Source organism: Fringilla coelebs, assembly GCF_963513975.1.
Source record: "Fringilla coelebs genome assembly, chromosome: 3".
Classification (NCBI taxonomy): domain Eukaryota; kingdom Metazoa; phylum Chordata; class Aves; order Passeriformes; family Fringillidae; genus Fringilla; species Fringilla coelebs.
In genome coordinates, this window is record NC_140030.1 from 18,215,490 (window position 1) to 18,287,578 (window position 72,089).

Consider the following 72,089-nt stretch of genomic DNA (forward strand, 5'->3'; position numbering starts at 1 on the left):
CTATCAAATTCAGTTCAGAATTAGTCTCTTGAGTTTTCACCATACTTTTATTCCAGTACCAGATTAACAGGATTTAGTTAACATGATTTTCCACTAAAGGCACAGTGAGAGGGTGGAGATGGAGAGAGAGAAACAGAATAAGCAAGGAAGCAATCAAGCTGCATTATATGGGCATGAAATAAGAAAGTCATACAGAGGAGTTACAAATGTATTTTGTTTGCTCATATAGCTCATATTTAGCTATAAATCTGTAAAGCTCATAATTTAGCTATAAATTAGCCTAAACAAATCTGCTAAAAAAAGTCAAGAATATTTTCAATAAAACTGGATGAAAGTAAATCCAATCCATTTGTTTTATTACTAAATCCTGACAAAGAGAAGAGTATGCATATGTTTCTTTAATTTTAAGTCTCCAGGGCAAATTTTTGGCTACTTAAAGGTTGCTTTGCTCCACACTGCTAAAATATTCTGGGCCCTGATTTGTATAACTGACCTTAAAAAGATACTGTCAGGTGAGGAAACCTTTTACAGTCTCAGAGCTGGCACAAAAGTTCTTCCGAATCCTTCACTAATCAGCCTAATTTGGAGTAGCCTTTGTAATGCTCTAATTTAACCAAATGACTTGTATGTTTATTATAGTTTTGTTTTATGCTTAAAGTATTTCTCACCCCCTTACCACTTGATTTCAGGCAAAGCAGTAGATAGCATCCCTTTGAACCCATTGACCAAAAACCAGATATTAACATTTTGCAGTTGCATAAGAATAATAAAGATTGATAATCCACAAAAGAGAAAAGGAGAATAAAATGCTGTATTTTGCAGCGAGTCATGAAATATTTTTGAAATTATCTTCTTTAAACTTTCTTTTTTTTTCAAGTCTATTGTTTCTATCTCTTTTGAAAATATCTGACATTCTCTCCCATAATAATCTATTGTTTCAAGAATAAAGGTTATTTTCATTACAACAGTTTTGTCTAGAATAGAAAAATTTAATTATAGTTTCATCATAATCAGCACCTTAACCAAAAGGAAAGTTATAATTATCCAGAACATCACTGTTCACCTATGGATTCCATACAGAATGTTTTGCTTAGGTTAGTGAAATATCAAGAGATTTTTGACTTTTCCATTTTGAAAGAACCTTATTTAGTTCCTTTTTTCCAGCTTTAAATTTTGCTAATAAAATGCTAATAAAATTTTAATAAAATGCATTTTATTTAAGTAGCTATATTGAATTTTCTGTGACCTGTATGTAATTTGGATGCAAGGCAATAACTGGATGTAATGTGGAAAACCTCCAACAAGGAAAAAGTTGAAGATAAATTTTTGGTCATAAAGAAAATGTCACAATTTTCTTCCCAGAACTGTATTTAAAATATCTCTCTAAGTGAACTAAAACATAGAGAAGTATGGAATAATGATAACTTCACTAAAACAATTGTATGCCTGGCTATGAATACTGAGCAGGAGAATGAACTCTTTTTCTGCTTGAAGAATTGTGCCTCTGTATGTCACATAGGCAAGGAAGTGTCCAACAAAACCACTTTGAATAAAAATAGCACTTTTAGTGACATTACATATGATCAGAAAGGCTGACTTGCAAAACAACTCTCAAACTACAGTAACTGAAATTTATATTCCTGCCTTCCTTCTGAAGCAGTTGTGAAGATTAAACTGGGGAAGAGCTGAGGACACTGAGATTTTTCTCTACTATTTTATCTTAACTTTATCTCATGACCTATGAGCTCTCTAGTGTCACCTCTGTTTGTATAACATACCTTGGTCTCCTCTAATCTGTTTGTTTGAAAGAATTTCCCACAGTGCGATATTGTTTGATTTATTCCCAATGTTTATACTGCTGAGAAGTGACCTACACAGAACTGGAGGCCTGGAGCTGTGTCAAGGGAGGTTTAGGTTGGATTTCAGGGGAAGGTTCTTCCCCCAGAGGATGGCTGAACACTGGAACAGGCTCCCCAGGGCAGTGCTCACAGCACCAGCCTGACAGAGCTCAAGTGTTTGGACAATGCTCCAAGGCACACGTGATTTTGGAGCTGCCCTGTGCAGGGTAAGGAGTTGGACTTCGATGATTCTCGTGAGAGCCTGCCAGCTCAACATATTCAATGAGTAAAGAATTTTGTTTGGCAGTTAAAAAAGGCATAAAAATTCACACTTATTTACCTGCATAGTACTACAGACCAACACAAGGTTTGATAATCTTGTAGTAGCAAATAAAACATGTCAGTAACTTGGTTTTATCTTCACCAGCCATACCAGGCTTATACAAGCTTATTTTTGTAATATGTTTTTTCTTGTTCTTATCTTTTTTTCCTCCTTCATATTTTCTATGAAATATTTTTTCCTCCCTTATATTTTTTCCTCCCTCATATTTTCTATGAAACTGAAGCCTGTTTTAAACTCCTGAGGTAAATCTGTTTCTTCAGTCAGTATTCTTCTGTCAGAGAAACACTTTCTCAGATTTAGAGACTAAATAACTCTCAGTAGATATTGGTATGTAAAATAACATATTACTCTTAGAGATCCAATTTACTAAAACCTTTTCAATAGTTTTCTTCTATTAACTGAGTTTGAATTAATTGACTAGGGAAGGCACCTAGATTTAGCAAGACAATCTACTTAAGATGAGATACAGTGCAATGTAGTACCAGAAAAATTAAACAACTGCTGGAAGATTAAAATCACAGCTTTGTTGTTTGGAGAGTCTTTCTTTTGACTGTTACCTTCTTATGTATTTTTTACCCAATAATGCAACTAAATTTGAGCAAGCAACATAACATAGGTACAGTATAGGTGAGGTGAGAAGACTCCCAATGTAACGTAGTTGTGCAAATACTTTGTGCACAACACAAATCAAGCACAATTGTTACAAAAAAACCCCCAAATTAAAGATATTATCTGATTTTCATTTATAGATTTGCATTGACAATACAGCCTGCAAATGCTACCAGCTCTATGGTATTTGTCTTGTTTTAATCAATAACTCCATTTAAACTGCATCTAAAGTTTTAACAAGATGATGTTTGCAGTTTGAAAAAAACACATCAAAAACTAAAATTCCATTGTTTATCTATTGAATTTTATTCAACCTGATAGCTTATGTTAGAATTTGAAAAGAGATATATAAAATGTAAAACAGGGGAGAAAGATTAATATGTGATTCAAAAGAACTTGCTTGCAGCTTAACTCTGCAAGACAAAAGTTGACCTCAAATTGATCTTCTGCACATGAAATGAAAGGGGTCATTATGTGAAAGAACACAGCTACAAAAAAAAAAAAAAATTAAGATTGTCTGTCTGTCCAACCAACAGTCATGAATCTTAGCCAAATGAATGAAAGATGCACTTATCATTCCATCAAAGATGAATATCATGCTCAAAATACTGAAATCGAGTCTGAAGAATTTTAACCACTTTAGAATTTAGAAATACATATATACTCCCCAATGCTGATAGAGATTCTTGCCACATTACAATTGAAGTTGCCACTTTCTTAGATTACTTTTCCAGATATCCAGTGGTTCCAAAGTCCTTGGTAAAGGGGAAACCTCTTGAGGGCTTCTAATTGAAATGGAAAGACAACACAGAGAGTCTTCATCAGACTTGGATGACACAGTTGGATCTGCCAGAAAGTGAGCAGAGGTGCAAATTTCCCATCCAAAATATATGTCTGGAAATTTAATCCTCTTTTTCTCCCATTGTCTCCCACATTTGTTTTTTTTAAAACTTATTCCCTTCAGAATTTAGCCCTGAAATAATGATTGCGTGCTAGGCTCTTCTGAAACAGAAAAATAACCACATCTTCACGGAGAACATGTTTTAGTATTTTGATTAATTTTCACTATGTTATTAAGAAGACTTTTGCAGCCAATAAGTGCTTTAGACTTCAATCACTTCCTTAATTAATTGTTATGTCAAGTTTTATGAAAACAAAACTGGGTAGAGTTGTTAAGATCTGTTCTTTAGTGAACTTGTTTTCTTGAAAGGTGTTAAAACAAATGAATATTTAATATTTCTTCATCTACACCCAGTCTTCTAGCATGAGTAAAATACAGTAAATATAAAGTTTTTCATTAAAAAAGAAAGTACTTTAGGAAATGTAACATATACACAAAAGAAAAGCTGTCCACTTATCATCCCATAGGTTTTAGGGAATTACTAAAAATACATTTATTAAACTACAAGAGACTATTTTGAAAAGTTGTGGAGGGCTAAGGAGATGCTAGGGAAAATTGCAGTAATGATGTCTGAGGAATGCAAAGCCAATACTGGCAATTATTATCTTAATGTTTCAACTGAAACACTTAGTAAAATAAATCTTCTGCTTTTAAGAGAGAAAAATGTGCTGGCACCAAAAGCAATAATGAAACTAATCACTAAACAAAAGAATAAATCTTGTCATTTGATAATTTCTTTGATCAAATAAGTGAACAATAATAAAGAAAATAAATATAAAAGCATAAAATATATAATAACATATAATAATACAATAGATATAAAATATAATATATGTATAATATAATACATAAATATATTAAAGTGAATAATAAAGTGATCAATAATAAATAAGTGAAATGTAAATTATTGACTAGACTAGAGGCTTTTCCTCTAGATATATACTTTCAAGTTGCAGCTCTCTTCCATATGACAGAAGTTATTTCACTTTATAAGTCATGGTCTTCTCTACCTCCACTCTTATTGTTTTAGAGCCCATTATGTCCCTACCTTTCAGGTGCTAAGTAAAGAAAAAGCCATTAATGTGTACAAGATGTACAGATAAAACTCTGACAAGGGTCATAAAAGTGAGCAGACAGGTAATTAGTACAGAATGCATTACCACACATTAAAGTTGAATGTTATTTTATATGGATAAATGTAAACATAATGCCTAATAATGGCCTAATATTTAATTTTGTCTCTATCTAACCCTTTTGAAATCAAATTAAAATTGTCTTGTGCAGCAAACATGAATAAATATACCTTTGGCCTCTAAAATTTCAAAGTTCTCCAGGAGAGTGGGTTTGCTAATATTTTTGTCTTGTTGGGAAACAGTACAGAACTAAAGTTTAATTAATCTGGTCTCTGGTTCAGAACAAAACACAACACATTGAAATGTTGAGTTATATTGAATACACCCCTGGGTTCAGAAGGAACTTGTGTAAAGCATGAAGGATTTGTTTGAGAGTAGGATGGAATCAGGGACACAATTATTAATGGCATTAGGAGAAGAACTGAGTGTCATATTTCCTGAACAGACATGTTTCATTCAAAGGTCTTCCATGTATTAAATAAGATCACACAAAGGACAATGAAGATAAAGACTTTAAAATCAAGACCAAACATTAGAAATTCAATTAATTTTGGGTAATTTTAATGATATTTCTTTATCCTGCAAAAATATCTGGGTATGCTAGGCAGCTTAAGTGACATATTTAATTTGATGGGTCCCAGAACATGCATATCAATGTATGTTTTTTACAAGGCTACTAAACGGGCTTTGAAAATCATTATGAAACTAAGGTTAATTTCAGTATCTTTAGGCAAGTCTGATGATATTCAAACATAATTAATTTTCTGTATTGTTTTTCTTTAAAACAGCACTAAGCCAACAATCATGAGGCAAAGAGAGAAGATGCAACATAAGAGATGTAGGTAAGGGACTCACTGACATAATTTTAGTTCTTTATACAACCTTTTTAAGGTATCTGTATAGTCTTTTCCCACGTGTGGTTTACTGTTATGAATTTAAATTACACAGGGTCCCTGTAATGACAAAGTGATGCAAAAAAAAGACATAGTTACTGAAATACATGGCTGTCTTATAAATGCACACAGATTTAGCTGCATTTCTGGTTTTCTTGGGAAGTTTTCATCAGCTTTTTAAATTACTTTTTCCTATATGACCATCAAAACCATATTTACTAACTTTATCTCTCATATGTTTGGTCTAATTCAGTCTAGTTCTCTTGGTTTAACTACAATCTTGCATGTGAGGAGGGGGTATGTTGGGTTTCATTCAGAAGAAAATCACCTGTTCTATAATTTTTTGACAGGTATGAGCTTAATTTGAAATGCTTTCAGATGCTAGCATGAGAAGTGTGAAGATGTACAACTCTAGGTAAAGGAGATCATTGGGGTCTATTTTAAGACATGAAATGGATCCATGACAAGACACAAAAGATATCATAAGAAAAAGCAGACAAGCACAACATTTTTTGTGGTGCTTCACCAAAGCAGAAGACAAGGAACCTGTTTCTTTTCTCACAGTTGGCTGCACACTTGAGGAACAGCCACTCACCCCGACTCCATCCACAGAAGCCACGTCACTGTTCAGTGTTCTTCCCTCTCCCACAGATGATTGACCCCTTGTCTGAAACTGGGTGCTGTTTTGCCAAGCAAATGCAGTACCAAATTGCTTCATACATCTTTTTTTACAAAAAGTGTTAAAAATTCCTTTTTTTCTCTCATAGTTATGTCTGTAGGAAAGGACAATGAGCCATTGACAGCATTCCTGCATTTTTCTATACAGTGGACTTCTTTACACTCTAATCCTCCAATAGTCCATATTTACTGAAGTTAAGATTAAAATTTTTTATGCACATTTTGTGTTTTACTTGGTGTACATGTGTTAAAAAGGACTGCAACCAATGAAGGTCACTTAAAGGAATAGGAGAATCTGAATTACATGATGGATTTCCAAGTGCTTAACTCTGTTTAATTCCATTACACAAACACTGAGCATTTTCTTGATCATTGCTAATTAGATCTCTAAATACTCTGCAAGGAAAGGCAGCCATGTCAATGCAAGCAGAGAAAACACAAATGTTGTATATTGCTTTTGTTTTCTCTTGTTCTCAATAGACTCCTAAAATTAAAATGTTGATTCTTCTTTACACTGTTCATACTGGTTTTGTGCTGAAGGTAAAATAACATCAAAATTTTGAAAGAAAAAAAAAGGGTATGGTAAGTTTAAGTGCACCAGAAAAAGCTTCTGAAGTTTCTGTGTGACAAATCATGAGAACCTTTTGGGAAAGCTCAACCTTTCCTAAACTACAATTACAGCGGCACATACATGGAAAGAACTTCCAGCAGTGAGCTCAAGACCCAAAAGGCATTAAAACACTGAAAACAAAAAACATTTCCTGTTTGATCCTCTTCAGGGTGACAGGATGCTATATTTATGTAAACAAACAAGATTTTGTTTGCTATACAGTTTAACTATAATTTCTTCTTAAAGGAAATCTACAGGAGATTAATTAATCTCACTTGTGACTCCTGAAAAAATGGCAGAGAGACATAAGAGTGCAAAGTGGATACACTTCTGTCATGATCCTGTTCATCCATATTTTCTGAGCTGTTCCATAATTATTGGTAAAAAACTCTGTTTATTTAAATGTGAAATAGATGATTAATATAATAAATTTGTGACAATTATGGCAATAAAACAGTGACATTTTACTAATAAAAGTGAGACAGATCCATATTGTCCATCAATTATTCACACTCAGTCTGGCAGGTAAAATAATAGGATTTTTTTTTTTTTGAGAGAAAGGGAAAATGTTAGGACTTCTCAAACATGTCCTAACAAATACAAATGATATCTAGGAAAAATAGAGTACCAACGGAATATGAATTGAATACCCAAAATCAAATGAAAACTAGTATGGGTGGATCACTCCTCCACTTGGAAAAAAAAAAAAACAAAAAAAGAAAGAAAAGAAAACAAAAAAAATCAGCGTATTCAGTGTGCAATATTGACTAAAAGATTTAACTCGTGGTGTTCCATCAGGTCATTGACATTTTGACTCTTAAAGCTTTCATTAAGATAAAGATTAGTTTATAAGTTGAGGCATTGTCTACCCTCAAACCATTTACAAAGAAAATATTTCTAGTCAGTACACTAATTAATTGTATTGAAATCAGTTATTATAACACAGAACATAAGGACACTGACTGAGATGCCTTATTTGCCTTATAGTAACATGAATTAAATGTCAGTTCTCAGGGTAAAAATGGGGTGAATACCCTTGGGCATACCTTTAATTTCCATTAAACCTAGCAGCAGAAGTATTGGGAAGAGCATGAGGATTTTTCCAAAGGTCCTTGGTTCCAGGCTGGAGCAGGCTGTCCTTGGAAGACACTCTTCCCCTTGGAAGAGTGACCCATGCCACAACAGTTTGGGGAGAACTTTGTGCCCAAGGGGGAAATTCACATCGCAGCTGTTTTGGGAGATTGCTGCTCATGAGATTGGAACCACACTGAGGAAGTTCACAGGGAACTGTCTCCCGTGGGAGGGACCCCACAGTCTCACAGGGAAGGATTCCTCTCCTGGAGCAGCAGAAGAAAATCTCAGTGATGACCTGACCAAAACCCCCACGCCCGTCTCCCTGTGCTGTTGGTGGGAAGGAGGTGGGGCTGGGGATAAAAGGTGTTTTCAGGGTTTATTTTACTTCTCATTATCCTCCTCTGGTTTTGAGGAGGATAATGTTTTTGAGTCTGTTTTGCCCTTGGAGTGTTTTCTCCTGGTCTGTATTTCAACTCATGAACCCTCAATTTAATTTTTCTCTCCTCAGCCCAGCGGTGGCAGGGGAGGGTGAGTGAGTCTGGCCTTTGGTGAGTGAGTCAAGCCATGACACAGTGACATCAGGGAAAGGCAGGCAGCTGGTGGCAGAGTGGGGTGACACCTGCACTGCAAGCTCCAAGTGGGTGAACTCCAGCAGAGGGGACTGGGTGAAGCAGGAACCCTGTGAGGCTGCAGCAGCCCCACACCAAAACATTCTGCACCCAGGGCGGCAGTGAAATCACAGCTATATGGTAACAAAATTGGGGTCTCACAGGAACATCTGCAGATGATTTTCCAAACCTAACTTCTTAATACCAAATAGACTTTTATTAATGTCATATAATTGAGATGCTATTATAAAAGTCTAGATGCTAATTAATCTACTGAAATTAACGATGTTTTCAGAAACTTTTTATTGTAGAGTTTTTTAAATTTACATTTCAGATGAAAACAGCAAGAAAACTGATATTTCTTTTTATCCTTCTCATCATTTTTAACAGGCTTGTGAAATGCTCTTTTGAAAACACCTCATCCTACTAAAAAAAGTGTACTCTTGAAACATTGTCTCAGAGAACACAGACACAATAGAATTGAGCACTGAAATTACCGACTCCCAAATACCATGCTTTGTCTTCCTATTAGTCAGGTCAGTTACAGAACTATTTTATTTCACCTACTCATGATATTTCATACTTCTTGTCTGTCTTAATCTGTAAAACCAGCTGTCCCCTCCTACAAAACGACTATCAATGGTATGTTTTTTTAAGGGACCACCTTGAAGTTCAATGCTGCAGAGTGCCTAGAGCGTTGAAAATTCTGATTTCTTTAATGTATTCACATGAGTTAGGTTAAACATGTTTTAAAGCTTTGAAATTAAACAATCCTGTACCATGGAGGACTGAATCTCTGCGAGACTGGGGAGAGAGATGTGACCAATATCTTTTTGCTGTCCTTTCTTTTGTGCTAGAAGGACATATTGAATTTTTAGGAGAATAGGAGCTTTTAATTAGGTGGCTTAGTTTGTTCATGTTAACTGAAAGGAAGGAAAACAGAGAGCAACTGAGGGAGTGCTTCTAGGATTACAGGTTGATGTGATATCAGCACTTTGCTCACAGTAATTAAAGTGTGGTGGGCAAAGGCAGTAAAGTCTGTAGGGGATAGATGCCTGCAAGAGGAGGTGGACTAGGTGTTACAGAAACAGTCATAGAGTCCCCATCCCTGCCAAGGAGCAGGCAGAGGGGGTTTTTTTCAGAACTTATATATATTTTAGTCATCAATTTGAACAATTAAATTAAAAGTCAAATTGGTATAGACAATGGAAAGAAGGAATTTTATAAGGTTTCCACCTGGGAATAATTATATCAATTTCCCTCTAATATATCAACAATAACATTCTGATATCTGTTTAACTAAGACTGGCTTAAGTCCTTGCATTTCAAAATGATCCAACTGTTAGAGCTGCATAAATTTAGCATAACTGCACAGCTGTGTAGGACAAGGAACACAGTAAGTCATCCAATAGATGATAATTCATGAAGTGGCAGGAAATCTGACCAGTTTCACACACATCACTGTATCTTTAAAGTGACATAGCTGTATAATTAGATTGCTCACTTTTGATATATATAGGTACTTACAGCACTCATTTATAAATATCTGTAAGTAACACTGAGCAACAAACCATAGATGAGAGCAAATGGTTGGCAGCTGTGTGAAACAGTTCTTGCAGTTTTAGAATCATAAGATGATCCAAAAAAGCCAAATAACTAGACACTGGTAGAGGACAGAACTCAATTAAAAGCAGACCAAACAGAAGAACATGAAAAAAGACAGAGATGAGCAGTGAACAAGTAGAAGTGAAGATGAGAAGTAGAAAAGGCTGCAGATTAAGAAGTTAGGTCTCAATCTACTCTGAGTCAAGCTGAAGGCAAAATCTCAGAGTAAACCAGCAAAATGAAAGGAATCAAATATTATAATTCCAGCCTTTCAAAGCACAAACTGTAAAACAACACACTTAAGCAAAGCATATATATTTATTACAGCCAAGTCTAAGTATTTTCACCTATTTATAAACAAAAATGGTATGTATGTTCCAACAAATGTGCAAAATCTCTATAAGTCTAAAATAATTTTCAGGACATCCCCAAAATCTGATTTTTCACAGTTGTAGATAACATTCCACTTGCATGACAAGAAATCAATTGCTAGCAACCTAGCAACGGTGAGAGCTGCCTTATTCAAAGTGTTACTTTGTAAAAATGCTCAAATGTCACCTGGTTCAAATATTTGGCTTATCACACACCGAATACCAGGGTTATTTGCTAACACGATAGTGGCCTGGTGTTAATGTGCAGTGAGAAGCCTGCATGTGAGAATTGGGGTAACTCATGGACACGGAGCTGCCTGCCAGCTCCAGAGAGCAGAAGGTGCCTGCCAGAAAAGAGTGTGTTGGCCCCCTCCAGTGTCACAGCAAACTGAGTGTACCAGCCAAGGGTGTCAAACGATGTGCCCGCCAGGGACTCACCATTCCACACTGCCCTGATCTCACAAGGCCACTACAGCCAATAAATATACTAACCTGCAGCAGCTGTGCTTGGAAAAATAAAAAATCCTTGTTAAAATAGTGGATAATATTCGGTGCTCAATCTACTCTTAAGGAAGGAATATAACAAATAGTTATTTTTCAGGGAACAGATTTAAATGTGAAGCTGGTAAGTGACATGCAAGATACAGCCAGGGTTTGAGTAAATCTTTCAGTACTCTTGTCCTTCCTTGTTTCTATTTTATCATGAAGCATTGTTTTCTACATTGGAAAACATTTTTTAAAAGCTTGTTTGTTAAACTTAGTAAAATTCATTTCAGCTTTCTACCTACACGAACAATTATACACCTAATTCTACTGCCATTTCGCCCCTGTACAGTAAACAAAATACTAAATTAGGAAAAAAGCAGTGACACAAAGAATACACCTTATGAAAGCTCTTGCCTCTTAATCTCTGTCCCAATAAACTAAGTTCACAAAGTGAAAGATTAGTGGAACTTACTTTAGAATATCATGCCACTTCTTGGGCCTTACTGAGAAGGGCACCACTGTGAACTTCAAGCAGCTGAACCTGCCCCAGTAAGCTGAAATCCCCTGCCTGAGTTTAGTGAACCAAGGCATTGAGAAGACATCTTCATAAAAAGGTAAATATGTGTCCTTTATCACTCATTTTTCTCTGCAATCCTTGCTACAGACTCAGAACCAATGCTTAAGGAAGACTGCAAACATTAAATAAAACACATGCCTCTTACTCAAGGCTGGGAACAGCAAGAGCTTTCCCACGGCTGGCAGATTGTGCTGAACTCCTTTATACAGTACCTTTCTCTACAGCTGTCATTGCTGCCTCTGTTACCAGTAGATGGGGTTTGCATTTCTAGAAGCCACGAGTCACCCAAATTCAACCGCTTGTACATCACAGTCTGACAAATTGCCTAGGACCATCTCTGTATACAACCAAAACATTTCCCAGAACTGGAAAATCCCGGCCAACATATACAAAATGGCAATTACAGTATGGCTTCCCAAACTCCTCCTAGCATATCTGCAGGCTGACAATAGATTTGAGCAGGAGCAATTTCTTTAAAAGGTACAAACTTGTGGTCAAAGACTGGAAAGGACTTTTTTCAAAATGTATTGCAATGGTAGAGCTTCATGAATAAGTCACCCAATACACTTTTTTCCAGAATTAAGAATATGAAAATTTCAAAGGATTTTCACTTTACCTTATCCTTTGGCTCACAATTGGCCATGGAGTCCAGTTGTCAGCCTCACTCTAGAGTGAACAACAGGGTGGATAATTTTTCTTCAAAATCTTTCCCACACTTACTGGAGTTACATTAATGCTGGGCCTAAACCCCCACAGAATCTCTGTTCACTTCCTCTGACAGGTTATAATTATGTCTTTTTGGGTTTTCAGTTGCTGGTTCAATGCAGATATTGGGATGACTTTTGTGACTGCAACTGCATTGTAATGGTACCTGAAATAGGGATGCTGTGGTATTGTCTAAGGTAAACATCCCTTGCAGGGCACCTGCTATTCCTTCCAGTGCCACAGTCCTAAATGCCAATCAGGTTTTTGTCAGCCAGGAATGGGAATAGTCTGGGTATGTTCTGGATGTTACAAATCTGTGCTGTTTACAGCTGCTGCAGCATCCTCTGGACCATTTGGGGCTCACTGGGTGGCCTTGCCCCTGAAAGGAGCCCCCAAAGGAGGGGACTTCACCAGCTCCTCCCAAAGCACCTGCTGCTAAACCTGGCAGCGGGAAACAAATGAGGTTGCCCAAGGTATTTCTGCTTTGTTGGATCAGTTAGTTGGTTTGCTACTTATGACTCAATAGCAGCATGAGAGGAGAGGCTGGTAAATAGCAAAGATGAAGTCAAGGCCAGACTCCAAAGGCATCGGGGCAGCTCTGGTTTCTTGACTTTAGCTTTGGTGGTAAATGCCCAAAGGATTATATTCAAGTGATAAAGATTCCATTCCTCTTCCAGTGTTATCTTGTATTTTGGCACAAGGGCAACCCCCTTGGCTGTTATTTCCTCTAAATATGAATGGGTCTTTCTACAGATTTTGCAGAAAGTCATAAAATGTAGAGAACACACAGCGTGAGTCTGGAACAGAGTTTCTCCTCAAAGGATTTTGAACATGGAAGATGGTAAGAAATAAAACAAGGATTATACTTTACTAAAATTTTGGCAGGTTTTAATTGACTGAATGATAGACTGGGACTGCAGCGTATTTCAGATACTAATGCAGCCAGATGGATTCCAGCACTCTAGGCAAAAAACACCACTTCAGAGAAAGACATAATTGGCTGACATCTGCTGGCTGCATTTGTGTATCCCACCACTAATTCCATCATGTGACAGAGAAAATACAGTAGGCTTTCATGGAATATTTGTATTTATGTATAAGACAGTAATATGAGGTACAGAGTCATTCAGGGAAAGGTAAAATGTTATTACTTTTCTAAAAAAGTGTGTTAAATTAATTTAAAATCCCTCCCAAACTAATTCTGCCTTCATCAAATCATATAATTGGCTTTATATTTTCTCATTATCCAGTAACTAGTGATTTTTTTTAAAGACACTAACAATTTAAGGGAACTATAAAGTACAGACTGAATATAGAAATAGGTACTTTGGCAGAAATATGCAACTTCTCTAGCACTTGAACTGATTAATTGGCAATAAACTATCTAATAAAACCATGTTATGTCCAATAATAAAAAAATTGTTCTACACAGAAATGTAAAAAGTAGGGAAAAAGTAAAAGAGACATACCTGAAGGGAAGAAAATACACATTTTAAGAGAGAGGGTTTCTTCATAGTCTCCTCTCTTTGATTTATTTTTATGCCCAAATAGTTCAACATTATCTAAGTTCCTGTGGTAAGTAAGAATGCACAGTACATTATATAACTGATTAAACACATCAAAAATTATGGAATAGCACTATTTTAGTATAATAATTTCAATAGGTTACTTTTGCTAATAGTGCTTTGACTTTGATTTTTTTGCCAATGGGTCACTGACAACCCATTCACAAAATACACTGAGCCATCATCTAGTGAAAAATCCTGCAAACAGTAGGAATGCATATCTTATTTAATTCATGAATATTGTGACTATTGCAAAAGATAAAATGAAGTCCTTACCTTATGCCTTTAAAATAATTTTACAGTATTTATTGCTGCTATTACTCACTGATGGGTTACTATTATTCAGTGACAGTTAATATGATTTAAGATAACTTCCATTCTTAATAGCATTTCCTAAAAGAACTATTATTACTATTAAAGTCTTAAATAATACTTAGCCAATGCAATCTGTTAAGTGCTAAAGTAAGTTGGTAAAGGAGTGCTTTGATAGTTGTACCGTTTAAACCAGTCTGTAAGGCAGAAATATTGACACCTGATATCAAAACACCTTTTAAGCAGTAGCAAAACACATAAAATATTTTGTGATTATATAAAGAAATCGTTTGAAACGCAGAATCTTGTGGTGATTATGGAACTCTTCTGTAATTAAGCGTACTGTTAACCCTGGACCAGTGTAATATGAGTAATTTAATTTTATATGCCTAAATTTTGCCTGTAATTTCCCAGCCTGCAGTAGGTTAATGATGCTATATTTTAGGCTACTTTGCACCAGTGAGTGATTTCAAGGACAGAAGAAGCATCTTCCACAGGGATGAAGGCAGCATTTGTTTCCAAAAACTAGGAATGTTTGTTTATAAAGTCTATTGGCCTTGGTCAATAAAATATACTTGAAACTTTTTAGTAGGAAATATTCACTGGAAGTATAGAAAGGTATGGTATAATTACAAGATTAATTTCACCTTCTTAATACCTTTATTAAATATCAATGGAGAAGAATTATAATAGATATGCAGTATGATCTGTTATGGTTTATAATTATGGATAGACATCCACCTCAGGCTTCAGCCACTGCCTTTTTGCAGTTATTCCCGTATAAGATGCATTGAAAAACTGCTACTTTTGCTCTCTACAGAGATCTGCTAAGTGGCACATAAGCAGGAAGATGCTTTTACTGCCAGCCCACTCTTTTCACATCCCAGATGTAAGCCTCCTGCCATGGCTGGATGGCACCATGCTTCCCTCCTGCCCCGTTATCCCTTGTGACAGAGACAACTGACTGCTCACTCCCCAGCTGGTGACAGCTAGTACCAAAAGTCAAAGAGAGGTGGCAGAGACAGTGAGGCTGTTCTGCATCCCAGGAATCACTTCTCCACAGAAGAGCTAGACCATGGATCACCCAGGGTGGAAGTCCCTCCTGTCCCATGGCTGTGCTCTGTGGGGTCAGCCTCAGCCATGGAGAAGCTGCTGGCTTACAGTCCAGCAAAAGCCATACTGCCTTTGATGGGTTTGCAGATTTTGTTACTCTTCATGCATTCCACACCTGTATATTTTGATGACACACAGCGACCACAGAAGACAAGGCACAGAGCTGCTATTTCCCTTATACAGGTAGCCAGAGATACCTCTTGGCCTCAAAGACTAAACCACAGACTGATAATTCCCATGGTGTTTCAAGACACCACTGTGCATCAGCTTTCAGAAACTAGCTCGTCAAATAATGGTCCTCACAACTAATTTTGTTTTTTCTTTCTGTTTGTTCTTTTCCCGTCATGAAGTCAATATTTATTAGTGATGCATTGCAGGATTTAAGTGTTTCACTGGTTTCTCTTTCCAGATATAAATTGCTTTAAACACAAATTATTTGAGCTAAGTTGTCCTTTCAAATTTGCTATAAGGCAAATTAACACTCTCCCAAATCTAGAATAAAAATAGAACCAAGCTTTGTGTTTCTTGCAGAAAGCCTTAAAAAGTCTATTCCAGGCTGAGAAGCTTGTGCTGAGAATTCCTGAGTTTTATAGCAGCTTGTGCCAAATCACAGTAGCACCTCAGAAGCAACCTTCCCACTCTTCCTTAGCAGGATGTGTTTCACATTAATATAGAATAATCTGCAAGAGAAGTGCAACACTGTCAAGAAGAAACGGCGGAGATTGACACAGTGGAGCAAATAAATTATATTTTCATATTAACATGTACTTGTTTGCTTGCTTTCTTTGCATATGACCTGGCTGCAGACAAGTACATTAAGAATAGCTCATAATGAACAGAGAGAGGCCAGTCTCTAATTATAAAAAATTAAAAACATTGATTATTTTTGTTTCATTGTGAGCATTAGATCTAACTTTTAAAGTCTGGACCAAATTACATTCAAGTAAAAAGCAACACTCAGTGCACCAGAATTCCCTTCTATTTAAATTAGCTTTAAATTTTGATAGTTGTCAAACTAAAAAAAAAAGGTTTTAGTAAGAAAGTGTTTACAGTTCTCTATTTAAGATTAGTTTCCTGAAATATTGAAGGTCACAGGGTTTTTTTTCTTGTGAAAAGATATTTCTGTTTGGTAGTTAAGACTGGTCATATTTAGGAATAAGTATGTATTCAGATAAATAAGAAACAGCTACTTGCAATGTGCACACAAAGTTTAGTGAAAGAAATAAAATCGAAAGTCATTTGTCCAAACATATTAATTCATAAACCGTGAAAAATAAATTCTTCTATTTGTAGTAACATTCCAAGTGCTCTAAACATACTTCTGTATAGATTTATTTGAAGACCATTTATTACTATAAAAAAGCAATTCCAGCATTTGGAAATCAAGGATGTCTTTGCTTTCTTTCTAAATTTTTGGTGATTGACTTGGAAGTTGAGGTCACTATCCTGCCATCAACCCATGTTTTCTAGACAGATGGCAACTACAGATATTCTTGGGATAAAACAATGTACTGATGTAAGGCGTAATGAATATGTGACAAGAATAATACTGGGTGCCAAGAAAATTCACAAGACAGTTCTAGAACTGTTTCTCTAGGGAAAAGAAATAGTCCAAGTAGTTTGAGAGGAACATTTGCTTTAAATCTTGTCAAAACCCCAGATGGGGCAGCCAAAATAGTGTGCATTTCATTTTAGCTTGTGGGGGAGTTTTCTGCTCAGTCTGCTTCTGAAACCAGGACAAGCTGTGGATATCACAGATGAGATCACAGTACAATAACATATTTCTGTTTGAAGACAAGGGCCTGTCATCCTAAAACTCACTGTCTTTAGGGGTTGATTCACAGGCAGTGAACTGTCAGACTGGGGCCAGGGGCCTGGTGAATTTGAGGGCTGCAATTCAACAGAATGGCTTTGCTTTACATAGCCATAAACATTTATTGTCTAGCTTTTCTTTCTGTCTCATCCTTTCTTAATCTATATGTGTACTGAGGAGTAGCTTCAATGATGTAAACACATTACAATGTGCTCCTTAGTACACATATTTTATCACTGCAGCCCCCTGGAGTTTCCCTAAAATTCCTTTATATAAACTCACTATCATAGCTGTAAACCAGGATGAACTCTGAAGTGGCCAAATTCAAAGCAACCAAGGAGATGAGCTGTAGGCCTAAAAACTTTAAACTCTTCAAATAAAGGTTAATTTAGTGTTAATTCTGACTAATTTGGTTTAGTTTAATGCATGCCTGGAGAGCTAAGCGTGGCACAAAATCTGAGGCTCACTTCTGCCTTGCTTTTGTTCCACTCCAGGGAGGCAATAAATTACTATTTGCACTTCAAAGACTGAAAGTCATCCTGCTCCTTTGGCCAGGGAACAGGAGGGCTCTGGATAGAAACAGGGATTATCCCATTTTTCTCTGCCTCTTCCCATCCATCTCGACTGTAGTAAGAAATGCATTTAGAGCATGATGCAAGATGCAAGAAAAAGCATTATCTAAACTGTCATAGTGGGATACAGAGGCAAAGGAATCCTGAGGCAATTTCACTTTTTCTGACTTTCTTCACTTGCAGCACAGCCATAGTATTCCAGCATATGATGGCATATGCTGGATGGGCAGTGTACACTTTGTGGCAACAACATGAACATCATGATTGGGAATGTGGGGTTCAGAGTTTTTGAAGAATTTTCTTTGTTGACCAATGATAATAAGAAGAAAAGCAAAAATAATTGTGAAAGCCCAGATGAGTTTGAACACTGATTTGAAATGCCAACCACCATATATTTAGATTTTTGATTATTTAACTTGAATTCAGAGCATTTGCAGAATTCTTAGGAAATGGAAGGGAAAGAGCATAGTGGTACTGAGACCTTATCCTCATCTAGTGAATTTTTGTCCTTGCTTTGATTGCTGCTGTTGACCTTCAAACATCTTTTATCACAATATATCCATAAGTTTGTTTTATTATCTTCACTTGGTCTAATTACCTGCATGATACTATACTGTTCCCTACAGGGAAATATACTGCTGAAGTTTGGGTTTTTAAATACTAATTAAAAAGTTCATTAGTGTGTGAATTAATTTCCACTCTTTGTATTTTCTTCTCTCTCTTGATAGCCATCAGAATCTGATAGCAACATGGTTGTTGCCATACTTTAATTATACTGTTAGAATTTCTTTATCCACCTGTAGTATGAAGAAATAAACTTTAATACACTCAGTCTAAATGCAAAGCCATCTAAACTCTAGGTCTAAAAGGTTTAAATATAAATAAAATTACTTTGCCTTGTATCGCTATTTCAACTGTGTTCCTAACATTTAAATATGTATTTAGGGTGTGGAACAATATTTTAAACTATCCTTCTCAAAAGTATTCTCAGGCACTATATTGAAGGCTGGGTTCATAAATCTTATTTGTTGAGATAAGTTGTAAACAAGTGCACTGCAAATGAATGTCAAACCACCCCCAGCTCCTTACTTGAGGCTGATGTTCACTCAAGTCTTTCATGGTTTTTTACTCACTTAGTTCCATGCAAGTGCCTTTATGTTTGTGGGTACATCAGTTGTGGCTTTTTGTTCCTACAATTGATATGTACAAGCTAGTGTTCACTGACTGTAGTAATTGGCCTGGTTTTAATGACATAGAATTCACATTTGTTATGGAAAAATACAGGTATTACATGACTGTTGGAAAAACAAGCTCAAGAGAGAAACTTTGGTTAAAGTATATAAAAATACTGTAATAACAACATCCATGACTACTGAGCCTCAGAAACACCAGTATGTCATAACTGATTCATGAGGAGCACCTATTCATTGTATTATTTAAATTCTGTTAACAGCAAAACCAAGCATCTAATCAGTGATGTGTTTGTTTTCCACTCAACACAGCTCCATTAATTTTGCCTTTTGTTTTTATAGTTGTGAAGTTGAGTGAAAAAAGCAACAGAAGAATTCTTTTGTGCTGTATTTCATTAGGATCTCATCCAGCTGATGTCTATCAATCTGTGTTTAACAGGAAAAAACGTGATTTTCTAGATTAGGTCATCGTTCATAGTCCTCATATGAAAAAGATAGAAATGGCTGTCATAACTCATGCTCCACTAAGACTAAAGTAATTTTAAATTGCCACCTTAACCATTGCAGAATAGAAAAGTTTTCCAAAACTCGTGTAGGATGATGGGATCGTATTGGTGTCACAAGAGTCTAGCAGCAGTAACTCAGGGCCATAGTATGAACACTGATTGTTTCTGAGTTTGACAGTGGGAAATTATAGAATTGCTGCTGCTCTTGCATTTTCTTACTCTGACTCCTGTTTCTTGAATTGTTTTTGTTCATATACAGAGACTTAGTAGGAAAAGTTAAAGCTGCAGATCCATTGCTCCAGAGTACAAACTAGAGATCTGGATCTCTGACTGGGAAGGAGTACTAGAGCTTGGAGTTTGCACTCAAGATGACTATGTCATTTGTCAGGATGTTATAGACATGTAATTACAAGAGGGTTTTCCAGCATGTAAATTCTAGTGCAAGCCTCAAAAGAGACGGGTTCCAGTCACTTCCTGGCACCACCTGTGGGCAGTTTAAGCATATCTTTGCCATTGCCATCTTTTTCAAGTGCTGGCTGAATTACCTCTGGACATCCATAGCTTGCTCTGTGGTCTACATATGTAAGGAATTTAGAGAAATAATTTGCATTTTAGGCTCAGAACAACCTAGATGAGGAGCTATCTAGATGCTTCAATGTAATGTGTGATGATACTAAACACCAACATCCCCAAGTTCCTTGGTATAACTGCCTGTATATCCTTTTAGAGCTGTGTTTCAAACCCCCCCAAACAGACTACCTTTTGCAGAATTATGTAGCTCTGAAGTCTCTTTGGTTTTTTTCATAATCTGTATAAACACTTTACAAAAACTGGCTTTAATAGGACAAATTCAGAAATATCAAAATCACTCTCATTTCTGAAAATCCACAGATATATGTCTATCTATATATTCATACACACATGTAACTGTACAAACATTCCCAGTACACACAAATACAACTTCACACACTTAAATCACACTTCCTAAAAAATAAAACTTTCGATGGTTTTTAATGCTGATGCATATAATTCAGAAGCTTATGAGGAAACAAAGTGAAATAGCAACAGTTAGATCCTTCACACTCTTATTAACAAGTTACTAAATTAAGGTTTCAAAAGACCAGACTGTCCATGATAGTCCTTCTGCTGTTGCCAAAGTACAGAAAAAGTTAACTGTGAGAGCATGTTTGCATTCCTTCATATCAAGTTGCATTCTCACTATCACACAGAAGATATACAATCTCCTCTTCTACTGAGCACAAACTGGTACATTTCAGTGATGAATGTATGCAAGTCTAAAGAGAGGACTTCAGCTGGTTGTTATCTAGCTGGGTCAAGGTTTAGATAGGGAGGCACAAAAGTCAAAAAGAGACAAGCAGCATAGGTGGCCTGTGGATAAAGAGGTTCATTCTTCTGGGCAATCAATCACATAAGCAGAGAAAACAAATACATATATGACTGAGAGGGTGAAACTAGCTTTGAAGAGACATAATTACATTTGACTGATTAGTTGGCACACTGGCTTCTTAAACATCCAGTTTAGTCTGCAGCACATAAATACTCACTCAAAGGACCATTTAGACTGGTGCTTTTCCAGTTTCAGTGAAAAATTCTATTGATAAGTAATTATTATTCAGGAAAAAAAACCAATTATATTCTCATACAAGGAAATTAATGGATTTAAAGACACTAAATGAATCAGAAAATACATTGTTCTATTTGCAAAGAAAATAGGGTTGAGTGAAAAAAATACTAATTGAATTGACTAACTAATAGCTAGATTTTTCCTCAGGCTTGTGCATTCTTCATAAGAATACAGCATTGAAACCATTTTCAATAAACTGGTCCCAATACTAATAATCTCAAATCTGATTATTTAAAAATACACCTTGTACTGATTTCCTAAGCTTGCACTGACATATGTGTGAACGAGCAAGTCCCTTTATTTTCTGCAAGATTGGATTCAGAGATATCTATTGCATGGTCACAGCAGGGATGAAGTTGGCAGGGATCTCTGGAGGTCATCTGGTCCAAGCCCCCAGTATCAAGTGCAACCACACAGAACTGTTTGTCTGGGACCATGTCAAGACATGTTTTTTATCTCCAAGGCTGGAGCCTGCACAGCCTTCCTGGGCAACCCCTGCCAGGGCTGGGACACCCTCACACTAATGAAGTGTTTCCTGAGGTTCAGACAGCAGCTTCTGTGTTTAGGTCTGTGCCCATTGACACTGCTCCTGTCCTGTGCACCAGTAGAAAGAGCCTGGTTCACCAGGTCATTGTTTTGCAAAGCTGAGCTCCAGCTGAATGGTTCCCAGCATGTGATGGTGCCCAGGATTATTTCATCCCACTTAAAGGACTTTGCACTTCCCTTTGAAATGCATGAGAATTTTGTCAGTCTATTTCTCCAATATAGATGAGTGTGAGGACTTATCCTTCTAAGGAAATCTGGGATTAACCAACTCTTCCATCTCACAAAAAGTGAGGAGAAGATGACCCTCCAGCAAGGAAAGGATTTAGAAAGTGTTGATTTGGGGAGAAGGGGCAGAATGAAGAACAAAGATTTATATTTGAGTAAAGACCATGGTACTGGTTTTTAACCAGTAAAAATAAATCTCCTTCTGTCCTCACAAAACGAGGACTCAATTCTTTGCCCAAAGAACTGAGAAAAAAGAAAGGAAAATTATTCCTGGTTGTGTTTATGTAAGACTTCACTGTTCTTAAATGTCTGCAGCTCCCCATAAAAATCAAGAGCATCCAGATACACCTGCATGCTCCAAAGCTGGGCTTGCCACCATTTTGTTCCATTGCAAGTCTGGAACCCCTGTAGAAATAAAGAAATAAACCACAGAGAAAATGATGTTTTAACTTCAGAAGTGATTTCCAAGCTGTACCATTTGTCAGAAAACTTGTGATAATAGTTAAAATGGGGGAAAAAAATAGAGTATGTGTTTTTATTCTTGTCTTCATTGTGTTCTACCTGCAAAGATGCACAAAAGGTCGTATATATCTTCAAACAGGAATGATTGCTCTTGACATATAAGTCAATATAACTTCTAAAGCATGAGGCATTATAATGCGCCACAAAGATCACCCTACAAGTTTTTGCCTCAGTTCCTCTCTAATAATGTGAGGTGAATAAAATTTAATTTTCTTACCTTATATCCTTCACCTATTTGATTGTTAAGATGCTTTGCTTCATTTGACTACCACAATGGAAAGTTTCTTATTCAGTATCTCTAGAGTTTAAAAAACAAAAATACTGAATGGTAGTTCTGAAATTACAGCCTCCAGTGTATATTTTCTTATCAAAATGCAGGATGAATTTTGTAGCCCATCCCAAATTTCATATCTGGGCTATTTTTGCTACTTGCAAAAATACATTTGTGGCCTAAAGAATTGTAATAGGAAAAAACTCTGCTGGAATTCCTCTTGTATTTGTAACTGTGACAATATGCATCTTCACCAGACACAACTCTGTTAAATATATATTCTATCTCTTTTACCTAAATTTTAAAGAAGAATGAAGGTATACTTAATCTGAAAGGGAAGTGGTGTAAATGTTTATGAAGGTTCTAAGGTGTAAAAGTTGTACAAAACCAAAATTTAATAATACTAAGATTGTCCTCAGTTGGTAATATGAAGACACTTGGAAATGGATTTTTTTACCCACATCAGTGTTAAAGGACCAAGCCAAAAAATGCTCTCAAAACTAGAATACTATGTTAAACCTAGAACAAAATTTACTGACAGTAAGTACAATTCAAGTAAAATCTTGGCAGCATGAAGGAACAATTTGACAAGTGAGCGACCTCTTCAAAATTATGATGGAATTTCAGAGTGACTTGAAGCACTGACTGTCTTGGACTGTGTTGCACATAGTCTCCTGAATGCTGAAAGGATGGATTTTATGATTGGGAAGTTCCAAATAAACCACTGTCCTGTGCAGGCCTACTAAGGACAGCAAAACAGCTTTTCATTACTATTTCAGCAAGATGAAAATAAAACATGCAACACCACCATATCAGCTAGAAATAATTGCCTGTGCTTATATTGCTACAGCACACTAATAGAAGCAGGCCCAGGCATGGTCCTTATAGGATTTTCCAGTATTAATGTGATTCCATCTATGCTTGGCTCTCCTCTGTGTTCCCATATAACCACACATCATTGCACCATTCATAGCAGTGACAGGACAGGAGTATAAGGGCAGATGTTAGCAGTACACCAAAGCCAACACCATAATAAATAAATAATTTTTAAAATAATGACAGATAAACTCGGTTCAGAGTACCCTTAAAACTGCAAAATGAGGAAGGTCATTGGAGATCAAATGAGGAAGAAAACACAATTGCGATTCATGAAAGGAAATGTCATTCTTAGAGTTAACAAGAGAGTCAAAAATATAAACCAGCTTTCTTCTGGATATTTGACAGTTAGTGTAAACTGTCACATTACAATTTAAGCACCTGTTTCTACTTCAGTTACACAAAATCCTCTTTCATTTTCTAGGATATAAAATACAAAATTATGTAATAAAGATTTCTATTGCGGGAGGGTTCTGTCAGCCAGTCATTAAAACACAGAACATCTGAAGGGTAAAGTAAGACCAGGGTTTTAGTAAAAATAAAAAGCACTGTGAAAAAGATCCATGCAGCTATAGAGGGAAACATTTAAATCACTACAAAATTATTATAATTTGCTTGTTCTGAATATAGTTAATATTTGATTAGGTAGGTGCTTGGAGTTAATGTCCTTCTTAATTAAATCAGACTCCTCCTTCTCTACCCCCAGAGAAGAAAAAGATTGATCATGCTTTTATTCAAATGCTAATTAGTATAAGCAGAGAAAGTCTTAAATCAGAATGCCTTATTTAGTCCTGCTGCTTATTCCATTTGGATCCTGCTCACATTTCCTTGGGAGGCCTGCTCTTTTGTATCTGTGAAAATAAGCACAGATGTTGGCTCCACCTCCCTCAAAGCAAGTTTTGCCTAATGACCATTTTGAATGTATCCCACTTGCACCTGTTCAGCATTTTAAAGTAAAATAAAGTACTTGATTGACTCCAAATATCTTGTCCATATTTTCTTAACTTGATTATGTTGCCATAAAAGACAAGAGATTATATGAGTAGCAGCCACAGTATGAGCTGGAGTAAGGCCAGCCTCATCATTCCTGTAAGCATTTTTTTGTTGCTGTTGAAAGTCTGACTTGGGAGATATTGCAGATTAATTAGAACATTAGATGGCACTACTGCAGTACTGAGGTACACATAGAAGCAAAGATTACCATATGCAATGATTTATAATGTGCCAAATACACAAAAATGCTGATATTAAAATGGTCACATTGATCTCAATATGACATTTCTGCAGAACTGTTCTTTTTTTATCAACAGAATGCATTAGCTATCTTATTTGGTACCTTCTCCTGCTACAGAAACCATCAAATTTATTTTCATCTATTATACCTCCTTCCTCCTCCATTACACATGCCTGAATTGCGAAATATTTTTTTCACAGAGTTGACCAAATCCTACCATCATTAAGTTTCTAGTCAGCCTCACAAGGCTTTCAGAAGTCTGGGAAAAAATATTTTCATTTTTACTTTCATAAATATGAATCAACTTTTCTGAAATCTATATATCTGCTCTGGTTTCACAATACACAAAGTGAATTTAATAGAATTATAGAATGTTTTAGGTTGGAAAGCACCTGAAAGATCATCTAGTTCCAAACCCCCTGCTTCACTAGGCCAGGCTGCTCAACGTCCCACCCAAACTGGCCTCAAATGCTTCTAGGGATGGGGCATCCACAGCTTCTCTGGACAACCTGTTCCAGGGTCCCACCAACTCCATAGTGAGGAGTTCCTTCCTAACATATAATCTAAATCCATCCTCTTTGAGTTTTAAGCCATTCTGCATTGTCTTAACTCTACATGCTTCTGTAAGTAATCCCTCTCCAACTCTCATGTAGCCCCTTTGGGTACTTAAAGGTCTCCCTTGAGCCTTCTCTTCTCCAGGGTGAACAATCCTAACTCTCTCAGCCTGTCTTTATAGGAGGAGAGCTGCTTCTTTGAGAATCTCTGTGGCCACCTCTGGACTCATTCCAACAAATCCACATCATTCTTGGGTTGGGGACCCTGAATTTGATCTTTAATGGGTAGCAATGTATATTATCAAGTCATTATTAGCACTCTTAAAAAATCCAAAAACCCATTGTTTCATAGCAAATGAGATAAAATTTTTTGATTGATTCCACTGTTCCACAGTTCTGTTTGAAAAAAAAAAATTCTTTTATGAAATGATAGCAGAAAAAAAAATGCAGTTTGGTTTTAAGCACATGTGTTAGTACGTGACATGACTTTTAGGAAACAGAACCAGAAAGCCATTCTGCAAAGAACTATTACCATTTTGTTCATAAAAAAAGTGAGACGAAGGTATCTGTGGTAGTTTCAGTGCTGGCCAATCACCAGTATATTTTTATTACCAGGAGACATTTTTTTTTGAGTTTTCTTCTCAGTTATTATGAAACAATTTCAAATAGTGAAATGTTGCCATTTAGAGTATGTTGTACTTAAATAACTATTGGAAGATGGTTTTACAAATCACTGGTAAGGTAACACTGTAGCTGCTCAACTTTAGATTTTCCATCTAATTAAAAGACTGATTGCAGTTGCTTAAAAATTATGATTTCTTTTTTTTTCTCCACAGTATATCAAATAAAGAAATCTTAAACCTCTTTCTTGATTTTGTAATTCCAACCATTTTTGACTAACAGACTCTTGTCATGTAAATTTTATATTGCACAATTCTGCATGTATATACAAATTATATATTTGTGTGTGCGCATGTGTGTACAAGGAGAAAAAAATACTTTATATTGCATTAGATAATAGGGTATAAACTGCCAACAGATTCATGACATAATTTTTTTTCTCATGGAAATTAAGTATAATGCAGAATTCTTCTCAATTCCTAACTATTGCATAATTTAAAATTGTGTCTTATAGCAAGCATACAGGAAGAATAATGAACTTTCAGAAAACCAATATTAGAGCATCTCCTGAATTGATGCTTTCTTTTGTTTCTTTTAGTGTCCTCCCTAAAATAAAATAAATGCCTTTAGGTACACATCAGTTTTACATAAATTATCTAGTATTATATTAGTCACCACAAATTGTTGGCATGTTATTACTAAAAATAATATTAAAAAGTTCTGTTCTTTAGGTGACAAATGGATAGAGAATGATACTTGGACATTTCTGTATGCTTCTCTAAATCATCTCCCATCTTAATGCAAGGTAAAATCAAATTATTTACATTGCAAAACAATATAATAATGCAAACTATAAGAATTAAAGATTTTTATTGATATCAAATTTCTGGTAATGATTGCTGTCATTTGCTATTATAAAATATCTGACCATCACAGTGAATATTTCTACAGAAATTCTCACATATGAAGAAAGACAGAGGACGTGAAGTGATTTGGTCCTCCTGTAACTGTCCATAATTTAAAATTATATCTCCTGAAAAATAGTAATGATCCTATTAAACACAGAATAAATGCATTATACTGGCTAAAAATTATTCAAAAGTACACTGATACAGAAAATAAAGTATCACTGGCAAATTATCAAGCTGCACCTTAATCAGTCAGTTGAACATAATGTTCAGTAACACAGCATTGTATTACATACTAGACATTTCTTTAAATTAGATATGTTGCATCTTCAGTCTTCTGTTAGCTGACCTGGCAATAAATATGATGTATCACTAATAGTACATAAACCCAAGATTATTATATGAAATTATTGTCCCTTTTTGGTCTTCACAGATGGTTGAGCTTATAAGGACACAGACTACTATAATAAATATCAAGAACCTGAAATCAAGGTTTTCAACTTATATTTCAAAATTATTTTTGAGTGTGATTTTTTTATTCAAAAAAAAAAACCTTTGAAAGACCCTGAACAAGAGTGCAACATAATTCATTAAGAGGAAGAGTGGTTTTTGTAAAGCACATGTATGTTAGAGGAACCCAACAAATGCAGCCAGACTTTTAAACCCTGTGGGTGAAGGCTATGTCACACCACCTTTCTTACACAGATGAGAACAGGGCAGCCAGATTCTCAGCTGGAATAGTCTGACATAGCCCCACTTTATTTAACAGGATTTGAAACTATTTATATAGGTTTATAAGTTATGGATCAAGTGCAGAAAATAGGAAATATTTAAGCAAAAAAGTAATGTAATAGTTCCCTTTCTGAGCTGGGATGAAGACCAACTTCTGGAACTGTTCTGGAACTGGCACCTTTTCAGTTCTTGTCACCCCATTCCTCATTTCAGTGCATACCCATTATCTTTTCTGAATACAGACAGTTTCCTCCACACAAATACAAGTTTTCACATTCATAAAAATGCTTGATAGGCAAGGTTATTCCAAAATCATGTTATGTTATATTTCCAAACGATCTGTCAACTGCAAAAGTGAAGACTTTAGCGTCAGCTCCATGATGCGTTTTCAGCAATTGATCCCTAGAACTACCCAGTTAAACTCTACCTTGAGGAAAGTCTTTTTTGGTTAGCTTTTCACCAGAGGATGTGTCAGGAAAAGTCTAAAGATGATGGAGATACTCACACAAAGCAAGCAAAAATTGCACATATGTAGTGGCAGTCAAAATTCAGCTGGCACAGTCCCTGGTTTCTGTTAGCTGCCTGGCATGTTGGATTGCCATCTTAAGGGTCTGACTTTAGAAACATTACTTTCTTTGGTTTTTTGATATTAGGCTTTTTCTGGAGATCATATCCTGATTATTCTTGGCCTTATATTTCATGCAACACATGCTAAATTTTCCTAGAAAGGACTCTTGATGAAAAAAGAAAAAATCTATATCCCTAAAAAATCCCCTAAAAATTTTTTTAGTGGTCATATGTACAATTTGTTATTGATTTGTATAAGTCCATTGCTGCAATTATTTATTATGGATAAGCTTCATTACCACAATTCTTTAAGAGAGAATTTCAGCTGTGATCTCTGTGCTGAAATGCCTTTGCAACAGCATTAGCTGAGACCCTGGAAACAAATCATAATTTTCAACTACTTGAAGGACATAAAGATAGTTGAAAATACACCATTCTGTTCACTCTATGGTACTCTTCACAGAAACAGTCAAATTTCTTCTTTTCAGGTTGTACTGAGATGCCTTATCAAGAGAGGAACACAAGTCACTTAGCAGCCTTGACCAACTAGAACAAAAATACAGATATTTGTGAATAAATAAATAAGCAAATGTAAATTCTTAAAACTTAATGGACTGTTCAGTTATATAGTCTGACTCTTTTATGTAGTATAAAGATTGAATTTTATCTATACTAACAATTTTAGTATTTATGAATATGAATTTTATCTAATACTTTCTATTTGCAGAAGTACATACGCCAAGAGGATTTAGTTTGAATTAAGGATTATAAAACATTAATAGTATCTTTGAACTATTACACCATAATTTCTAGTATGTTTTCCTCTGCAATACTTTAAATAAGAACACAGAATTTCACTTTGTGGGATTTATCAAACATAGTGAAAAATTAACATATAATTAAATTATGCAAGTATTGTACACAGATCTTAGAATAAGTGCTCTCTATGACAAAAACAGAAAACAGAGATCTAAAAATTGAAATTGTAAGGAAGAAAGAAGTTATATTATTGAGCCAAGACAATCTTCCAGCAGAGTTTTAAGCAAAATATAATCTTCACTGTGTATCTGTTTAGGTGATTATAAGTATAAAGGAGATAAAGATTGTCTTCAATCAAAATCCCAGAAAATATTACTGTCATCTTTGCCTGCCTTGTCTCTTAAGAATTCTTTCCCAGAAATTCCTGAATTGCAAATCCTAATTAAATATGTTATTATTCTTATTCACGTGAGAAAAGTTAGATATGTGCACAAATATTTGTTGGATTAGAGCCATAATATGCTTCTGGTGGGTTTTGGAGCATAAGATCCTTTTAATTTTCTAATTCATTGAACACACTCCATTTCACTACTAGAAATCTTGGTTCCTGGTTGGTTTTATGATCTTTTTTCAAGCATGTTTAATTTCATTTTGCCCATGATTCAATAAATATGCAAAATGTTGCCCAGTGATAGTGAAGAAAGTAAATTTATGCTAGAACTACAGTAATGCTGATAAAACAGATGCTGCTTAATAACTAAGAAAAGATCTTCAGTCATAAGGGCTGAAAAACTTTTGCCTTGTACAAATAATAAAACATTTCCAGGTTAGGGTGGGAGATCTTAAAAACTAATCTAATACTGATGAGGATGGGTTTTAATCATAAAATAAAAAGAGACAAAATTTACAGGACCTGCCCATGTGGGAAGAGTTGCATTCAAACTACTAAAATGATGAGACTTTGCATCTGAATCCCAGTGTGCAGCTTCATCCCAAACTGTAACAGGAACAAATCTAAAATGCATAGCCCCAGTCACACATCCTTCATTGCTGTATCCACTGATTTCCACAGAAATCAAATATTGGAAGGAAACCATGGTGAAGCCCAGTCTCACATCTGGAGAACCAGGAATCAGGATACAAGTGAGAATCTGATGTGCTGTGAAGTCTAGTTGTATCCAGAGATGCCTGCAAATAGAAGGTGTTGTTAGAGGGAAAAATGTAAATGATGGAAGTGTGTTAGAGAAGCAACTATTTATTTTTTATAAATCCATGATAGTAGACTGGGAGTTCTGCTACTGTTTCCTAGAATCAGGAAGGTTAGAAATAAATAATTTGTAAATTACCTGTCCTTCTTTATATGAGAGTCTTTAGACCTTTAGCTCTGTTTTCAGACACTTTTCCTTTCCTAGAAGTGACATATGACTACGTGAAGACAGAGGCACCATCAACCAAGATCAACTATCAACCTTTGTAATTAACAACCTTTATGCTGATTCATATCTGATTTATGAATTTCAGCAAAAATACTAAATTTAAATGCATTTCAAGGCAGCCATTGATTTTTTTCCCCTTGAGAAACTTGAAATGAGCAAGCACAGCTTTTAAGAGCTTGAAATAATTAAAGGAGACCGCAGGAAAAGACTATTTACCAAAGTTCTCATACAAGAAATATATCCTAAGAACAAGCTAACTTCAATACTCTAACCTATTGAAAAAGAAGGAAATGTTTTTCATTTTCTATTTAAGCAACATTTAATGTTAATGTGCATGCAGCAGAAACATTCAACAGGAATCTAATTTTCATGTTGACAAGCTATCACCAACACGTTATTAATTTTTTCTTGTTATATTTTCCTTGGTGGGGAAGATCATGGTGCTAAAACATTAAAATCATAAAATCATGGAATGGTTATTGTTCAAGGAGTCCTTGTAGCTTCAAGCCACCTGCCAGGTGGGCAGGGAGACTTCTACTAGACCAGGTTACTCTGAGCCCCTAATGAGATGGAGAAGATAATAACATGGTGATTATTCAGTAGCTTAAATATTGCAAATAATAGTACTGATGGACCCCTAGAAATTACACCCACCTTCCTTATTTTCTTCCTTTTAGATGCCAATTCCTTTTTTCCTTACAACTGCAATTCCCACAGAAACAACATGGATGGGACCTCTCTTGACGTTTGTACCATGGGTCAGCACTATCCATTTTCACAATCCACCTCTTCTGCCATAATTTTCATTTAAAAAACTCAGTAAAACCTCTTAAACACTTAAAAGTTCTGCCCACTTAGGAAAGTTTTGAGAAGAATAGAAGTTTTATCCTGATTATTTGCTTGCTAATGAATATGGTATTTAAACCACAAAGAGTGAAAATCCAAAACACAGAAATCAAATGCATGTTGACCATAATGAAAATGGGTTTCTTTATATCTGTTATGGATAATTATATGTATGCACATATTCTCCCAAGAGTGAGTATGAAGAAAACTGCTTCATATTCAGTACCAAAAGAGTGGGGTTTTTTTACAGCAAGGCTGCAGAGTCTGGGCTGTAAGAGATTAGTTACATATTTGCAAATACAAACCCATCATCCCTTATTTTTCTATAAATACAGTCTTCGTGCAGTTTGTAGATTAGAAATGATTTTTCACATTTCTGCATATGAAAAATGGCTCAGGCTTTTTAATCTTGTTAGCAATGTATCATTCCATTTGTTGAAGCTATATTTTAATTGCTAAATTGCTTGTCATTGGTTACACTAAACACATTCTCAATTCCATTATAACCATGAAAGATTTTCAAAGGTTTTACGGAACTTCCTCTCTGATAAAGGTATTCACTTTTCAAAATAAACCTTATGTCTCTGTATTTCACAGAGACAATATATCCAAGAGAAAACCACTTACTATATTTAACTTAAGAAAGCTGATGTATAGACAGAGCAATGCATTCAGCTTCAATTTTGTTTGTGTGTTTCTCATTCTAGTGTTGACTCTGCGTATAGCTTCTGGTTTTGACTCTTTATTCCTTGTATATTTCTGTATATGCAAAGGCATCATGGGGCACTAAATAGGACCAAAACAGATGCCAAATGGATATTTCTAGTCAGATAGAAGTCAGTGCTGCAGCCTGAAGGATTTGATTAGAAATACCCCGAGAAGAGCGTGGTCTTTACATCTAAGATATGGCCTATCAGCTGCTGAAAACAGATTTGGTAGCAGTCTTAGTTATCAGACAGAAGACTGTCAGCATGACAGCAGGCCAACCTTTTCTTAATTGAATTTTCCCTTGACTACTAAAATATCTAAAAAGTGTATGATATTAAAGGCAAATATTTGATTCAGTAAGAGACACAAGACCCAGACATGCAATTTAGATTCAGGTGTGTTGATATTTCTCACTTTAGTTCTTTTTTTAAAGCAACAGTGAAGTTCACATCACCCAAATTGTACAGGGAGGTGCCTAAGATGATAGGAAATGTTAGGAATGATGTTAGTATAGATGATAGGACACGTTGGGAGCATGTGTTCACTTTCACATGTCTCTTCAGATTAAGTGTCTTATTTAGCTGAACGGCAAATTCTCCCTCTGGTCAAGGTATTCAGCTCAAATTGTAGGAGCAAAGACCTACCCTTCCTATTTCAACATAGCCAGAAAATAAGCTTGTTCTTCTCCTGTCCAATCGTTCAACACCTTTGGAGATCTAGCTCAAATTTCTGGCCACACTCAAGGACTTACAACTTGAATCACCACTCTCAAAGTGAAGTAATGAAATGAGATTATGCACTATATTGAAATTCATGTCAGCAAGAAAGATACTTCAAGTGAAGTAATTTTGCTTCATGGGAAATAAAGTATTCATGGAACTAATTTAAGAGCATTTCACTTGTCATACTAGGTTGAATAAAGAGGACTGACATCCACTTAAAACTCTTTCCACAGTCAAGCCTCAGATGAAGTACTTTATCTGGTTTAGTAAATGCACTTCAAGAAAGATGGAAAGATGTTGGACACACTCCAGAAGAGAGCAATGAGAAGAATTAGAACTCTAGAAAATATGGAGATGCTAAGCAATCTGAGGTTGTTTAGGTGAGGGAAAAAAGAACCAACCTAAAAATTGCAACTGTCTAAAAATAATGTGAGAAACATAGGAAAGAAATTATTCCCTGTTGTTTCTTTGGATGGAACATGTGATTCAGAAATTTTCAGAAAAGAGGACTTATGTAAGATATGAAGGGGTAAAAATCAACTTCTGCTTCACATACTTACATTTCAGAGACAAAAAACAGGCATACACACCTCAGCTGGGTGCTTAGCTACCGTCACATTCAGTGGAACTAAGAGAGCTCTTCATCTTAGCCAAAACTTGACATTTACTCATGCTCAGCTGACTAAGTCCCTGTACTCCACTACTCTATTGACTAGATTTTCACTGAGTATAACAGCTGCTCAAATGCAGATGTCTCTTTTGTGTACACTTAAATGAACATCTGAATTTCAAGATGGACGCTGGTGTAAGAAAAATTCTACAAGTGAGAATGGTGAAGTTCTGGAATTGTCTGTGCATATTGTCTCGAGCAGTAACAGCAGTGTGGTTTATACAGAGTTGACCTTTCCTTGGGGCAAAGCGCTTCTGTAAGCAGAATAGCCCAGTTCAATAAAACTTGATATTATGGCTTCTGTACTACTCTTAAACACTGCCTATAACAAGCTCTGTTCGCTGCTTCTTCTCTGGGCAGCCACACAGCATGTGGCAGAAACCAGAATTTTCTTAATGTGCATGTCTAGCCCTGAAATTTCCTTTCGGGAAGGGAAATGAAATCTTGTGATTTCAATGGGGATCAGTTGAGCAAGCTTTGGTCCATGTCCCTGCCCTCGATGGCATGCCATGCCTTTTGATGGCTTTAACTTTGGCAAACATTTTTTTTTTCAGTCTCCATGCCATGTCTCTCATATCTTCCCCTCAAAGTTGTGTCTTCCTCCTTGATTTTTCCCCTGCTTTTGCAAGATCTGTGAGGTTAGTTTTGGCATGTTTTGGTTCTTTGCACTGCACCTCATTTCCTCCCAGACCATTTTCTTGTAGTCACTAAAAATCACGAGTTTCAGGGGTTTTTGGGGTTTTTTTCAATTGCGTTTCCTTTGATTGTATCTCCTTTCCAGAGTAAGTCTTTCTTTTCTCTTTTGCAAGATTTCATTTCCCTTCCTGAAAGGTGGGAAGGAAAATGAAATCCTGTGATTTCAATGGGGATCAATTGGGCAAGCTTTGGTCCATGTCCCTGCACTTCATGGCATCCCATGCCTTTTGATGGCTTTTGCTTTTCACCTCACAGATGCTGCAAAAGCAGGGATAAATGCAGATGGCCCTACATCTCCTGTTGCTGGGACTGATTGTATTAACTAGGCAGAAAGTCTGTGGGCAAAAGAGGCTATTAGATCAGGTACCTTCCTCTATTTGTCTCTGAAGGGCAGCAACAGCTTTATGTGCAATTTTGTTTGAGCAGAGTCTAGTTCCCAGCTCAGGTAGTCCTTAAACTAACATCTTGTACATACGGGTTAGTAGAAAGACAAGGTTGTGGCTCTTGGTAGGGTTTAGGTACATGATTATTAAGAAACTACTCAGTGCTGTTAGGTTTATTCTTTAATTGATTCATCCACTTTATTTATGTAGTTTTTTCAATTTTACATATCTTCATATTATTAACTTTAAATTTTCGTTATGCAACCTATATCCATACAGTGTTACACATCCATCTCCATGCTCAAACACAAACTAAAATCTCATTTTCATTTTGTGAAGTCTAAAGTCATTTATGTCACCTTGGAGGACCATAGTTCAGTTCAGAGAATAGTGAAATGGCAGACTCAGCCCTGAAATGTGAATTTCACCTTATCTAACTTGAGAATATTAGACTACGACATCCATTTGACTTCATCAGTGAACAGAGACAAGTCCCATACGGACAGGGATCCATAATGAATGTGAAATATTAGGACGATTACTACAACTGCTTTCTGCAAATGGAGTAGGAAACTGTAGATTTTGGGAGATAATTTTTCACTGACATTGTTTAAGTGTATATATCAAATGTACAATCACAAATTAAAAGGTTAACAATGGGTTTGGCAAAAATGTCATCTTTAAATCACTATGGACTGCTAAACAGAAAACTTCAAATATTTTTGCTTTGACAGTGAATGGTGACCTGTGGTAAAATAATTGCTGAGTGTGGATGAAATTACAGAGATACAGACCTGTGTTATCTCATCTTGTTAGTGTTTGTTAATTCAGTCTTTCCTATAATTATCATATTACAGACTGTGAGACAAATGCAGTTACCAATATGAACTGGTGTTGATTCAGAAAAGTACAATGTACAAACACTGACATCATTGCCATTATCTGTTCACACAACTTTTATATAGTAACACACAACTTTTCAACTGACTGGGTTTAATTGTCTTTCTAAAAATACTTGGGGTAAAGATAATATGATTTCCTCGGTTAACTTTCAAAATATAACAACAGTTACATATGGAAACACACATTAAATCCTTCAGGTAATTAGTTGATTCTGTGTAGAATAACTCCAGTTCAGCAAAGTATATCCTGTTGTTTTTACTTCTAAGCTACTTTTGAAAAAGAAATGTAGGTTAGTGGGTTAAAATAGCATGTTAAATATTGTTAGGTTTCATAAATAGTATTTAAAACAGTTGTCAAAACACATGCTTGAGAAAAAGTACTTTGAGTTAAAATATTGAGATTTATTTTGTTTATATACTCTTAATTTGAACAGCCAGAGTACCTCTATTAAAATTTTCCTTTCTGTTTATTTTCTTTCTTTATCCTCAAAATGAATGAAAAAATAAACCGTACAGAAACAGCTGAATTTTTGCAGTAAAACATTCTGTTCATAAATTCATTTACATTGTTTGAAGCTCTTTATTTTTCTCTAGTATTAGAGAAAAATTGGGCTAAAATGCCCTTTGAGGAAAGAAAAGGCTTCAACATGTAGAATAGTATTACTGGTTCAATGGGCTATGAGTCACCAATTAGTACTGCTTTTCTTTTCCAAATTATCATAGGCTTAGTTTATCAGCTGGACAGTAAACAAGACTCTGCCATCTTAGTCTAGTGTCCAGCCTGGTTAAATCATTTCCTAGAAATAACCTGGCCTGAAGGTCAGGAAGGACACTCATTCCAAGGCTCTAAGTAGGCTACTTGAGCTTAACTGGCAAGAAGAAAGATCCTCTCTTAAGTTGGTTTGTCTGGGTGAGTGCACCTCAGAGCCACAAAGGGCTCCATTATTGCCATATCAAAGTAAATAGCGAAAAAAAAGTGAGTCAGGGAGATGAATGATGAGTTAAGTGTTGAGCAGACAGTTCAAACAGTAAGTATTAAACAGTTGCTCTCAGAAGGAATGTGGCATCTCTTAACTCCTTAATTTCTGCTGTGATAGACCTGGTTTTCTGCAGATCTTTCTTATCCTGCTGGTCCTTTATTACTCATTTTAATGAGAATTTGCAAACACTTTAATAAATTAATTTGCCCTGTGATATCTGGAAAGAGCTTTCCTGCATTAAAACCTGTCTTAAACAGGATGTATTTTTTGGATGTGAGTTTATATTCATTGCAGGAGATAATGTTGAGCAGGTGTATATCCTTCTCTGAGATCATGATTGATCATTGTACAAATTTAGGCTTCAAAAAGGTAGCTCTCACATGTTTGGATTTTCATAAAATATCATATGAAAAGCATCAATTAAATATAAAAGTGCAAAAAACAGAAATTGAATGAAGAGTTTAAAGGAACTTCTGTGAAAGAAATGTAAAGTGAGTAAAAAACTATTTATAAAAACTGAAATGAAGCAGTTGTCAGTTAAAGTATTAAGGAACTATTTTTAGGACTTAGCATACTTAATTTTATCATTCTTTGTCTTTGCAGGAAAATGTAGTTATGAAATGCATTGATAACCTACAATGTAATTAGAGAAGACAGATAAGTATCATCCAGAGATTAAATTGATTTTGAGAACTAACGTAATAAAAGCTTGAGAAATGCACTGTTGTTCTTTAGGGAACATAGATAAAACTTTTGTGTACAGTAAGGAATTCAGGTGCAAAGGCAGAAGGAATAGCAGACATGAATGCATGAATTAATCACTGAAAGCACCCATGAAAAATGACACTTTTTGCTTTGTTGCATCAACTGATTTATTTTTTGTCATACCAAGAAAGTAATAGTGTTATTCTACAATGAATGGATAAAAAGTACTCTAGAAAGTGTTGTTGTACACATTTGATCACAAATATTGAAGAACCCTTTGTACAAATAAAATATAAAAAGGGGCTGCTGAGAAGAGCACAGAATATGTCTGTCATACAAAATGGACTAAAAGAGCTTGGCTTATTGAGCCTAAGCAGATAAAGTGGCTGTGAGTATCTTCCTCAAGCAGTCAGGATGTGCAGTGCAAGCACAGGAAAAGAGTGGAAGAAAATATTGCATGAGACAGTAAGTTTCAGGAATAAGGAATACAAGCTTTTACAAGCACTAGAAAAAAATAGTATGTACTTATAAAATACACTTATATAACAGTTAACAAATAAATTTGCACAATAATTAATAAAGATCTGCAAATATTCCTCAGAATGCACAAAAACAGTCAAAAAACCTACAAGCTGATTATTTTCAAATAATTCTAAGTTGTGTTCTACAAATCTGTGACTTTGATCTTTAAATCTTTAATTTCAGATAAAGGAAATGGTTATCAAAATTGTCTGTTAATATAAAAAGCTGTCTCAGAGGAACAGTATCTCTTACAGGACAGATGACAGAAATGAGGAGAGACAGAAAGATCACAACAAACAATACCTTGAGAAGTGATCTATAGATTGTAGCTGGATGTGCTGATGCACGGTGTTAACACTGCCAGGCAGCTCATGAGTGCATCAGAGCTCTCCTCACATAGTTTTTAGTGAGTCTTTTCAATTATTTTTTTCCTACGCTTTTGCAGTACCAGAAAGTGAATCTATGACAGTGGGCTGCAATTATACACATCACCAAATTGCAGAATAGTTCTTTTTGGAAGGCATCTAAGAATGCCTTCCAATGTCTCTAGCCCAGCCCCATGCTGAAAGCCGAGCCAGCTTTGCAATCAGACTTGGTTGCTCAGAGCTTTATCCAAGTATGTCTTGGAAAACCTCCAAGGATGGAAACTGCACAACCACTTTGGGCAAGCTGCCTGCTGTTTGGCTGTTCTCACAGTGAAAGAGTTTCCCGTTACCTTCATCCTGAACCTCTCTTGTTTCATCTCAGGCGTGACGCCTCCTGTATCCTGCCGCGTACGGCAGCGCGAACAGCCTCCGTCTGTTCTGTCCCCTCCCCGCAGGCACTGAGGCTGCTGCTGGGCTTCCCCAGAGCCCTCTGCTCCCAGCTGCATGAGCCCAACTCCCTCAGTCTCCTCTCAGAGGGCCAGTGCTCCAGTTCCCCTTTGACCATCTTGGTGGCCCTTCACTGAACCCACTGCAGTTTATCAAGTTTATTGAAGTGGGAGTCCAATATTGCATGTAGTTCCCTAGACATTGTTCAAGGGCTGAGCAGAGGGAGCTAATAATCACCTGGTCCTGATCTCCTGTCCATGGCCCTGCTAACAGAATCCAGGAAAATTTCATTTTGCCTGTTACCAGGTCTTACTGCTGTCTCAGGCCCAGTTCACAGCCCACCAGGAGCCCCAGGGCTTCTTCAACACATCTACGCCCTGTACAGACAGGCTCCCACCTGTACCATTGTCAGGGGTCTTCCTTCCAACGTGCGCAGCCTGGCTGCTGTCCTCAAACTGTGTGAAGCTCTTGTAAGCACACTCCTCCAGCCTCTCCACAACTCTCTGAAAGGTTGGCACTACATCAGCTGCCCCCCTGCTATTTGATGCCATCTCTAAACTGGAAGAGCAAGCAGTCCAAGCTCAACCAAGTTTTGGATAGATGTATTGCATGAAGAAAAATTCCAGCACTCATCACTGTGGAATGCACTTTCTTATCAGTCTCCTGAAAAAGTGTGATCCATTAGCCAATAGAAATAATAAAGTCAATACTGAAATATTTTTTTTAAATTATTTCATTAATTTTTCTAGAAATAAAATCTGCTTCTGAAAGCAAATGTAAGCAATTTACTGGAAACTTGGGAACTCCCAAACAAAAAGAATCACGAGTTTAATTTTCTGATCTCTCAAACCAGAGACTTCAAAAATATACTGGGAAAAAAAAAATCAGTGAAGAGTTTTCAATTTAGGTCCAAAATTTTCATCTATTTTAAATTAAAGTTGAATTTGCAATAATTCTAGGATATTCCCACAGAAATAAATTGATGAAAAATCTTTCACTGAAGTGCAGAGAGAGAAATAAAGAATAAGAAAAGACATTGGATGATTTAGATTAAAACAAAATATGAGAAAAGGGGAAAAGTATAGGAACTACATAGTCTTCACTATGCATAAATATAGCAACATCTGAACATGGTGTCATCAGGGTAAGATTGGCTGTGCCATATTTAGCAGATGTTAAATTAAAAGGTTTTCTGAGAGAAAAGAGCAGGTTGGAGACCTGTTCATAAAGGTCAAGCTTGTGTAATCACTGACAATTTGATGTATTGCTAGGTGTAGCTGTGAAAGCTGGATCCTCAAGGCAGCAAACGGGAAGCTATCAGAGTCCTTTGAGATTCTGTGTGGCTAATATACATTGAAGACATCAGAGCAGCAAAGACAAATGAGCATACATTGCAGTGGTGCAGAAAGAACCATTACTGCTCCCAGAACATCAAGGAGAGCAAGCTGAAATATTTCAGGGACATTCCAAGGAGAGATGGAGATCGATCAGCAAAAACAATAGTATAAGGCAGAACTGCAAGCAGAACTGGAAGCACGGATTGGGTCAGCAACATACCAGGCGGGAAATTTCCGCAAGCAATGAGGGGATGTCAGGTCTTGTGAATCATGATGCAAAGGGCCACTGACCTCCAAATTTAAGGCAGAGCTTGATAATGATGGATATAGGTAATTCATCAAACAATAGTGTCGACTGGTAAGCAGCCTAGTTAAAAAACACATGAAATGTAGCCTCATGTTTCTGACCCCTCAAGCACCATCCAAATAAGATGATGCTTTCTTCTAATAGAAGCTGTAGATTTCATATATCAAAATTCTACTTCATATCAATCCGTAAAATATATTTAGTCACCCCTTATATACAAACAGACATTCTTATACAGTGACAAATATAAAATTATATAAATTAGTTAGAAAATTTTTATAAATTCTGTGTGAATATTCTTATCATCAATAGTTTCATTTTACATGGCAGACTATTCTTGGTTATTCTACAAGGGTTTTTCCCTTAAGAATTAATAAAATATGCAAATATGCCATTATTTGTGAAATCCTTACAAACTCTTCAAGAGATCTTTAAAGGCTTTATTTAACTTTACTTCACTCTGATTATTACTACATTTTAAAACATCTTTTCTCTAAAAAGACCTATTTTAGTCTTTTTCAGACTTACATTTCAGTGTCTATCTGGACCATGTTCATTTACTTTCTGTCTTTCACATACCTCCGAGCTCAGTGTTTCCTTGTGTGATCAAAATGGCCTTCCTCACATCATCACATTCAGTCTAATAGCTTTAAACAGGATTTAATTCTCTGAAAAATCTGGTTATGTAAACCTCAGCCAACACCAAGCTTCTTTCCACACCATGTTATTGTTTCTTTCTGCACCACAGACAATCACCAGGGCATACACTTATCTTAAATCTGTAGAATATCTCAGTTGCCAAAGACTCATTGTCAGTCAAAATTATACTTACTCTCGTCTGTGGGCTTCTGAATTGTTATCACACCCAGCATGATCAAAGATATAAAACAAATTAGGTTATATATACACAATTTCCACATTGAAATAATCTCCCACAATCAGATTTGCTGCACAAAGGTTATGCAGAACAAAACAGAATGAATTGCGTTTGGTCCAATTGATTGCTCACAGAAAATAAAAATAATGCTTTACTATCAGGCTTAATAAACTGTGAAAAAGACTTTTATATGTGGCTAGTATTTCTTCATCCACAACCTGGCAATAACAGCTCTGCAAATTAGGATCATGTTTATGAAGAAAATAACTTCTTCCCTCTGCTGTGCCTATTGCAGTGTCTTAAACAGGAAAACACTCTGGGGATGTCCTAGTTTCTCTTTTCACCTAAAGGTGACAAATTATAGATGCAAAAATTGCTGATGCTCCTAAATATTGTAAATGTGCAGCTGTATATGCCCTTAGTTAAAAGGATCCTGAATGGGAGAGGATAACATTCAGTTCACTGCATTAGCTGCACCAAGCAAATTTCTCTATGTACATTGCACTTGATAAATTACAGCTTCTAAATCTGAATGAACCGCTTAAGCTACCTCTGTCTACATGTCATGACTCCTTGAAAAGCAAGATATATTGCTTCAAAGATTTTTGTGTGGTTATAGATCAAAAATAAATAACACTATCTCGTTTAGTTAAATAAAGTGAGTATCTATATAAATCAAGAGTCCTCTCATGCTTTCAGGAGACAAGCTGGCAAGGCATATATAGTCCTTTACAATCAGAGTTTGTAAGTTCATGGTACTTAAAACAGGCATTTCTTGGGAAATAGTCAAACTCCTATGTATTCTGCTTGGAAAATGTTTGGTATCACAGAAATTTGTCAATAAGAAGCAAATCTACTTTGTGAACAGGTGAAAAATTGTGTTTAATCCATGTTCAGTGTTGATGGCAATAAGTCAATCACTGTAATTTGCTATGCTCAGATCTAGCCAGCAAGATCTGACTCTCACAACCCTCAGGAACTAAGGCAGCTTTAGCCTTGAGAGCACTTCTAGTATATTTATTACCAACACTGCATTTTTAAATCACATTGCAAAACAGGCAAAAAGGGGGTTTGGTTTTCTTTAAGGCAGAAATTTTAACAGAATTCTTGGGAGACACATGGCTATATTGCCTCACCTTGCATCACTTCAATGTCAATATTTTTGAACAGGTGTAAAAAAGATTACAACAGAATTAGTCCTAGGTACAAGAATGGTTGGAAAAGAGAAGAAAGAAGTGGATAAGGTTAAGGTAGAGCAATGTTCATTTATATGAGTGACTGTCTTGCTATAACCTTTGACATTCATTTCCATATTTTACATTTCCACATCTCTACTTTTGTTTTTTGTTCTTTGCATTGAGCAACATTTTTTTAATGTAATTTTAACTTATAATTGGCAATGCATATACATAATTACTGTTGGTCTAATCACATAATTAGAGCACATATATTTGCATAATTGTAATACTTTATTAGAAAGAGTAGTTACAGTGTTAATGGAATTATGCTTAATGTCATCTATGGGAAAAAGACATAAAAAAAACTATAAACACAGTTTAAAATCTGCTACCTTAGTCCTCCCTCTCAGTGTTATATCAGCAAGTATGCATTAATTTCATTATCAGAAATAGAGAGTGTCGAAGACTAACAATCTTTTTTAGAAGCCCATAACTGAACCATGGAAGTCTGTTATAAAAACCCTTAAAACCATCTATTTATTTAACTAAGGATTGATATTTGAAGTGAAAAAAGAACAGGAATCAATCTTTAAATATACTTCTAGAAGATTCTGCCCTTGGTATTGCAACAGAAACCAATAAGACAAATTAAACTCTACAAAGACCTCCTAAATTGAAGAATCTAATAAACTGAGGACCACTCAGATGGGTTATATTGATCAAATTTTATTTGAAAGAGGAGCTCTTAAATCCTATTGTAAGTCCTGTAATCAGCTCAGTCTTTCCTTCAGTGTTAATAAATATTTGACTTCTCAACTCAAGATACTTTCATAGAAGTTTTGTTCCTCAATTGACTTTAAAGGCAAATAAAACAACCTTTGACTTTTGCCATTGATTGTTGAAACAGTTACTGGATGGAGTCACACTAAAGCTTTCTTTCTGTCCTCTCCCTTTATATTTTTCCTGAAAATAGAGTTGTATGAAATGTGTACCTGTCCTGATTTTCAAGTAATAAGCTTAGAAATAAGATGCCTTAAGACTACAAATAATGTGTGTTTGGGTCGATTTGGTTTTGTTTTTTATTTTGTGAGACTTAGTGCTACAGAGTTAAATTTAGGCATAGTAAGGCATATGGCAAATATAATATTTCCTGTGCAAGTATACATATACAAATATTAATTATATTCAAGCAGGATCTCATGGTTTATCCCTAAACTTAAAACATTAATTTAAAAGAGGTATTATTATGGTAAGTATTTAGATGCTGCCTAAATGTTCTTAGGAGAACAGGCTGGGCTGAACCAACCACAAAGCATCATCCTGATAGTCCTTTCTATGCTTCCATGCCTGTTACAAATATATTCGAAGTTATAACACTGCAGCATGACACCTGTGACCTGTTCACTGAAATGACTGACTGTACTTATTCAAGACCATTTTATAATTATGGACTTCATATTCAAGAGTCACTGTAATTTGACCACTGCTGATCTGAAAGATTCTCATCTTACCCAATAATGACAAAGATGGTGCATCACAGCCATTGTTACTTTTTTACGCAAATGATGGAATTGTTTGAGCCACGTTTCAAATCTGGAGAAGATAAATAGGGAATTTCCTGAGAATACCATTCCAATGGCAGGATGGCCATTTCTTCATTTTGTGAGGAAAGAGAACCTATATTCTTAGTTGGTAGGGACAGAGATCAAAGCCTTATTTTACCTGAAATCCATAAAAAGGGGACAGAGTAAAAGTTAGAGGAGGTTATATTGCAGAGTATGCACATGCTCTAAATGATTGTTGAAATTTCAAGTGTATAAGCAGTGGGAGGCTGGCACATGGATATATATGAGATCAGTGTTTCAATAAAAGGGTTTAGGTCATGTGAACCTAAGCACTACCTTGTAACAATACAAAGATTCACTTAGCAGATGGAATTATAGGATTAAGGCCTTAGAAAATGCTAAATTTTTTTGGACCATTTGTGCACACTTGCACAAAAATCACCCAAGCTGTGACTTGGAATGCACCTCTGGCACACTGCAGTGTTACACCTGTAGTACAAAACTTGGGATGGTCTGCAGAGTGCATTTGGCTACTTTGCAGATGTTGACTCCCAATAAGGTGAGCAGAGCAGGGTGGCAATGGTCACCCCAGCCAACCAGGAACCCAGTTAACTCCAGATAGGTTTATGGTGATGAGGAAAGTCCCAGTCCAGTCAACAAGTCAAGTCTTGGTCAAGCCTTGGATCAGGGAGGTCCAAGTCCAGGCACAGGCAGCTGCCCCAGCAAGGGCTGTGGGCATGGAAGCAGAGGTGAGGACAAAGGATGAGGGTCTGAGCTGCTCACACAGCAGATCTGGAGAAGATAAGCCCCACACACAGCTCAAAGAGGAAACCCCAGATGCTTCCAGAACAAGCTACCCTTCTCTGCCCCTGCCTCAGTTGTCCTTAAAAGCAAAATAGGCATAGTCAGGGCTCAGGTATGACCATGGCTCACAGCTGTCCCTGCTGCTAAATCACTAGAGCTGTGTCCAGGGCTGATTTTGGTTCAGGCCAAACAGCACCGGCATGCCCCAGACTGTGGGCACACACAGTTTAGGGGAAAGTTCAGGGAATTGATGGGAATTCAGGGAATAGGCTAGTGACCATTCCCACTGCTGCTGATTTAGGGATTCTACTGGTTTGGGAAGGAAGAATGGGAGTAGTACTTAGTTTTATAGAAACAAGCTAAGCTGGGCCCATCAGACACTTGGCCAGAAAACAAGCCCTAGCCTTGTTTTCCCTTTCAGCATAGACAATTTTTTTTTTATTTTTTTTTTTTACTGTTTTTTAGTGATAAAAAGTGACATACAACATGAGGATTTGGACCACAACCTTATGGGAAAAGGTTTGGGTCTGTTGGGGTTTCTTTGTGATATACTTTTGCTAGCAATGAGGGCACAAGTCTTACAATTTCTTGTCTCAGTTGCTTAAGGGAAAGCTTACAATGGGACCTAATGGATGCAGTCCCAGGAATCTAGGTCTGAAAGCAGTAAATGTCCAACTCACCTGCATACAGCAGTCCAACTTCTGCCTTGTCCTTCACCAGGAGTAAATGGATTTTATGGGACTCAGAGATTTAATAATCTAGGATAGTTGTTAGGCTCTTATTCCATTATATGATGACTTCAAGTTTCATCCTTTGAGCCTTACAAAGAGACATAGAGGCTGTCAAACAGAAATTTCACTGCAATTTAAGTGTTTGAGGATTCTTCTAGATGTTTCCGAGAAAACAAATTCTGCCAGATTTGCAAGAAAATTGAACTCCAACTAGCAGTACAGTTTTATGAGATATTAATCTTCTCTCTGTGGGCAATATGTATAAGATTAAAAAGTACAATAGTCATTTGCAAGCATAAATTAGTAAAATTTTAGTAGATGGTGCATTAATAGGCACTTGTGCTTCTCTTCAACATCAATGTGTTTTGAAAGAAGCCAGCATTTTATAGAGCTCAGAATGTGAGCGTTAAATGCTCACAATTGGGTATGAACTATTGTAAATCATAAAGCAGGTCAATTTTTTTTGCTGTTTTAAAGCTATCAGTGAAATTTGTTCACTATCTCTTAGAGTACAAATAGTTGTGGAAAATGCATATTTTGTCAATTATTTTGTTATTTTCCTTCAGAACTCAAAGACATTCAGTTTTCTATATGTGGCAATGCACAGTAAAAGTTAATAGGGTTGTCAAGCAAAAATTAAATCTGTGTTTATTTGAAATTAATATACCTGTGCAGCCCCAAGAATATATTCTTTTGTAAATGTAATAATTAATAATTTATAAATGTGAGATTCAAAACTAAAGTTTAGAAATGTGGTTTTCTCACATGCAAATGTTTGGCATCAGTTATGTTCACAAACAATTTTAACCTCTTCCTGACCTTCTACTGCCACACTAAAAATGGGCAATAGGCCTGTCAACCTTGTGCAGAAGTCTAAAAAGTCTAAATGGCATTAGAAGCTTACCCTATCTTACAGATCTATAACCATATGGAATTTGTAATGAGATGCAGCTTAGAGGGTTTTTTTCAGGATAATTCTGCATCTTTGCAGTCTAGAAAAGTCAAACACAAAAAATTAAAAAAAAAAAAATATTGAATTACAGCTTGGTTTTGTGGTAATTTTTTTTAGCCAAAGCAAATTATTGATATTTATGTGCCACGTGGTATGTGCCCAAACAAGAAAATGGCAGCTCTGCAAAGCTATCTCTTTAACTAAGCAGTCATTCAAAATTACCTCAAAAATAAACTAAAATACTTTAATAGCATTTCAGAACAGTCTAAAATTTCCTAATCAAACTTAATATAAAGAGTAGAAATTTAATTTCTTTCTAGATTCAAATCAGTAATCTGAAACATTTTTTTTGCTTTCATCTGTCCAGCAAATTGGAGCTTGAATATTGTTGCCTTCTGCCCTATAAGAAAAATAATTTAATTTTACAGCAGTACTTTTTGAGAGCCAGCTTCTTTCATCACTTGGCTATAAAAATCTAACATTTATTTTAAAACATCTCAGTTTACGGTAAGATCTCCTAAATTAATGAAAATTCTTGCAAACTAATATTTTGGACTGCCTACTTGCACACAAAAGTTGTAAAATATTTAAAAGGATAGAATTGATGCTTCTAATGCTCTTTATTAGTACATTTGTTCTGTCATCATTTATCACCTTATCTATATGCAGATATCTCTCTGCAAGCATACTAGGTACTCAGTACTCTACTGTAAGAGACTTTCAGAAATACTTTGTTTTCATTTCCCTGCTTTACACCAGAACAAACTTGCACAATGTAAAATTGAAAAACATTTCTCCAGAAGAGATTTCCACAAAAAAAAAAAAAGCAGTTTTCCCTCAAATCTGCTTGCTGAAGCAATGCTGCCCCTACTAGAAATATCCTCTACTTTTCAACCAAAGAAAAAGACATTTTGTGTATATGTCATAGAAATCCTGTAGAATACTACAACTAATAACTATATAAGGCAAGGTATTTCTCTGATTTTTCCAAGTCCCAAGGAGATAAGGAGTTTGAAAATAATGAACTCACCCTTCTTAAAGGTATTTTGAAGTTAATATGTTTTAAAAGAGTAACAGATATTCATGAGCTGTGCTAATTTCTGTTGGGGTAGAGTTAATTTTCATCCTGGTGGCTGGTATGAGGCTGTGTTTTGGATTAGTGCTGACAAGCAGTGTCGATAATTCAAAGATGATTTTGTTATTGCTGAGCAGCACTTGCACAGCATCAAGGCCTTTTCTGCTTCTCCTACTGCCTGGCCAGCGAGGATACTGGGGATGCACAAGGTATTAGGAGGGGACACAGCTGGGACAGCTGACCCAAGGGACATTCCATTCCATATGGCCTCATGCTCAGCATATAAAACTGGGCAAGGATGGAGGAAGGGAAGATGTTCAGAGTGATGTCTTGTTTGTCTTCCCAAGTCACCCTCACATGTGATGGAGCCCTGCTTTCCTCAAGAGGGCTGAGCACCTGTCTACCCACGGATAAGTGGTGAATTAATTCTTTGCTTGTTTTAACCAGGTATTAATTTTGTGTAATATTTGTAGTGTGGATTTTATTACAGCTCAAGCTCAGACAAAACACAGACTTTCTTGATCTTCCACTTAGATTATTGCCAGAAAAGACGATCTATGACAGATAAATTAAGCCTGAAACATAAGTAGAAAGATGTAAGCAAAAGAATATTTGCATTCTTAAGACACGCATCTAGGACTTGGAAAGTTTACATTTAAAACCTAGCTCTGCAGAATGCCTCCTGTGTGAGCCTGGGTTACCAACTTTGAGTTCCGTTTTATTAGTCATTATCAGAGTTGCAGTACTTCCCCAGAGAAGAGGCTGCAACACCTGATGAATGTTGTGTTCTGCAAATGAGGTCAAAATATAACCACCAAAATGGAAGGTGATGAATATGACACCACACTCAAGATACACCATGGATCATCAACTCTAGTCATCCGTTAATGAAAACAACCTACAACAATCTTTTTTATACAGTTACAGTTCCACGGAAACAAATCGAGATTTTGCCTCCTTTCTTCTAGAAGATTGTTCCAAATTCTCACAGCGTTCACAGTTTATGAAAACCCCAGGTTTCTCTTAATTTCACATTTAAATTAATTTATGTCCTTGTGCCAACTCTAATTTAACTCAAATACATCTTCTCTCTTCTGCCCACTGGTGATTAATCACACCTTTTTCAGTCTCCATTTTGGAGGACTAAGCAGGCAAGCCTCCTTTCCAGCCTCTCCTCAAGGAAAAGCTTCCTGGCATTTGACAATCCTTCTTTCCACCTGTTCCTAATTTTGTAAAGGTGTCTTTCACAGTCCTGAGCACCAAGACTCTGAGGTTTTATGAGACAAGTACCTGTCTACTACCACTAGAAATGCTTTGTTCAAATTCTGCCCAGGTAGCATTTGCTCTTTTCATGTCCACTTATACCCATATTTTTTTATTCTCTCTTGTAAAGAAAAAGAACAATTACCTTAACAAATTTCAGACCCTAACTCATGATTGCATTCTCTGTCTATTAATACTCTTTCCTAATAAAACTATTGTGCTCAGTTCTTGAGGTCATTCAGTTTTCCTACCAAATTATATTCTCTTCCTACTTTTTTTTTAAGCTTATTCTGTGACCTTAGTAGTTTTTCTAGCACGTGTCTACTTCTGTCCACTTTATTTATGACAAGATTAAAGAAAACTGTCTGAAGATGAATCTTTGAGAAATTTCAGTAGGATGATTTCCTTCCAACCCAACAGTTTCCCCTTCAGCTTCATCCAACATAGTCTTTTTTTTTACCCAGAGATGTGCATACATTGAACTGCTGTTGTACTAATAACCTCTTATGAGGCACTACAGTCAAAGGCTGCATTGTATTCTAGATAGATGAGATCTGCTGCAGTTCACTTGTCTGGAAAATCAGATAAAAGATTATCTGCTCTTAGGAAAGTATCACATTAGCCTCACTCCTTCTGTATTTGTTAAAACCATGTTGTGTCTTACCTCATCTTTTATTTACTTTCTCATCTCAAGCTCTTCACATCTGTAACTGTTCTAAAATATTCTGTGTTATTGAGGTTCTATTGACAAGTCCTTAGATAAGAAGTCAGTATTCTTTTTTTTTCTTAAATGTAAACACATATACATGCTACATTTTTTCCACTCATACAGACCATTTCCAATTCTGCAGATACTATAATTTATATTCTTGACATAAATAAGCAATTTTACCTGCAAACATCTTCAATGCTCAAGTCTAAAGGCCATCAAGTCCTAGACACAGAAGTATGGCTTTAAATCAGGTATGTAAAATAGAAGGGATTTTTCTTCTGATTATCTGACCTTGACTATTGATGATGAGTACTGTACTCATCTCCAAAGTGTTTCCTCTAAAAAAGATTCAATCTATCTATAAACGAGAAAATAGATAAAAAGTCATTTTTGCTCAGCTACATCTCTACATCTTTCCAGTTCTCATGTATAAAATATTTTAGAAATGTTTCTCAAATGGCTTCAAAATTATTTTAAGAATATACCTCATAAAAATGGAATTACAAAATTAGTTCTTATTATTGAGCATTGTTAACATTAATTGTTACTGTGCATAATTAGAAAAAAAAGCAAACAAACAAAAAAGAAAAACACGGGAAGAAGATATAATTATAGCATTGAAGTGCAGGAAGAATTTCAGACATTTAAATACTTGAGCAAAATAAAAAATTGTAGTGACTGAAAGTCAAAGCAGATTAATTTTAATTAGAAACAAAATACATCTTTTCTCAATGAAGGTGATTAAGGAATGGAGTAAAACCTCAAGAGATGCCATGAATTTTCTGTCTCCTAATGTTATTAATAGAACCTTGGTATGGCAGAGCACAGCAGTCCTGGCTATAACCATGTTAAAATTATATAGAGTCTCTAATCATGTTAGCATGCTGTTAGTGGCAGAGCTGGTGAGTTCTGTCACACTTTTGGAGAGCCAGCAAGGAGAACTACAGTGATCAGCACTCTCCAAGAAAACCTACATAAAAATTTTGCAGTTTATACTAAAGAACACTTTTCAAGAAAATCAAGATAGAAGGAATTTTAGTCTAGGTAGCATAGGAACATTTCTCCCTGAACCTTTCCAAATGTATTGATGGTAAAGTGACACTTTAATTAAATATACAATAACACACTTCTTAAATCTACAAAAGGCTGAAAGATCAAAAATTACCAGCATCAACTACAAAAATAAAACAAACACAATCTCAGCTAAGCATTTCAGAAGCACAAGAATCCAGTAAAGCACAGGTATTTTGGAAAGAACATTATAAAAAATTAAATATTCTTGAAATAAAGTACCAGCATGCAGGAAATTGTCATCTTAGAATGAGTTCTAGCATCATTATAGTGCAAGGATTTCATATCACCAGGTCTTCATACCTCCCCAAAGTCTCTGGCAATGCAGCTCCTCTATACACTGTCTGTTCCTGGTCCTTGCAGCAGTCATCTAACTCCTCTTCTTCCAGATCCCACCAATCCACTCTTTTATACCACTTGTTCTTATTAGCTACCAGTGTGGCCTGTTAAGATCAGGCCTGCTTCTAATCTTTAGTAATTGGTCCAGCTGCAACTCATTGGGGAATAAGATTACCTTCTATCCCACTTTCATTTACCCATACTGTATCCCCCTACAGGAAATGAGGAATCAGACCTTTATGAAACACAGGTCATTCACACAGCAGAAAAGAGGTACAGTTTTTAAGAAGGCATTAAAAATTACAGAATGTATTGGCAATGTCTGTCAAGAAGAATGACAAATAGAGCATGGTGTTCTCCAGAGCACAGAAACATGGTGGTAAAAGAGCCCCATTGATGGATTCATTTCAGCCCATAGGACTCACTGTGTGCATGTGCAATGCCACGTTTTCTGTTACATAAGGAGACAAAAGCTACCTGACAGAATTTTTACCCTGTTTTAACATGATAAAACTGCTGACACCCTGTTTGCAGTCATTGCATGACCATCTGGAAGGAAATGGTAGCTTCTGGTTGCATTTGTACTGGGAAATTAAAAGTATTGAGAGCTATCTTAGCCACTGATTTTCTTTGCCATGTTGACATGTGCAGAGCCAAACAGTTCTTGGACATAGTTTGAGAGTGAGGGCCAGGATGGCCCCAGCCAGGGACCATTCTCAAAAGATAGTCTGGATGCAGGAAACCTTTTTTGGAGTTACAGAGATTTTCACATTGTGGACACACACTTTTCCATGACATTTTTTACCAGCATCTTGCCCTTAGTGATAAAGGGACACTTGTGCTAACATGAATTGAGATTCTAAATCATTTTAGCATGGTGCTACAGCCAGGACCACAGTGCTCTGACATACCAGGGAGGTGTTGACAATGAAAAACTTTGTTTTGTTGTTTCTAATTAATTTTTCCTAAAAGATAATATAATATCTTTGAGACACAGAGGCAACTGTTCAGGTTAATATCTGAACGTCACAGAAATTGCTGTTCTCTAAAGCTAAAAGAAAAATAAGTATATAGACACAAGTAATGGAGAACTCAGAAGTAGACTCAATAAGAAATCGCTACATTTTAATATAAATTAATCAAATAAGAGTGACATATCTGCAAGAAACACTGGTAAGACCAAAGATATGTGTGTGTGCATTTACGTGAAATGATATAGAAATGTTAGATTTTCAAACTATTAATTGCACTTTACTTATGCTAAGGGGATGTTTTGTGTTTAATACCTGAATCAACATCTTGAACACTTAAATGGATGTAGTGACTAGCAGCAGATTTAGTGATAATTTTTATGTTATGACTTAGGTTCCATCTGTTGATTTTCTTCCCTTTGTGACTGCTCTTTTAGTTATTTCAAAAATACACTGAAGTTAAAGTTTGATTCTTCACACAGTCTTACTGCTTTTAGCAGTCCAACGAGAGAGAACAAGCAGCCTCCCTGCAAAAAGAAAATGTCTCTGAATCTTCTGGCTATGGCTGATAAAATGCAGCTTCATTCACCAGTTTTCTGCTCTCCTTCCTGGTGCCAAGGTCTCTGGCTGCCAATGTAAGCATAACCATTGTTCATAAAGATATGCTGGCAACATATGAAAGCTGCAATATGATGAGAGAAAACAGGTGCTTCCACTGCTTCAGACCACTGTTTTAGGATAGTGCTACTCTGCATGGTCCAGTTGGAGGCAGCATTATGAAAATTATCATCTTGCTTCAAGTGTATCCAAAAGAATTCTGATGCTACTGGTATTCTTCTGTGTAAAAGCACTTAACCATTGAAGGCTGCTGAGGAGAGCAGGTAAACAGTCACACAAGCCAAGACATCTTTGTTATAAAAATCTCTACTGAAAGAAAGACAAAAGGAAAGAGAGAACTGACCTTTTGGCTCCTGTCCCTCCCACTGCAGAAGACAAAACCAGGCCAGGGATAAGCTCTGATATGGGTGGTGGAGTAAACAGGAGTATTCAATACCAAGATCTAGGCAATATTTATTCAAGCATTACAGGGTCAGCCTCTGTGCTCTGCAGCTGTTCTTCAGCTCTGGAATTTAATAATTTCCACCACAGCTCACTTTTGAACTGCAAAAGTTCAAAGGAAGGAGGTTGTTGACAGTGCAGGACAAGTGGATGCTGCTGCTTCACAGGTCAGCAAAGAGGACAATTTTCATGTCTGAGGCCAGTAACAAAAGTATCATGAACAAATAATAGCAACAAAACCTAAAGCCTATAGTGAGGTTCTTGAGAAGAAAGCAGTTTACATACAGCTTCAGCAGTAACTGGAAATGAGTCTTTGACAAAGACACGTAAATTATAAAAGGAAGGCTGTCTTCCTTTGATGAGTTGGCCCTGGCTGTAGGCAAGGTACCCACCAAAGCCACTCTATCACTCCCCTCCCCAACAGGTGCAGAGAAGAGAAAATACAACAAAGGCTCATTAATTGAGGTAAGGACAGGGAGTGGTCACTCAACAGTAAAAGTACTTGAATCCCAGTCACAGTAAATCAGACTCAGCTTAAAGAAATTAATTAAATTTATTACCATTCAAAAAAGAGTAGGATACTGAGAAGTAAAACAAATCTTAAGACCACCTGACCCCCAGTTCTCCCTCCTTCCTCTCCTTAACTTAATTCCCAATTCTCTACCTCCTCCCTCAGTGGTGGAGGGAGATGGTAAATTGAGGTTACAGGCAGTTCATCACATGTTTCCGCCACTGCTTCCTTCTCAGGATGAGGAGTCCTTCCCCTCTTCCAGATGAGGGGTCCCAACCAAGGGAGAACTCCTTCATGAGTCCTTCCCATGGACTGCAAACTTTTATGAACTGCCCAAGGATTTCCCTAGCCAAGAACGCAGTTACTGGCACTGATTCAAATTAGCAGCATTTTTCAGGGCAGTTAAAAAAAAGAAAAAAAAAAGAAAAAAGAGAAAAAGAAAAAAAAAGACTTTTATAAAGGTAAACCCATCATGGATTTTTATCCTTTTGCTCCTTATTACAGGACATCTTGGATGAATAATTAATATTTCTTTTAACATTTTAGCTTGGAATTACTTTAATCAGGCACTGTTGTGGTCTTCTAAAAGAAAAGGACTTGCAAGTGCACTAGGCACCCAGGCCTAGAGGGATAACAGATGGGCAGGCAGCACAAGCAAAGCTACACACATTTTTCAGGCAAACAAGATGTCACTGTGTGCATACATGGAGCAGATACAGGCTCCCACTGTCCCTGCCTAGAGCTCTGTAGCTGCTCTCCTACAGGCCCAGTTTATTCTCAGGCTTAACATCAGCTGGGTCACTGCACAGAACCAGTTTCTCTGCTGGGGGTGTGAACTATGGGCAGAACAAGTTGATATCTGCATGCAGAATAGCACAGTGACAATACCTGAGGAGGGAGTGGGACCCTTGCTTTGTCTCAAAGGGGAGACAACACAGCAAAACCTGCACTGAAAGAGATGTGTTTAGAAGCAGCCAGGCAAAGTTTAAAGTGCATGAAAATTTTAGTCACTGTAAAGCATGGAATTACATGGTAAATATCTCAATGGACTTCTTAAAAAATAACTTTAAAATAAGATGTTTGAATTCAAGGTTTAAAATTTTGATTTGAAAAATTTTTCACAATATTAAACTAATATTAAAAAGACATGGAAGTTCACAAAGTGCAACTCTATCTCAAGTCTACAGAGTGCAGCAGCCTCGAATCATTTGTATTTGTATATACAAATGTACATATCATATGTTCTGTGTTTAGAGCAATAGAAATCAATAAGAAACCTGACTTTAGCTTGCTAATCCATGTAGAGATTATTAGCGGTCATTGGCCACTGGAAGGAGCCTGTTCTGTTTTTGCAGACAGTCTACAACTACCTTGAAATGCAGTTTCTTCATCAGAACAATTTCTGTGGTATATTCTCCTTACAGATGTCCTGTGGTAGTCAAGCTTTATTGTTCTACTGATGATGTGCTGACTGGCAACACTCACAAGAATGTCTGTTTTATCCCACTCCTTCGTTTTCATGCTTTATATATTTTATTCTGATTTCTGGGTGTAGGAGCATGGTTCGTGCTGCAGAATTTTCAGAGCCCGCAGGAAAATCAATTCTCTCTCCACTGATGTTTATTGAAGTCACTGTGCTGGTGACTTCAAGGTCTAGCACAAGGATAAAATGACCTTTTTGGAAGGCAAAGAAAATAAAATTCTGAGTCAGGGCCAGGACTTGGGACCCTAAGCTGGACTTCCCAGTTCAATCAAGGAGCCTAAGGGAAATGAGAAGGTATGATCTTCAGTAAATTCATTCACTCCATGGAAAAATGATGCTCCTTTGAAAGAGGAGTGGGGAAGGAGGAATGAAAAGGACAAGAGTGTTGTTTCCCAAAAAGAAAAAGGTGTCTTTGAGAGCTAAAGATGTGCCCATAAGGTATGGGAAGAGTGGGTAGGCATAGGAAGAGTGTTTTGCTTAAGACCTACTTTTCATTGTTTAAATAAAACTCCATCTTTAATGTGTTCCATCTATACTTCTGACAGCTTTGGACTGAGAAGGATGGTTCAAAGATGAGGTAATGCTTGTGATTAAAGCTAGTTGTGAAGCAAGAAAAGCCTTGATGCAAAAGACAGAGACTTTGACCAGAATTGCACACTCTTCTGGTTATCCTGGCTGAGAAATACTGAATTTATAAAATATTACTGCTCGTATCTATGACAATCAGAAATATGACACAAATACTGAATAATGATTATAAGAAATCACCACTGGTTCTGTATTTGACTAAGGCAACAACTTTGATGAGACTTATGATGTAGATGATGCATTATTATTTTGATAGCTGCTTAGTTATTTTCTTAGTCATAGACCACAAACCCTTTACATCGGACACTATGAAAATACAAACTGCTGTTCCAAATGACAGTTTAAATAATGTGGTTTAAAAAAAATAAATCATAATAGGTATACTAGCAGTGACAATGATTCAGAAAAAGAGTCAGGCACGGTAGCTGAGAAGTCATTTAGTCCCAATACAATCTCTACACAAGCCCTGTTCTCTTAAGCACAGAAATTGAAACCTGATCTTTATTTATCTGGGTGCAATTTTGAGCATCATTTATAATGTTGGATATTTTACTCAATCTTTGTTTACAACATGTCATGGTCCATAGAGCGGCATGCTTCAAAACCAAAGCTCTTCAAGAAAAGGACCCATGTTTAAACAAAGAGGTTGACCTGAAAGTGGTAGTGTAATACAGAGGTCCTTAGCCTTTTTCTCCTGGAACTGAAATATGATGTAACAAAGTTTATAAGTGTCATGGTTCGACACTGGCCGCACATCAGGCACCCACGAGAGTCACTCGCTGACCCTCCCTGCCACAAGTGGGCAGTGGAAAGGGAAAGCAAATTAATGAAGGATTCAAGAGTTGAGATAAGAACCAGGAGAAAACATTTCAAGGGCAAAACAGGCTCAATGTAAAGTCACAAAGTTAATTTATTACTAATAGAATTAGAGGAGGAAAATGAGAAGTAAAATAAGCCCTTAAAACACCTTTTTCCTCCCAGCTCCTCCTTCCTTACCACCAATAGCACAGGGAGACAGGGCATGGGGGTTTTGGTCAGTCCATTACTGAGCTTTTCTTCCACTGCTCAGGGAGAGGAATCCTTCCCTGTGAGACTGTGGGGTCCCTCCCATGTGAGACAGTTCCCTGTGAACATCTCCTGCATGGTCCACTCACAAGCAGCAGCCAGACCACACCTGCTGCAACATGAGCTCCGTCCCACGGGCACACAGTCCTCCCAAAACCACTGTCATGGGGGTCACTCTTCCACGGGGTGCAGTCCTCCAAGAACAGGCTGCTCCAGCCTGGAATCAAGGGCCCTCTCCAGGGGTCTCCCACTGGATCACAGCCTCCCCAGGCATCCTGCTCTGGCATGGGCACCTCTCCCACGGGCTGTGGGTGGATCTCTGCATTCCCTGTGGATCCCCAGGGGCTGTGGGTGGATCTCTGCATTCCCCATGGATCCCCACAGGCTGTGGGTGGATCTCTGCATTCCCCATGGATCCCCACAGGCTGTGGGTGGATCTCTGCATTCCCCATGGATCCCCACGGGCTGCAGGGCACAGCTGCCTCCCCAGGGTCTCAGCACAGCCTGCAGAGGAATCTCGGCTCTGGAGCCTGGAGCACCTCCTGCCCCTCCTTCTGCACTGACCCTGGTGTCTGCATGTTGTATTCCCTCACATGCTCTCACCTCCTCTTCTCTGACTAGAAGAAACACTGTGCAACTTTGTTTTGATTTTCTTCAGTATGTCACCGCAGAGGCATTACCAACCTCTCCCACTGACCCGCTCTTGGCCGGCAGCATGCTCATCTTCAGGGCCATACAGGATTGTCTCTGCTGGACGTGGTGGAAGCTTCCAGCAGCTCCTCACGGAGGCCACAGAGGCAAAATAAATACAATATGCCATTATTTGCAGACAGTGCTGCCACAATCTATCTATTAATTAAGGCTGGGAAAAAAAAAAAAAACAGGGGCTTAAAAATTAACTTGATTATTCTTATGCTCTGACCAGGGTTCATTCTTGGGAGATAGCTGCCACTTTATGCCACATTATATGTATTTCTAACCTCAAGAAAGCCCTTTAACACTCACTGTAATATTATTTTTTAAAATAATAATTTTATTGTACTGTATATATTGGCAAACTCTTTGCAGTACTTCACTGCTCTGTTGTGAGATGAAAGGTACTTCCAAGATCAGCTTGATTTAGACTGTCTTATACCAACTTTAACTTTCTTCAAGACTATGAGACAATAACCACATGTTTTCAGATAGCTTTTACTTATTTGTCAAGTGCAAACCCTTGAAAATATGCTGACAGAAACAGCCAACTTAAGTTACAGTTTCTGAAAGTATCACATAAGAATTCATGCTAGGTGATAATTTAATGAGTGAGAGAACCTGGATCTTTTCTAAGCCCTTCAAGCAATCTCTGACTAAATACAATAATCTAGGGCCCACTGTTTGGCCTGAAGGCAAAGAGCACAGTGTGGCTTGAGCTCTGATGTTATTCTTCTTTCTCTTCTCAGCCACAGAGAGGGTGGCCCATCCTGAGCCAGAACAGCACGCTAACAGATAAATCATAGGGTCAATCCTGTGCTAATTATCAAATTCATGCCTGGTCTTGTTTACTTTTTCAGTCCAGATGTAGCTTGTACTACCTTTTTCAGTGAAAAAACCCCAAAACACATCACAAAAAATTTTGATTTCAAGGCACCTTTTTAGCTAAATGAGTATCTGGTCTTCCTCCAGCCTTCTCCTTACCTCAATCAGTACAATCCAGTCTTTAGCAAACTATAGAGCTGTGAATAGGTAATAAAAAAAATACAACTGGTTCCTCACATGACCTTGTCTCTTTAGCATCACAGTCAGTTGGAAATTCACCAGACCTCCACTTTGAATTTGGTAGCTGCCACTGGAAACTTCCAGGAGTCAAAAGGCTGACAAAATTTTGCATCATCTTCCTCTCCTATCTACACACTATCTAAGATTAAAATTTAATCCACTATCACTTAATGTTTCATTAATTTTATAAAAAGAAGGAAAGAAAATTAATAATAAAATCAGAAGTAACACATGAATAATTGTGGTTGCTTCCCTGTCTCAGTCATCTTCTTGATATTCTTGTACAATTTTAATGTTTAAACTCCTTATTTCAGATAGAACCCAGACATGGTAGTCTGGTACAAATTGCTACCCATGAGGTCATCAGTCTTGTAAGTTCTCATGAAAGGGCAAACAGCGTGGAGCCAAATTAAGTGTGGAGCTTCATATACTGACTGCACATGTCTGATGTCACCACTGATTTACTTTTATGTGCTGTCAATCTGTACTGGCAATATGTGAGAAGTAGGAAAACTTTTAGGGGCAGCTTAATTTGCAAGTTTGGTGGTACTCAGTTTACTTAGACACAAATACACAGTAATGGGAGAAGTATGTGAGTATTTCCTGTGCTGATTAGCTTCCCATGGGCTTGATCCAATTTCAGCTCTAGTGGGAATCTTTCCACTTTCTTCAGTGGCAGTTGGCCCACAACCTCATTGAGAAGCATACTGCAAAGAGCAGAAATTCTGCATAAGAAAAGTTATTAAAGGATTAGAGTCTATCTACAAGGGGAAAATGGGCATAAGATGTCCCACAAGTACGCTGACAAGACAGTCACAGTGAGAAATGAGTCTCAATAAACTGCCAGCCTCATTTGGTAAATTGTAGACATAGGGATACAAATTTACAAAGTAAAACATGTTACTCGTTACTTGTTGCACTGAAAACTCGATAACACTGTAGTCAAATTTATTCCTTTAGGTTAGATGAATCTTGTCTGTTCCAGTTTGATAGTACTTCCACCTTATTCATCAGGTTGTTTCAGTGTGATTTTTATTCACATGCCAGTTTTAATGCTGAAATTGAGTTTGTCCAACTAGAAAGAAGCAGGGGCATACGTTGGATTGAGCTAAATTGGAATATCTGGGGTTTTTCATCATTGAAACAGTTAACAGGAACAACAATTGTGGTTGGAAGTAGAAGATTAATTTTCATGTGCCTTTAATTCTCAAATGTTATTTTGGCAATAAATAAGTCATGCTTAGAAAAATGCTGACAAAACCTCAATTTATTTACATTTTTGATCAATATAATTCACACTACCAAAATTATGTGGTTTTAAGTGGATTCATTTCATTTAAAATTTTCCCTCTCTAGCCACCACAGATCAATCACTAGTATTTGTTTACTTTTCCTGTCTCAAAATTTAAAGGAGGAAACCCATCTGCACCAATAAATGGCTACTACAGAAGCCAACCCAAAGTGCAGGTGCAGTTCTGTGGTATTCTGAAATCTAGTTTAGAAGAGTTATGTACCCAAACATGACAAGTAAAGAGCAAAATGCAGGTCAGTAGGCAATACTCTGGGTCTGAAGTTTATATATGCCATACTACTCCATATATGAGGGTATAGAACAGACGCCCAAAAAAAATATTTGAAAGGCCATCTAGTGTTATCCAAGTGAAATGCAAGATATTTAATTGCTTAAAATGCACACACCTGTTCTCTCAAAGAACTACTAAAAATCACAAACATTCACCTTTGTTTTAAATTCAACTGATCATTACCATCTCTAGAGCATCACTGACATTTTACAAGGAAAATGTGTTCATTTTAACCATCACAAAGATACGAGATTTTATAAAATGATGGAAGAAAATATTACTAAAAGGAAAATATACACAGAAAGTAAACCAAGTGAAATTTGTGTTATTGTATGGCTTTACCAACTAACATTAAAATGTCAAGATGTAAAGAAATATAACTTTGCAAAATAGATAATCAGAAAGATCGTGTGATACCAAATCTGTGTGAGGAAAGAAATTCATCCAGCCCCAGTGTAGCAACAGAACAGTGGAAATGTGTTAACTGCACATGTATTCTGAGCTTGCAAAAGGGTTCATTTTATAGCTGTCCTAAATATGAGTGAATAAAGAAGTCAATAAACACTATCTAGTCTATCTTAATTTCCATCCACTAAACACACAAGCACAAACACCCTTACTCATCATAAGGCCAGAAGGAACTGTTCTGATTACCTGCTCTTAATTTAAAAAAAATACAGGCTGCAAAACCCCAGTGCATTCATCATACATACAGCACGTATAAGAAAATAATGACTTTCACATATCTTTATCCTTGTTTTATCTGCATATGAAAAGACTTTCATACATGTGATAATTTAACTTTCTGGTTGTCATATAAAACATTTAATCCTAGTAAGAAAATAAACTGAAGAAATCGTTGTAAAGCAGTAAAAACTGTTTCTTTTGCAACATACCACTCACTTTTTCTGAGACACTGTACACTCTTTACTTCTGAAATGCTGGGAGGCAAACAAATTACCTTAGTATTTATCTCAGATTATATGCTAGCCTAATGGCTAAAGCAGCCATTAAGGTACTTAAATTAAGGATTTAAAGTCTCCAGCTCCAGGCCTATGATGGTATATAAAAATTCCTATTAAAATTACAACTGCTTTCTCATTTCACTAATGAACTCACTGTGGGATTTAAAGTGTTTGTAAAACTTCTTTTTTCTTGCACATTTAATCATAAGTTATATAAGATAAAAATCAAATACAGTAGTAGTAGTCAGTGCCACAACTCACTATGGTGTCATGTACCTCATTTAACATTTTCTGTTAAAATTTATCAAATTCACACTGTTTTACCAGTGGCATTGTCCAAGTATGACAACAGTTGATGATGGGAAGAAGCATCCTGTGATGTTGATGGCATGGTAATGACATTTTTCATTAGTCTGTATCTGTGGAGGTCCTTTCCAGATGTGCCTTTGTCACAGGACAGACATGGGTCACAACAACCTGGAACTATGCCATCTTCTTATCAGATCCAAAACTACTTAACTTGCTGCTTTTCGGCTCCAGTCTGACGAGTTTAAAATTGCATCCAAAGAATTTTACCATTAAGATACCAAAAGAGTGGGTAGCAAGTTTTGTACCAAATTTCCATTTAGGCATGATTCCATCCCTAATTCAAACACACAACTCCTTTTCAGATCTACATACTACTGAACTCCTAAACCATTGCAATGATTTTGGATGAAACTACTACTAAAGCAACAGAAAGGTCAGGGGTCCTCCTTCTGAAGCAGCCTTAGCAATAACACAAGGCCTCCTTCCCTGTGTGCTCACACCACAGGGGAGTCCCCAGTGTGACTCCTCCTTTGGAAGAGCCAGGTTTTCACTGGCAGACACAGTGATGAAGTGGTGCTGGTGCAATAGCCACTCAGGCCCATTATCCACTTACACAGCATCCACCTCCCACCCACCCTTTGGTTTACAGGGACAGCTTGCATGCCCAGAAAGGGTCTCCACAACCATTAATAGCAGTATCCCAAAACCAGGATGCAATAATAAATTCTACACATCACATGTGAGCCCAGGGCACCACCAACCAGTTTCACCAGGGACTCTGCCTACCGTCACAGCCTACTTTCCCATCACCTTGACTGCAATCTGCCTCCATGTCCCAATGGATCCTCTACCTGCTCAGTCCTCTTTGCCCTCTCCCATCAATTGTAAAGATCAGACCCATCAGAGTCACAGCTCTGCTCTTTGATACATGTGAAAGCAGTCACCTACTTTTAGAGGTTGAACAGCTACAGGAATGGTTTATCTAAGTAAAAAGTGCTAGCTCCCCATCCATTTTCTCCTCTGTATTTCTCCCCACTAATATCCACACAATTCTCAGCACTATTCTTCATTCTCACCAAGTGCTTGTCACCTCAGAGAGCTTTGGCTGTTTGCCACAATCAATACAAAGTTCATTCCCAATGAATTAATGACATAGGGATATCAAAAAATTTGCTATGCAAGAGAGTGAACCTCAGGGGGTCAGGACAGAAGAGTCTCCCAGGTACTTGGCCAAAGCAGTTTGGGAAGAGATTCAGGACTGGTTTCATGTGAAGAGGTCTGCTTCTGTGCTATGTAATCCATGCTATATAATCCATGCTATATGCCAAAGTGCAGGTCTACACCTGGATGTCATTTTCAGTAGCTTCCTCACTGCTTCTGAGCAGCAGGGTCCTGCTGGAAGAGTTGCAGCCCTCCTGGGATGCCAATTTAGCAATTGCCGCATTTTCTAACTATTTCAGGGAGGGGACACAGTGCTCTGGCAACCACCACAGCATAACAAGCCCTGAGACCACTGGAATTGCCCAGAGGTACATACCTCTTCACAGGATGTGCTTGAGATTGCTCAGTTTATTGCTAGCTTGATTGAGGCTCTGGTGAAGTAACCTGGGAATTCCTAAGATTTAGACTGACTGCCCAGGTGACAACAAAAACAGAGGTTATGAAACATTAGTTGCCTTCATTTAAGGTTTCCTAGTCCTGCCTTTTCTCCACCTGCATCTTAGACAACAGCTTTTCCCTCTTCCTCTGCTGACAGCAGTAGACACATCCTCTCTGGGAGTGATGTTCCTGATTCCAGTTACATTATCCTTTATGCTGTGTCCCTGCAACATACCAATGTTTGTCCCACCAAACTATAGAAATGTCTGCCATTCCAAGCTTATTTCAAGCCCCTGGAGAAAGAATAATTCTGACATACAGTGGTTAGTAAAGTCTTTATCTGGCAGAAAAAATACCAAAGATATTGTCTTCTACACTTGAGACACTGGAGCTTAGAAAACCTGATGGTGATTGACATGTCTTTGTCTTGTCTCAAGAACAGCAAACTCCACTTTGCCTTTTCTGAAATTCCATCTCCAAAAAAAGGGCCACAGTAAGTAGACATACCTGCTGTAGAAAGCAGTAATCAGGGATGCAAGGAGCTGCACAGCAGTTCTGAGGTGATGTTTTGGACATAAACTTTCTAGGCTGCTTTCTATGTAGCAAATTAAGGTGTGGAGGAAAGAGCAGACCTGAGCTAGCCTGATGGACAGAATAGGTAATATCTTCTGTGGGATTCTTTCTTGTTTCAAGTCAAAATATGGCTTCAAAATCACATTAAAAATCTGGATCTATGTTAAAACCCACTAACAGAGCAATAGCAAAAGAATACATAAAATTTTTGGATTTGAACTAGCTACACTGGGCCATGTTCTATGATGGCTGACTATTTTCAGAATATGTTAGGTTTGCATCATAAACAGAGATGCCTTGAGGTTTTTATACATCACAGTCAAAAAATTAAGTTGAGCAGTAATAATATCTTGCCTGACAGATTTGTTTGAGAAGATAACATACAATATCTCAGATATTTTAGTATACTTCCTGTGAATAATGATTCTTGCACCTGACATATCTTTTATAATCTTCAGTTGGAGATTATTGTCTCCAGAATTTCTGGTGTTATCATGTCTTTGTTATGAGTTGAGCAGAGAATCCTCCTTACAGGTTTTCCTCCTTACAGTTAAACCTACAATTGGACAAGGATGTATCATATAAGTAAACTCTGAAAACAGGGAAGGTCTACAAAGGTCGATCTCCAAAGATCTTCTGGAAAAATCGTGGATATTCACGTGGTATCCTGTAGGCTCAAAAGTGTCTATGAAGACAGGAGTACCAAGATTGGGAGCCCTCTTACCATTGCCTTAGTTGCATAATTTCATTGCCCAGTAGCATTGTAAGGTAAGACCAAACCACTCATGGTCTTCTAAGGAGCACAGATGGATCCAAGCTGTGCAGCTTTCTAAATTCATAGTGCATAGTATATCATTACAGGCAGTAAAAGCTAATGGATGTATAATTACTTTAGCATTATATGTACCATAAACATACCCCATAGCTATAGCCTCTATTTCTTTCAAAGTTGTGGACAAATTTTATTTCTGCCAATTAGAGTTTTCAGGTGTGTACATTGGTCTCTTCAACCAGCAAAAAAACATTGCTTAATTCAGGACAAAAGCAAAAGCACTGATCAGGCGGCAAATATGTTCCACAGTCATTTAAACATGATTCTGGACATTTGCATAGTCCTAGCAGCAACCCAAGAAGTAGCTGCCCATGCAGTCAAGGAGATATTTCAGTTTCTGGTGCTCATCTGTGCAAGACAGGCTTGTGGCAACAGCAAAAAGTATCTTAACTCAAGTTCAGCTCCAGGGCTGCAAGGGCTGCAGCATGTGGTATCCCACTACACAGGGGTCAGCAAGGATCACAGCTGATTATTTCCCTGGCACTGGACTTCTTTGAAGAAAGTGAATAACTGAATCCAATTGTTGGCACCACTTCTGAAGTCACAGCTATGTGTGCTATTCATGTATCATGACATTTTTGAGTACTAATGACTCATGTTAGAATGAAAAAAAATCCTGTTTTGACATAACTAATCTATCATCATATTGGCAGAGAGTGAGGAAAAAAGCAGAAGTTCCAAAGATTTGGCATATCTCAATGTTCATATACACACAAAAAGAGAGAGATTAATAAATCAAAAGTTATGTTTCTGTTATTTGAAAAATAGTAAGTTTTTGTCAGGAATTATCACACTGAAATCTATTTAATTTCATCCTTCATTTTAAAGGATGTCTTAGAAATAAAATTTTATTTTGAATACTGCCATGGTTTAGGAGCTGTGTTCCCCAACTTAATGTTCCCACTGAAACACTCCAAACCATGTGCTTTCTGATTTTAAACAACAATGGCCCAGTACCAAACCCTGGTACTCTAGTGACCAGCATCCAGCTGGTCTTTTTATCACCACTCATAATCCTTTAAGCCAGCAGTTTGGGTAGTTTTCAGCCTGCCTTGCCCTCCTCTTACAGAGTCTATACTTCATCAGTTTGTCTATGAGGGTGTTATGGAGGACAGTGTACAAAGTCTTGTTGAAGTCAAGTTAAATGATATCCCATGTTCCCAGTGAATTGGTGATTTTGTCATGGAAGGTTATCAGGCCATCAGACATGACCTCCTTTCTAAACCCCTGCTGACTATTTCCAGCCATTATCTTGTTCTTCATGGTTTGGAAAGTTTTCAACATTATTGGCTCCTTCACGTTTCCAAGGACCAAGGTAAGTCTAAGAAACATGAAATTCTCCAAATCCTTCTTCTTCAAGCCCAAAATAGCACTTAGCTCTCTCAATCCATAGGAGCTTCCCATAGTAGCCCTGAGTATTTGTATCAAACTCAACTGCTGCTGTGATTTCTAAGTAAATGGCCTTGACCTTAAAAATAGCTTGTATTTTAATGCTTTGGTTAAACCACCACAGAGATTTAAAAAACACCCAAGAAGACGGTTGCAATTACATAAGCAGCAAAATTATTTTTAAGAAACCAGTAATGTGGAAGCGAAAAAAAGAGGAAAGAACAAGTTTTTTAAGTAAGGTTCAAATTCACAGGGCATGAGAAAATTCATCATACAGTACTGTGGCTTAAAAGTTTCTGAATCAAACCAGTTTGTAAACATCTGGGAAATAAGATAATTAATGAAAAGACTCAACTATCGTGAACAGAGCACAGCTTTTTTTTTTTTGATGGTGTAGCTTTACTGATGAAGGATGGGAAATGAATGGTATTGATATATCTTAACTTTAATAGAGTTTCTGACACCCCATCTTATGGCATTACCACAAGTCAGCTAAAGAGATAAAACCTAGCTTTAATCATCCATGAAAGCATGAAAACTAGAACATTCTTGCAGCAGCTCATATCTCATATGTAGCTGCTTCCAACATGTTCCCAATGTTCTTTTTCTGTCAGGTGATGTTGATAGAAGGAAACATCTTATGAGTATTCTTATGAGGGTGATTTTGGGCAGAGGTATGGATGAAGATGGCTTCAAACAAACACACAGGAGCAATTTTATTCCTAGTCTTTTCAGCACAGTAATTCTTGCCTTGGCTGTTTCTGCAGTTCCCCCTGCTGGCTGATATCTATGGCTCATTCCATAATATGGCTGCAGAGATTTATGCAGGAATATTTTCAGAATAAGGTTTTTGTTCACCTCACCAATGCAGTGGGATTCTAAGATGATTCATACTGATACAGAAATTTTTGAAATAGGAAGCCAAATTATTTCAGCTTTTAAAATTAATCACTGTTGCCTTTTAATAATTTTCATTACAGCATATCGCTGTATCATTCAAATTGCTCATCCCTGCTAAATATAATATACATTCAGACTTTCAAAACACCGAGATCTTACCCTACTCTCACCTTCCTCAGACTTTCTCCCATTCTCCAATCAGAGGATGGATCAATGGTCAAAGGCAACAGCAGATCATGAGCCTTCTCTCTCTTGAACTCAGGTCAGCAGACAAGCTTGCCATTTGGAAGTGTTTGTTCAAAGCAGTTGATAGTAAGTGTACAGTGTGCTGAAGCTCTAGGAATTATCTTCAGGACATCTGGCTTCATGTCCAACCTCTCCATGTGAACTTCCCTGAAAATAAAACACCAGAAAGTATAAAAATGTATTGACTTGTGTGCAGAAAAGATTGGCAAGCTGTTTGCTTTCTTGTAAAGTAAAAAATAACAGGGTTGATTTAAGCAAAGAGAAAGAAATAAAGAAACTCAGACCTGTCAATAAAAAGACAAAATATTATTCAGTTACAAGTTATTCCACTGGGGACTATCTCTAAAAGCATGATTTGTTTTTGACATCAGTTTTTAAAAAGCTGCTTAAACTTTTCTTTAAAAATATGTGATAATTTACAAGATTTTATGAAGAAAAGGATCAGAGATCATCTCTAAAAGCATCCTGGTTTTGAGCATGAGGGAAGAGCAAAACTTCACCTGTGTTCCTTACATCACTGGGGAGCTCAGACTTGAATTGCCCAAGTAATGTTAATTTATATTTTCCTATAGTTCCTCTGTTGGGGAAACAAGTTTTACCTTGCAAAAAGAGCCTTGCTTTTGGATAATTCAGTGCTTTCTCTGCCAAAGATTTTAATCATAAACTATAATTAATATTTCTTTAAAGTAAACCAGTGAAGAAAGCCAGTAGAATCCTTGCATTGCCTTTATAAAATTAATTTGAGTTCCCCCAATATAATAACTATCAGCTTGAGCTGGACAAAAGTAAAGCTTTAATTCTGTACATTACTAATTATTTTCAATTCATATTTCATATGGTATCCGCCTTTCTTTACCTTATGAAATTAGAAAAATCAAAATTATTTAAGTATCAAAATTTTTAAAAACTGGAAAGAAACATGATACTTCCTGACATGGATTTGAGTGCATGTATATGAGTACATGCAAAAATACTGCTGGAATTCAGGAGTTATCAGAATTATACAGACTTGATAAAACATCTAACCTGCTCTGTACAAATCAGCAGCAAAAACCTATAAAACCTAAAATAAACATTGGAATGAGGGAGTTATAATTCTCACTTAGAGAACTCAGTTCTCTTTAGTTTTCAAACTTAGTTCCTAAGAAAAAAATCATTTCTCTTAGGATCTGTAGGCTAATGTATAGCTGCTGAACTTACCATTAGCAAGTGGTATTTAGAAAATCGTGCAGGAAACCTTTTCTTTCTATCCAAAGTTCCAACTTGTTAACTTATTTACTTTCCCCCAAATGTGGCAAAAGGCAATAATGCAGTGTGAAAGCTTCTAGGAGGTTCTCCATGACCTCCATATCTGCATCTGCCCCTTGGCACATCTTATCTGCAACATCTTGACAGCATTCAGCATCATAGCTCTGCTGTGAAAAACCAGGAACAGGAAGCAGATGCCACCTTATTAGTACTTTTCATGACAAATATCCAAACCCAAAACAAATGGTCTGAATGGCAAGAAAATTACTTGAATCTTTTCTTCCATTTGCCCTGAGTGTTTTGTGTTTCAAGAGATGCCAGTTCTCTGGTGTGTTTGTCTTCAATTTTCAATAACTTCAATTTTCAATAACTATTATTGAAGTTTGTCTTCAACTTCAATAACTGTGTTTTCTAGTTTTGACTTTATCAAAAACAAAAATACAGAAAAACTGTAATTAAGGACTGCTTTTATAATCTTTCAATAGACTACTGACTAGAAGGCAGAGATCTCATGAGGCAGTAATATCTAACTTCTTTTCTTACTGACAATAAAGCATGAGATAAACCCCCCCCAAAAAAATACACCTTATCTTAGCAATAAACCACTGTTTAAGAAGAGATGTATTTTAAACATAGTATAGCCCTTATCATGGAATTATATAGTCATAGAAGGTTTTGCTTGGAAGAGACCTTAAAGACCATCTAGTTCCAATCCCATGCCATGGGTAGGGCTGCCACCCACTTGCAATTATTAGACCAAGTTGCTCTGGGTCCCATCTAGCTTGGCCTTGAATACTTCCAGGAGTGGGGTAACCTCTATGGGAAAATGAAAGGATAATAACTATTTTTGCCTTCAAATTTTATAAATAGAGTATCTGTTGTTATAATTAGTGAGCTAACTACATCATAATTCTGCAAAGAATTCAGTCACCATTTATAAAGAGCTTGGTCAGTCCATTAAGGTCACCTGACTTACAAATGAAATGAAGAACACATGTAATAGTATATTCAGTAATTGTATGTTTTAGTTAGTTATCAAGACATTTATAAAATATATTAATAATTTGACTGTTAGAATAGATTATTTTGCATGTTAATAAAGAAGTAATTGAGAGTTATCTGTGATTGAATGTAATTAGTATTATCAAGAAACTATTAACATCATTAAGAATGGTATTGTTCTACTATAAAGTCAAGATTTCTATTCTATTACAAGTAGAAAGCCTAGAAGATACTTTATTCAAAGTAATTACTAGTCCAAGAGACCCAAATTCAAATTAAGTGAAAAATACATTGTTATTTTCATACATTTTATAGGCATTCTACACTGCCCTGAAAGTATTAACTGGATGAGATCTTACAATTGTACAACAATTTCCAGGAATGCCCTTTGCACTCTGGGACTTGTTCCCTTAGTGATTAATTTAATGCCCAGAAGAAGGTGATTGTTATTTTATGCCATTAGCTAGCCTGTAACTATTGTTATTATAACCAAAATAAAAGTTTCATTTATGGTCTAATAATACTTTGTAGCCATCCTGCTACCAAAGCCTGGACACCAATGCACCTATCTTAAATGTGAAAATTTTTTTCTGTTTATTCTTCAAATGCTTCAATGCAATTAACTGTCATGTCACAATGAATCTAATATTTCACTGTGGTATTAACTGTTAAAATGATTTAAGTATTGATTACATCAAAATATGTGAATTGGAACAACTTTGTTAATATTGCAGAATGAAACACTCCAAAAACTACTAAAAATGAGGACCAGGCTTAACTAAGAGTTTAATTTTGAGTTTTTTGAGCCCTTTATACCAAAAATTTCATTCATTTGACCACTCACTCTGTTTTTTTCCAGGATCCACTCCAGACTACAACAGTTCATGAAATACTACTCTACATATAGAGTATTATAGTATATAATAACCAAATTTCTTCACTGAACAGCAGCCTGGGCATGACCCTGGAGGCTGGAGGTTAAGGACAACCAAAAGGGAAATTAAGAATCTGATTCCACCTACGGTTATTTTGAGTTCTTTATAGAAAGTAGAAGAGCATCACTAGGGCAGAATGAAATACACTGACTTAAATACAGTCTCATTTATTTGAGATGGAAAATCTATTTCAAAAGACTTTCTATCCGAACTCTAGCCGCTCTAAGCATTTTATCCATTGGGGTTTCGGTGGAAAAAATTCATGGAAGGATTATCTTCTTCATGTTCTAAAAGAAATCAGCCTTTTCTTATGCACTTTTTGAAAATATGTGGCTGTATATACATATATCCATATATATATATACATATACACATATATATACACACATATATATACACATGCATATATACATATATATATATATATATATATATATATATATATATATATATGCATGTCTGTGTGTGCGTGTGTGTAGTTTCAGGAAGGCTAAAATATACTGTGTGGTAAATTAGGCCTGAAAGTATATTTTTGGTCAGTCTCAACCTGAAATTCTTATAAATAAATAACTTGCTGAAAAGTATTAAGTATTTTCCCGGACCTGCTGGGATAAAGAAAATATAGGTTTAAAAATCTGTAGCAGTTAATCAGAGGAAGCAATCTCTGGTATAGCTGACAGTATATGATAAAAAAAGCAGAACTTTGTTATTATATGATTTTAATCTGGATACCTTAATCTGGATTTTACAGAATAGTATACACCAGACTTCATGCCACAATTTTAACTCATTGTTATGAGAAAAAAGAAAAAGAAAAAAAAGAAAGAAAAAAATTATGAGACTATTTACTTCTCTCAGAATGCTCAGCCCTGCATGTGGCTTCTGACAATTTCTTTCACCAAAAATTTGTTCTGCCTGATTGTATGCCCTGCTGAGCACTCTGTGCTTATACGAACTAATACACAAGGGTCTTATTCTCAGGATTTTCTAGTTGTGACCTTTATTAATATAATTGAGTATTATATTAATAAGCACTATTATTAACCATAATAGTTCCATGAAACCAAAAAGAACTAGTCTCTCTCTTTCTCTCTCTCTGAGAAATGGTATTTTGTTCCTCTCACTGTAATGGATGTATTTTACCTTCATTTTTAGGCTCAAGCTACAAACTTCTATCAATTTAGATTTTAAAGTATAAAGAGATATTAGAATATGCAATAAAAAGGGAAACCTTGGCCCCTGGTCCTTTAAGAATTGCCAACCTTTGTAAAAGAATGTTACCCAAAAGAGAAAATCCCTTCACTATTCTTTGTATTTTCTTGAAATAAATAGCAAGAAATTTTAATTGACTTGTGCAATATCAAAATAAGTCTGGAGACTAAGTAATTCAGCTTGTAGCTGATTTAATTAAAGCATAAAAATTACAGTATAGCAATCAAATTAATATAAAGTATAATTTTTTTATTTATGTATATGCATATGTCAAATCACAAAACCTCAGTGGGGGAACACAGAAGCATATCACACTGTGGACTTTCTCCCATTCTGATATGAGCTTACAGTCATAAGCAATTTTAGTATTACAGCTGAAATATAAAATTTGGGGGAAATTTACTCATTAAAGATGGCTTTAAATATTTCTTAATCCTGCAAAAGAATCCCTCCCTTCCCCTTCCTTTGGTTTCATCCTTCTGAATTAAACTAAACAGCAAATCTAAACAGAAAGCTTAAAAAACACAAAGATTTAAAATAAGGGGACCTTTGTGAAACCCAGTAATATAATCTTACGTACAAGAATTAGAATTACAGCCATTACAAGGCAGAAAAAAAATCAATTAAATACTTAATAACCATTTAATAAATTAGGGTTATCATCAGAGTTCTGATCTTCTTTTTTTCTTAATAATAGAAAAATAAATGAAAGGTTGCCAGGAAGTCAGACACAAAATTGGGCAGGGTTGTTTTGGGAGGTTTATCATGATTTTTTCATTAAGCATTATTTCCCTTAATTTAATCAATTCATTCTGTATCCTAATGAAGTATACAGGATACAGTATGCTAAGGTCAGGCCATTCCCTGGTCAGTTTTTGGCCTGGAGTACATGAGAACTTGTGTCTCCCATCAGAATTATCCATCTAGATGAGAACACGAGAGTAAGGAAGCCTTTGTGGTGAGGTGCCTCACCAAATCCCTTTTTTGGCAGACAGGTGTAAGTGAGACTATGCAGCTGCTTCAATCTTAAAACAGATCCCCTCATTCTTCATGGAATGTCACAGCAGCTTCCATATCCTTATCAGTACTCACCCTCAGAGTCAAACCCTTCAGCCAAGGGATGACAGATTCTAAAAACAAAGAGATTATATTGTCATACGAGCAATGACCCTATGACAAACTTTGGAATGCTCTGGGATGCATTTTTGAAGGGTAGATGGGAAATGATCAGTGAAATTTTCTTCTGATTCCTTGGATGGGGAGGGGAGGGTTTAAGGGGGTTTTGGCCTCTGTTTTTTAACAGCCT